Source organism: Henckelia pumila, chromosome 3 (genome assembly GCF_033568475.1).
Source record: "Henckelia pumila isolate YLH828 chromosome 3, ASM3356847v2, whole genome shotgun sequence".
NCBI lineage: Eukaryota > Viridiplantae > Streptophyta > Magnoliopsida > Lamiales > Gesneriaceae > Henckelia > Henckelia pumila.
The window spans coordinates 49,123,092-49,195,029 of NC_133122.1; the positions used below are offsets into that span (position 1 = coordinate 49,123,092).

The following is a 71,938-nucleotide window of genomic DNA, read 5'->3' on the forward strand; positions in this document are numbered from 1 at the left end:
AGACAATGACTGATGGAAATCAGAAATATATGTGTCTTACCACATATAAGTCAGGAAAGAAATTTGTAGTTGAGAAACTACCAATGCTCCCTACTGGATTGCATTATACACATATAAGTCCAATTGAATCAAATATGGTGATGGATAATTCATCAATATTAACAAATTAGCATGATCGATTGGGACATCCTGGTTCAACAATGATGCGAAGAATTATTGAAAATACACATGGTCATCAACTGAAAGACCAGAAGATCTTTCAGAATAATAAGTTTCAATGTAAAGCATGTTCACTTAGAAAACTTATTATAAGACCATCACCAGCTAAAATCCAAACTGAATCACCCATATTTCTTGAACGTATTCAGGGTGATATTTGTGGGCCAATTCATCCACCATGTGGACCATTTCGATACTTTATGGTATTGATCGATACCTCTAGCAGATGGTCACATGTATGCTTATTGTCAACTCGGAATGTGGCATTTGCAAGATTGATGACTCAAATAATAAAATTGTGAAATCAATTTCCCGATTATACAATCAAGAAAATAAGACTTGATAATGCTGGAGAATTTACATCTCAGACTTTCAATGATTATTGTATGTCAATGGGAATCACTGTTGAACATCCTGTAGCTCATGTTCATACGCAAAATGGATTAGCTGAATCATTGATTAAACGTCTACAACTGATTGCTAGACCAATGATTATGAAAACAAAACTCCCTATTTCTATATGGGAACATGCAATTTTACATGCTGCGGCATTAATTCGCATCAGACCAAGTGCATATCATAAATTCTCCCCATTGCAACTTGCATTTGGTAAAGAACCAAATATCTCTCATCTAAGAATTTTTGGATGTATGGTGTATGTGCCTATTGCACCACCTCAACGATCAAAAATGGGTCCTCAAAGAAAAATCGGTATTTATATCGGTTATGATAGTCCATCAATCATTCGATATCTTGAGCCTCAAACAGGCGATGTGTTTATAGCACGCTTTGTTAATTGTCATTTTAAAGAAGAAATATTCCCAATGTTAGGGGGAGAAAAGAAACACATCGAAAAAGAAATCACATGGTATGTACCATCATTGTTACATTTGGATCCAAGGACCAAACAATGTGAAAAAATGTACAGCAAATTGTACATTTGCAAAGAATAGCAAATCAAATGCCAGATGCATTTGCAGACACAAAAGGGGTGACAAAATCATATATACATGCTATAAATGCCCCAGCTCGAATTGAAATTCCAAAGAAATAGATTGAAGACACTCATGATGTCATTAAACGCCTGAAGCGTGGAAGACCAGTCGGTTCCAAGGATAAAAATCCTCGGAAAAGAAAAGACATAGAGAAGCACGATGATCATAAAATAGAAAATAGTGTTCCAGAAGAAACACCTGATGATGAAAATGTTCTGTCAGAACCACAAACTGACGAGAATCGTGAAATCTCTATCAATTATATTAATACTGGAAAAATATGGAACCGAAAAGACATAGAAGATATTGATGAGATATTTTCTTATAATGTGGCTTGTGACATCATAAATGAAAATGAGGATCATGAACCAAAATATTTTGGTGAATGTAAAACTCGTCATGATTGGGCCAAATGGAAAGATGTCATCCAGGTTGAATTGGATTCGCTGAATAAACGTAATGGTTTTGGACCTATAGTCCTCACACCTGAAGGTGTAAAACCTATTGGATACAAATGGATTTTTATTCGAAAGCGAAATGAGAAAAATGAAATAGTCAGATATAAAGCTAGACTTGTTGCACAAGGTTTTTCTCAAAGGCCTGGAATTGATTATGAAGAAACGTATTCTCCTGTTATGGATGCAATTACGTTTCGATATTTGATTAGTTTGGCAGTGTCTGAAAATTTGGAAATGTGTCTTATGGATGTTGTTACAGCTTACTTATACGGATCACTTGATAGTGATATATACATGAAAATCCCTGAAGGATTTAAGATTCCTGAAGCACAAAGTTCAAAACCCAGAGAAAAATACTGAAACGACCCTAACTACTCGCTACTAGACTATAATTAAAATAAAGGAAAATTACGGATTTTTAAAAAATTTTGCCATGACCTATTTGTAAAACAAATAAGCCATCAAGACTCAAACAGCAATTTAAATAAGGAAAGAAAATTGACTTCAAAACTTAAGTGCGTTAAACATAAACATGCAATCCTAGTAACCACCTTCCGGTTACAGCATAAAGTAAACTAAAGCATTTAAAATTAATTCCAACGATAATCATAAACTTGCAAAAGCGGAAAACGTACTTCAAAACATAAGCTGTAGCACAGGGAATGCACATCCTGGCTATAAATACTACAAGATCTCAAATAATACTTCATTATTACAAATTCGATAACTGTGCCGAAAAACATAAACTAAAAGGAAGCAACGGTCACTGGGCCTTGCACTACCGATGGCCTCATCCCAGTAGATCACGCCCCTCCGTCTCCTCCACAAAATCCTCACCTGCAAACATTCAAGCATAGTGAGTCTAAAGACTCAACAAGCATAACTAGGATAATAACAAGGGTTTAAAATACGTGATGCAAAAAGTCAACTTAAACTGTAATATGCATGAAACTATAAAGATATAGAAATCATGCATTAATGAACTCACACTATGATAAACTTTAACTTTCATAACATTCAACTTAGACTCATGCATAACTGAAAGATTGACATCAATGCAAAACGAGTCAACTAAAATTGTGAAACTTTAACTTTTAAACTTTTCTTTACTTTTTCCTCTTAGAAATCCGATCCCTGATTTGTGACCCTCTGTTTCGATCATGATCATGGCTGCAGTGCACTATGCCGGCAAGACGACGAGATTTCTCCCGACGAACTTAACCCCTCTATGGCAAGGAGACCGAGATGCCTCCCGATCCCACATTGCCCCTCTGTGGCAAGGGTAAACAAGATGTCTCTTGCTCCTTGCCTAACCTCTATAACCTCTTGGTGAGTAGACCGAGGCATCCCCCGGCCTAGCAACACCCCTCTTGTCACAAACAGATCACTTCATTCAAAAATATTTGCTTTCTTTTCCCTTTTCATTTATAAAGACTCAACTCGTACATTAAATGGCATGCAAACAAGTAAACTTCCTTTTTCTTTAATAAACTCAAGAACACGTCAAATGCACACGAATAAGCAATCTTTAAGACATGAGACTCGACTCGAAAATGTGAGTTTAAGGTGGATGAGTGGCTGCCCCTAAGTCCAAAGAAGACAACTTACCCAACAAAATCCTCAAACTTGACTTAACTCGAGCAAGTAAACCGAAAAGCCCTTAACTTTGTCATGCCTTATCCAAACCCGTCCCGCTTGAACCGACACTCAACAAACACTCCAAATCATCCCAAGGAATAGGTGGTATCATCAAAAGATCAAAAGAGCAAATTTACAAAACACAAAAATCGGACAGCCCCTATTCAAAGGAAAAATCTGCACTTGCACCCAATTTTGAAAAATCCATAACTCACTCAATTCTTATCCGAATCGAGCCCATTTTATATCGACGCAACCAACACGTCATGAACTTTACCATGGAATAGCCTAACCCTGCCCAGACCTCAGCCACGACCCTGCCCTGCCCCGTGAACAGTGCTGCCCTGCACACTCACACACCTCCAATTCCAACAATTCAAACACTTAGCCCACTTTCCTCAACTTATCTCCACACCAAACACCCAAACACCTCAAATAACCTCTCTTAGGACTTTTCCCAAACACTTGGGCTACACTCAATCCACACTTTCACAACACATATCAAGAACATCAATAATTAACCATCAAAACTCCAAAATGTTGAACAATCAATCAAGACCAATGCAAGACCATTAAATACTTCAACATCAATTAAATTTCAGCCCCTACACATGCAAAATTTCGAAATTTAGGTCCTTATACATTCTGAAAATTCGAATTTTGGCAAGAACATCCATATAAATCCATGTCATTACACATATACTCAACATTAAATCACATAAACTCAACCCCATAACACATTTAGCAAAAATCAGCCCCTTAAATGCCCAAATTCGAAACCCTAACTTCACAACATCATGCATTTTCGAAATTATTGCAAGAAGTCTTAAGGGTGGGGGTAGATATTGCTTGAATGTTAGCCCAAAGAAATAGTTACACTTGCCTTTCAACCTTTTACCCAAAAATTTCGAAAATAAGGGGAGATGGAGGGAAGAACTCTAGGTCAAACTCCAAGCTAAGCTCCTTGTGGAGCTCCTCCGGCAGTGGGGACGGCGGCAGCGGCGGCTTGGGGCGGCGAAAGGCACTTGGCCGAGAGGGAGCTTCAAGGGAGAAGGGGGGTGGGCGGCTACTAGGGTTTAGAAGGGGCTAGGGTTTTTAATTGTGTTGAATGATTTATATCTAGAGGGAAAAAAAATAATGGGAGTGAAAATTTTAAGTGGGAAAAATAATGAGAATGTAGGGTTTTGGTGTGTGTGTGTGTGAGAATCTTGTACTATAAAAGTGCTAAAAGACAAATAAAAGTGCTACTTGCACTAAAGTAGCTCTTCACCTCAAAACTTGCACCTCTAAAACTTCTAAGTTTAAAATTTCAACTCTAATCATTTTAATTGAAATTAAACTAGCCCGGATTTAATAAAATCCTATCTTATGAAAAGTTTAGGATATAACCCAAGAAAATGATAAAATTGCTTTTTTTGACCACTAAGAGTTCAAAATTTGCATTTTTGGCCAAAACCCCCCTTTTACCTCTAACTTAAAATCTTAAAATTAAAAATCTTGAAAATAAACCACCGAAGCCCACCGTCGTCGCCTGCCGGGACAGAAACTTACTAGACCAAACAATTCAAGGCATTTAATCCAAATAAATCGAACAATTCTATCTTTAACTAAAACTTAAACAATTAACTTCAAGAAATTAAAATATAAATACTAAAAATAATTTTAGGCATGATTTTCAAATTTTATAAGTTCTTGGTGCTACAATTCCTCCCTCCCTAATAAGAAATTTCGTCCTCGAAATTAAAACTTACCAAAAAGCTTCGGATATCGAACTCTGATATCTGCTTCTGCTTCCCAAGTGGCCTCTTCATCCGAATGGTTCTGCCATCTCACCTTGATCATTGGAATCGACTTTTTACGGAGTCTTCTCTCCTGTCTATCCAAAATCCGGATGGGCTTCTCCTCATAGGTCAAGTGAGGAGATAGCTGAAGCGGTTCCGAACTAAGCACATGGGATGGGTTCGAGATGTACTTCCTCAACATCGACACATGGAAGACATTATGGATCTTATCAAGGTTAGGCGGCAAGGCCACTCTATAAGCCAGTACCCCTACCCTATCCAAAATCTCGAAGGGCCCTATGAACCTCGGTGCCAACTTCCCTTTCTTTCCAAACCTCATCACACCCTTCATGGGTGCAATACGGATAAAAACATGATCACCCACCTAGAACTCCAAGTCTCTCCTCCGGTGATCAGCATAGCTCTTCTGCCTACTCTGGGCAGTCCTCATCCTATCACGGATCTTAGCCACTACCTCGGTGGTCAACTGAACAATCTCCGGACCAAAGTCTGATCTCTCACCTATCTCATCCCACAACACTGGAGATCTACACTTCCTCCCATATAGTGCCTCGTAGGGAGCCATGCCAATAGTGGACTGAAAACTGTTATTATACGCGAATTCCACTAGTGGTAGTCTCGACTCCCAACTACCTTGAAAATCAATAGCACATGCCCTCAAAAGATCCTCCAAAATCTGAATCACCCTCTCTGACTGGCCATCAGTCTGCGGGTGAAAGGCGGTGCTAAAAAGTAGCTTCGTACCCATAGCAGAATGAAGACTCTTCCAAAAAGACGAAGTAAACCGTGGATCTCTATCAGACACTATGGAGACTGGAATACCATGTAGTCTGACTATCTCCCGGATATACAACTCCGCGAACTGAGTCATCGTGAAATTCATCTTCACCGGTAAAAAGTGAGCCGACTTAGTGAGACGGTCTACAATCACCCAAATGGCATTCGAACCTCTCAATGTCTTCGACAATCCCACGACAAAATCCATGGAGATATTCTCCCACTTCCATTCCGGAATAGGGAGAGGCTTAAGAAAACCGGCGGGTCTCTGATGCTCCGCCTTAACCTGCTGGCATGTCAGGCATTCTGACACGAATCGGGCAATGTCACTTTTCATGCCTGGCCACCAATAAAGCTGCTGAAGATCCCGATACATCTTCGTACTACCAGGGTGGATTGAGTACGGCGATGTATGTGCCTCTGCCATGATAGTAACTCGCAGAGAATCACCTGCGGGAACCCAAAATCTACCTCTGTACCTCACAATCCCATCTACCACAGCATACAAACCGCTGCCTTTCTCCTCATCTCTCTGTCTCCACTTCCTGATCTGCTCATCAACTGACTGCGCTGCACGGATACGATCAAAAAGTGTAGTCTGCACACTAAGGGAAGACAAACGGGGAGCTCTACCACTCGCATAAAACTCAAGACCATACCTCTGAATCTCAACCTGCAACGGTCTAGACACTGACAAGGAGGTAATCACTGCAGTCTTCCTGCTCAAAGCATCTGCAACCACATTAGCTTTACCAGGGTGGTAGCTAATATTGCAGTCATAGTCCTTCACCAAATCTAACCACCTACGCTGCCTCATATTCAACTCCTTCTGGGTGAAAAAGTACTTGAGGCTTTTGTGGTCTGTGAAGATCTGACTCTTCTCTCCGTAAAGATAGTGTCTCCAAATCTTAAGAGCAAACACTACCGCTGCCAACTCTAAGTCATGAGTAGGGTAGTTCTTCTCGTGCTCCTTCAATTGCCTAGAAGCATAGGCAATAACTCTGTCTCGCTGCATCAGAACTGCTCCCAATCCCAACTTGGAAGCATCAGTATACACCACAAAATCACCTTGCCCGGATGGCATGGTCAACACTGGCGCTGTCGTAAGAGCTTCCTTCAAAGTATCAAAGCTCCTTTGACACTCGGCACTCCAAACAAACTTGGCGTTCTTCTTAGTCAATGCTGTCATAGGCACAGCAATGGAGAAAAAACCCTTGATAAATTTTCGGTAATAACCGGCTAATCCAAGAAAACTGCGAATCTCAGACGCGCTCCTCGGTATAGACCACTCCTTCACTGCTTGAACCTTTGAAGGGTCTACTTCCACACCGCTCTTAGAAATAATATGACCCAAGAAAGCAACTTTCTCCAACCAGAATTCACACTTATCAAACTTGGCCAACAACTTGTGCTCTCGAAGCACCTCAAGAACGGTCCTCAAATGCTGTTCATGCTCCACTCTATCCTTCGAATAAATGAGGATGTCATCGATGAAAACAATGACAAAGCGGTCCAAGTAAGGCTGAAACATGCGGTTCATAAGATCCATGAAAACCGCGGGCGCATTCGTCATCCCAAACGGCATCACAAGGAACTCATAATGACCGTAACGAGTCCTAAAAGCTGTCTTCGCCACATCTGACTCCTTCACCTTCAACTGGTGATAACCTGAACGAAGATCAATCTTCGAAAAGACGGATGCACCTTGCAATTGATCGAAGAGGTCCTCGATCCTAGGTAATGGGTACTTGTTCTTCACAGTCACTCCGTTCAAACCTCGGTAGTCTATGCACAATCTTAGACTACCGTCCTTCTTCTTAACGAAGAGAACTGGTGCGCCCCATGGGGAGAAACTAGGGCGAATGAATCCCTTGTCAAGCAACTCTTGAATCTGCTCTTTTAACTCCTTCATTTCGGTAGGAGCCAATCTGTACGGTGCCTTGGAGATAGGCACAGTACCGGGAATCAAATCTATAGAGAACTCCACTTCTCTATCGGGCGGAATTCCCACAACATCGCTAGGGAACACATCCTCAAACTCCCTGACGATAGCCACATCAGAAATAACTGGTCGCTCTGGCAGCTCTGTCAAAGATAAACTGGCTAGAAATGACTCGCACCCACTAAGTACAAGCCTCTGAGCTTGCAAAGTAGAAATGACTCGAGTCTTCCTCAAGCTCTTAGCAGCCTCAAACCAAAACGGTTCCTCGCCCTCAGGCCTGACTAGTACTGACCTCTGCTGAAAATCTATCATCACCGCATTCTTCGTCATCCAATCCATCCCAAGAATCAGGTCAAACTCTGGCAAAGGTAGCACTATGAGGTCTGCTACCACTGACTGACCCTGCAAAAGCAATACAAGGTCTCTCACCAAGCTCCTGGTGGATATCTCTTCCCCTGAGGGGATAGTAACTGAGAATCCAACCTCCAATTCCTCGCTCTGAATGCCCCTCTCAAGGGCAAAAGACTCCGATATAAAGGAATGGGTAGCCCCTGAGTCTAATAAGGCCCTCGTGGCTACGCCTGCCACAACAATCCTACCTGCATAGCAGTAGTTACAACGACGAAAGGTTGAAGTTAAAACCACGAGTTCTACTTAGGCTCATTCTAATTCAACAATTCCCAAACAAGATACTATTCATGCTAAACAGTCAAAGGTCCTAAGGCATGCAACAAGTTACTAGAGTAAAACCTCAAACAAGCAAAGATTTAGAGTCGCATGCATCAACAAATATTTAACTGCTCTAACCCAAAAGTTAAGATATTACCTGTGAGAAGAGTAGTGTCTGGGTCGGCCTGCTCGGCCTCCATCACGAACACTCTGCCCTGCACGGGCCTCCTCAGCTCTGGACAATGGGTAGACATATGTCCTGGCTTCTTGCACTTGAAGCAAACTCCAGCATCCTTCAAACACTTCCCAAAATGCGGACGATGGCAAAACTGACAAATAGGCTTCTCCCCAGCCTTGGGAGGAACCTGTCTCTGGGCCTGACGCCCCTGCGGTGCCTGCTGTCCCTGCTGTCTCGGGGGCCCATGATACGGCTTCTTGCCGTGCTGCTGCTGCTGAGAGTGGCCCTGATGAGGGAAGGGCCTCTTGCCATGCGCCTCCGCGCTAATATCTCTCAGCGTCTGCTCGGACCTCAAGGCACGCCTCAGTGCTGAAGCATAATCAGATGGCTCAGCCATCAGCACATCCCTACGGATGGTAGGTCGAAGCCCTACAAGAAAGTGCTCCAGCTTCTCTTTCTCATCATCTCCAATCAACGGCACGAAATGGCAGCCTCTCTCAAACTTCACCACGAACTGGGCTACCGACAGATCACCCTGCCTCAAGCTCATAAACTCCGTCTTCAAACGGGCTCTCACATCAGCAGTAAAGTACTTCTCAAAGAACAACTTCTTGAACTCAGCCCAAGGTAGAGTAGCTGGGTTCACAATCTTCTCCATACCCTCCCACCAGAGGGCGGCATCATCCTGGAGGAGAAACACAGCACATCTCACTCTATCTGGATCTCCCATCTGCATATAGCGAAAGATCACCTCAAGGGAGCGGATCCAACCCTCCGCTATCAACGGATCAGTGGTGCCAGCGAAGTCCTTCGGATTCATCTTCCGAAACTGCTCATAAGTAGTCTCCGATCTAGCAACAGGAGCATCCACATGACGCTCGAGGATACGGGCCAATCCTGCTAGCACCTGCCCTCCTATATCCACCTGCGGCGCCGGTGGAGGCGGTGGAGGCGTAACTGCACGCGGATCATGACGACGAGCCATCTAAACGCATTGAGAAAATCCAATTCAAATTTCATGCCTTAGAAAATATTTTTACTTCAAATTTAAACTTCTCAATAACTCAAGAAACTAATACATCAAAACTTAAACAGATAGAGACATTAAACTTAAATCTTACAGACTTTGAGGCGAGATCCCCTGAGTTTCAGCAACCGGCAGCAGGCTCAGCCCAAACCAAGACCGTGCTCTGATACCAACTGAAACGACCCTAACTACTCGCTACTAGACTATAATTAAAATAAAGGAAAATTACGGATTTTTAAAAAATTTTGCCATGACCTATTTGTAAAACAAATAAGCCATCAAGACTCAAACATCAATTTAAATAAGGAAAGAAAATTGACTTCAAAACTTAAGTGCGTTAAACATAAACATGCAATCCTAGTAACCACCTCCCGGTTACAGCATAAAGTAAACTAGAGCATTTAAAATTAATTCCAACGATAATCATAAACTTGCAAAAGCGGAAAACGTACTTCAAAACATAAGCTGTAGCACAGGGAATGCACATCCTGGCTATAAATACTACAAGATCTCAAATAATACTTCATTATTACAAATTCGATAACTGTGCCGAAAAACATAAACTAAAAGGAAGCAACGGTCACTGGGCCTTGCACTACCGATGGCCTCATCCCAGTAGATCACGCCCCTCCGTCTCCTCCACAAAATCCTCACCTGCAAACATTCAAGCATAGTGAGTCTAAAGACTCAACAAGCATAACTAGGATAATAACAAGGGTTTAAAATACGTGATGCAAAAACTCAACTTAAACTGTAATATGCATGAAACTAGAAAGATATAGAAATCATGCATTAATGAACTCGCACTATGATAAACTTTAACTTTCATAACATTCAACTTAGACTCATGCATAACTGAAAGACTGACATCAATGCAAAACGAGTCAACTAAAATTGTGAAACTTTAACTTTTAAACTTTTCTTTACTTTTTCCTCTTAGAAATCCGATCCCTGATTTGTGACCCTCTGTTTCGATCATGATCATGGCTGCAGTGCACTATGCCGGCAAGACGACGAGATTTCTCCCGACGAACTTAACCCCTCTATGGCAAGGAGACCGAGATGCCTCCCGATCCCACATTGCCCCTCTGTGGCAAGGGTAAACAAGATGTCTCTTGCTCCTTGCCTAACCTCTATAACCTCTTGGTGAGTAGACCGAGGCATCCCCCGGCCTAGCAACACCCCTCTTGTCACAAACAGATCACTTCATTCAAAAATATTTGCTTTCTTTTCCCTTTTCATTTATAAAGACTCAACTCGTACATTAAATGGCATGCAAACAAGTAAACTTCCTTTTTCTTTAATAAACTCAAGAACACGTCAAATGCACACGAATAAGCAATCTTTAAGACATGAGACTCGACTCGAAAATGTGAGTTTAAGGTGGATGAGTGGCTGCCCCTAAGTCCAAAGAAGACAACTTACCCAACAAAATCCTCAAACTTGACTTAACTCGAGCAAGTAAACCGAAAAGCCCTTAACTTTGTCATGCCTTATCCAAAACCCGTCCCGCTTGAACCGACACTCAACAAACACTCCAAATCATCCCAAGGAATAGGTGGTATCATCAAAAGATCAAAAGAGCAAATTTACAAAACACAAAAATCGGACAGCCCCTATTCAAAGGAAAAATCTGCACTTGCACCCAATTTTGAAAAATCCATAACTCACTCAATTCTTATCCGAATCGAGCCCATTTTATATCGACGCAACCAAAACGTCATGAACTTTACCATGGAATAGCCTAACCCTGCCCAGACCTCAGCCACGACCCTGCCCTGCCCCGTGAACAGTGCTGCCCTGCACACTCACACACCTCCAATTCCAACAATTCAAACACTTAGCCCACTTTCCTCAACTTATCTCCACACCAAACACCCAAACACCTCAAATAACCTCTCTTAGGACTTTTCCCAAACACTTGGGCTACACTCAATCCACACTTTCACAACACATATCAAGAACATCAATAATTAACCATCAAAACTCCAAAATGTTGAACAATCAATCAAGACCAATGCAAGACCATTAAATACTTCAACATCAATTAAATTTCAGCCCCTACACATGCAAAATTTCGAAATTTAGGTCCTTATACATTCTGAAAATTCGAATTTTGGCAAGAACATCCATATAAATCCATGTCATTACACATATACTCAACATTAAATCACATAAACTCAACCCCATAACACATTTAGCAAAAATCAGCCCCTTAAATGCCCAAATTCGAAACCCTAACATCACAACATCATGCATTTTCGAAATTATTGCAAGAAGTCTTAAGGGTGGGGGTAGATATTGCTTGAATGTTAGCCCAAAGAAATAGTTACACTTGTCTTTCAACCTTTTACCCAAAAATTTCAAAAATAAGGGGAGATGGAGGGAAGAACTCTAGGTCAAACTCCAAGCTAAGCTCCTTGTGGAGCTCCTCCGGCAGTGGGGACGGCGGCAGCGGCGGCTTGGGGCGGCGGAAGGCACTTGGCCGAGAGGGAGCTTCAAGGGATAAGGGGGGTGGGCGGCTACTAGGGTTTAGAAGGGGCTAGGGTTTTTAATTGTGTTGAATGATTTATATCTAGAGGGAAAAAAAATAATGGGAGTGAAAATTTTAAGTGGGAAAAATAATGAGAGTGTAGGGTTTTGGTGTGTGTGTGTGTGAGAATCTTGTACTATAAAAGTGCTAAAAGACAAATAAAAGTGCTACTTGCACTAAAGTAGCTCTTCACCTCAAAACTTGCACCTCTAAAACTTCTAAGTTTAAAATTTCAACTCTAATCATTTTAATTGAAATTAAACTAGCCCGGATTTAATAAAATCCTATCTTATGAAAAGTTTAGGATATAACCCAAGAAAATGATAAAATTGCTTTTTTTGACCCCTAAGAGTTCAAAATTTGCATTTTTGGCCAAAACCCCCCTTTTACCTCTAACTTAAAATCTTAAAATTAAAAATCTTGAAAATAAACCACCGAAGCCCACCGTCGTCGCCTGCCGGGACAGAAACTTACTAGACCAAACAATTCAAGGCATTTTATCCAAATAAATCGAACAATTCTATCTTTAACTAAAACTTAAACAATTAACTTCAAGAAATTAAAATATAAATACTAAAAATAATTTTAGGCATGATTTTCAAATTTTAGAAGTTCTTGGTGCTACAATTTTATTCTGTAAAATTACAAAGATCATTATATGGGTTGAAGCAATCAGACCGAATGTGGTATAATCGGCTAAGTGATTACTTGATGAAAAAGGGATATGTAAATGATCCAATATGCCCTTGTGTGTTTCATCAAGAAAACAACATCCGGATGTGTAATCATTGCTGTATATGTTGATGATTTAAACATCATTGGAACGAATAAATAAATTCAAGAAGTTATGATGTACTTGAAAGAAGAATTTGAAATGAAGGATCTTGGAAAAACCAAGTACTGTCTGGGTTTGCAAATCGAACAAAAAGAATGTGAAATTTTTGTTCACCAGGCAAATTATATAGAAAAGATCCTTAAACGTTTTAATATGGATAAATCAAATCCATTAAGTACTCCAATGGTTGTAAGATCATTAAACATAGAAAAGGATCCATTCCGTCCATGTGAGGATGATGAAGTTATTCTTGGTCCAGAAGTACCATATCTAAGTGTCATTGGTGCCCTTATGTATCTTGCAAATTGCACTAGACCTGATATATCTTTTGCTGTAAATTTATTGGCAAGATTCAGTTCATATCCAACAAAGAGGCACTGGAACGGAATTAAACATATATTCCGTTATCTACGAGAAACGACAGATTTGGGACTTTTGTACTCAAAAGACACCAATCAAAGTATCATTGGTTATGCTGATGCTGGATATTTATCTGATCCACATAAGGCACGTTTCCAAATCGGATATGTATTTACTCGTGGAGGCACCGCAATTTCTTGGCGTTCACAGAAACAAACACTCGTAACAACTTCATCAAATCACGCCGAGATTATTGCATTACATGAAGCAAGTCGTGAATGTGTGTGGTTAAAATCAATGACACAACATATCCAAACTTCTTGTGGATTATCAGTAGACAAGAAGCCTGTGACGTTGTATGAAGACAATGCTGCATGTATTTCTCAAATGAAAGAAGGATACATCAAAAGTGACAGAACCAAACATATCCCCCCAAAGTTCTTTGCCTACACTCAAGAGCTTGAGAAGAATAAAGATATTGATATCTGTTACATTCAATCAAGTGAGAACTCATCAGATCTCTTCACAAAGGCACTTACCACGACGATATTCAAAAAGCATATATACAACATTGGGATGCGCAATCTACGGAATATGTGAAGAATCACTCATATTAACATGAGGGGGAGTTTGCGTGGCTGCACTCTTTTTTCCTTGCTATGGTTTTTATCCCACTGGGTTTTTTCTAGTAAGGTTTTTAACGAGGCAGCATAAAATACGTAATAAAGAGAATCATCATATGACGATCATCATCACAAGGGGGAGTGTTGAAAATATATTATATTATATTAGAATTGTTGAAAATTGAGTTGTATTATTTTGAAAATTAGTGTGTGATGATGTAGATGATGATGATTTAATTTTTGGACTAATCTTTCATTGAGATCTATAAATAGGTCTCTCCATTTGTGTAAAAAAACATAATTTGAGAGAATAAATTTAAAGTGTGGAGTTTGAGAATATTTTGAGTTTTTGAGTTTTATAAATTTTACTTTTCACAACAAAATATATATATATATATATATATATATGCAGAGTCACTAATTCATAACATTGTTTTCAAAAAATAAAATAAAATTTGATAACATTGACGGGACCGTTTGAAATTGCGACCATTACTGATTTTAGCGCCGACACTTATTGATTATAACTAATATTTTTTACATATAATACAATGTTGTTTTCTTTATCACCATGACACAAAATTCAATTTTTTATGTATGTTTAAGTTACTCAACTCCGTATATCAAAAGTCTATTCATAAATATGGTTTAAAATTTTTTAATGATGATGAATCTCACAACATATATAGTTTAATTGTCTTCAATCAAAAAATGTTCTAAACTATACTTAATGTAATTAAGTATATGTACAGAAATTTCTGGTCTCGATATAACATGTTCTAAACGATGCTCGTGTTCGATTACATCCTTAACTTAAGATGTAATTAATTAATTTTCCGTGGAGCAAAATTATTCTCGATGCCATGGAATTTTTAAAAAAATGACCTAGCTAGTTGATTTATTATTGAACACTAGTTGATTTGTGATATTTATCGATGAATTATGTGTCACATGTTTGCATGTGGTTTTCATATTTTTTACAACCCCACATGTGTGCCACGTGTGAGACGTGATATTGCACGTGCTTACATTAAGGCTATTAAATTAATGAAATTATAAACAAATGCATCAAAATTGCACGAAAGATGTCTGTCCAACTCTTTCTCAAGATCCAAGAATTGGAATTTGCAGTTACCTTTAAATAATAATAATAATAATAATACTAATAATAATAATAATAATAATAATAATAATAATAATAATAATTTTAAATCTAATCCATTTAATTTCCTATCAGTTTAATGCACAATATTCTGGGTTTAATTTGTACTGTTTTTGTTAGTTTGGTTGTACTTTTTTGGACGCAAGTAAACTCCTTGTCACGCAATATTATACATATAATCAATCATAGGAAGATTTTTTTTTAATCGAAGTTGAAATTATTTATGTGATCCACTCGTATTTGAAGCTATAAAACATTTGATGGTGCCACGAAGGGGACAAATTTTGATTTTGTTTTAAACATTTGTTACCAAAAATTTGAATTGTTTCTTTTTACTATACTCCTTACGTTATAGCTTTGATACATTTGAGATTGAGGGCGGACCCTAAAATTTTGTTCAGGAGAACGAAATTAAGGATAGAGCTATGTGTTGATCCGTCAGGGTGGCCGTTTGGAAGACTGAACTTTTTTTCCCTATTTTTTATATATTAAATTTTGTTCACTTTGTCGATATTCTCGTAAGCAATTTTAAAAAAAAAGATAAAAGCTTAATACATAAAAAATAGAGAGCTTAAAAAATTTTAGTTTGGATAAAAATAAAAATATGACTCTGTTATTGGATACAATTCATAAAACAGTCATGAATATGCATTTTATACCAACTAAAGAATGACCGAAAAATTCAAAATATTATAATCAATTCATAATAATTCATTATAAAATTATTTGATGAGTTGTTAAACATATTTTCTTTAGAATATAATACATCAATATTACTTAAAATTGACATCTATCATATTTTATTTTATTAAAAAAATAATATGAGTATATACTGATAATTTACATAAAAATTTGAAGGGGGGCCATGCCTCCCTCGACCCTACATGGGTCCGCCTCTGATTGTAAAGTTTATATATCTTTTATATCAGTTATGAATTCTCTCTTGTTTTGTCTAATATGTTAAAGCCTTGCTTTTACATTGATCGATCCAATTCAATTTGTTTATTATGTTTTTTTGATAGCATATGTTTGCTGATTACGCACAGTACAAATAAGCTGCAATCACTGTATATGATATATTGAGAGAAATATATAACAAAATTCCTTTAATTATAAAGATATACTAGAAATATTTCGACTGAATAAGTTTCTCTCCTACCTGTTTGGACTTTGGAGAGTATACATACTCCACCGAGATATTGGTGGGGATACTTGTTAACAAATAAATATCGATGAGGCGACTACAAGTGAGATTGATGAAATCAAATAAATGTATGTTTTGTGTAACATTAAACTATATTGTTTTTTTAGAGTACATTAAACTATATTGTTATGAACTATATTCTGAATACATAGTAAATATCAAGTTAATATATCAATGATGTAGTTGAGTTAGTTGATTGTGTGGAGCTTTAGGTTAAGGTTTTGAGCTTGTATACAATCTTTTGTAAATTTATCTGATATCTATTATTTGTATGCTATATATTGCATATAAAAATGTTTACATGTACATACTCGAAAAGACAATGACTAGTACTTCAAAACTCTTGGCATAAAAAATACATTAATCTAACATAAATATAAATGTAATTGTAATTTGTAAATACAACATCCGAACTAATTATTCACACAATGTGGCAAATACATTGCTAACCCTCATTGTTTGTCAATTGGAAAAAAAATGGGTTCTTTTTATTGAAAGATGACTTTATGCTAAACAAATTATATATATATATATATATATATATATATATATATATTAAAGCGTACATGTACGTCGTCTAATTCAAGAAATTGCAATATCAATAATTTGAAGTCATCTTATCAGGGGCGGATCCAGAAATTTTATCAAAGGTGGACAACCAAATAGAACCAAAGATCACGCTATATATATATATACATATATATATATATGAGGACTTTTCAGCTGCCCAACAATATTTTTTTACCTCGTCTCCGACCACTAAAACTCGGTATCGGGTTTTAGTTGTTTTTTTATTTTTCGCATAACTAAAACATGGTACCGTGGGTTTTAGTGGTCGAAAACGAGTTGGGCTTCATTGGTTGAGCAGCTGAAAATTTTTATATATATATATATAATTTATCCTTACAATTTGACATTTTATGAAAACAATTAATAATAACTTCATCCGACAAACTAAAAAATATATACTTTTCAGTATAAGTAATGAATATTCGTAATAATTTTCACCGCAAGAATTTTCCAAACTCACAACCATGTTAATTGATGGGCACGGGATAAGGTTCTGGACTAGTAGATTATATGTCACGGTAAATCATATTGAACAAGTCTTGTACAACGTACTCGTTAGAGAAAATATTGATAGAAAAAATCGAATTTTTGGCCGTTGTTCAAGCTATCACCATATCCTATTCATAATTAGTAGCATCATTATTATCTGAATAAATTGAATCTCGTCAATTAAAGTACATATACGAAAAAATAATGAAATACTTAGGGGCAATCTCTCAATCCTCAAATGGTCGGTTGACCCGATTTTTACTTTAATACGAAAAAATAATGAAATACTTAGGGGCAATCTCTCAATCCTCAAATGGTCGGTTGACCCGATTTGGGTTGGACCCATTTACCCAACTAAGCAAAGCCCTCATCCGTAAAAAAATGCCTTTTTTTTTTTTTTAGCTTAATATCCCCTTGAATTTTATTTATTTTTAGCTTAATATCCCCTTTAATCAATTCGTTGCTTTCCCCTGGAAAACTAGTAAACATTTCATTTCACAGCTGTTTTCTTGCACAATTTCATCTTTCGATCGCGATTCTTTTCGAAGGTAATCGATATTCTGTAATAATCTATAATATTTCAGCGCCGCGCCCGCAGAGAACACCTACGCTTGGTAAATTTTCGATTTTTTTTAATGTTCTTTTTGTGTTGTCGTTTAATGTCTGATTTCCGTTTCTCGTTTTACTCCTTTTTCTGTTTTGTTTTTAATATTGTTATGAACTGAACGGTGCGATTTATGGATCCCCTTATTTAAGGTTTTGTTATATGGTCATTGGAAATCGATGGAGATTTCGATTATTATCTGGAATTTTATTTACTGAGTTATTATTATCAACTCGATTAGGGTTAGTTTTATGCGCTGTTCTCTTTGAATTTGCATGATAATCGATAGTGAAAAACTGAGCACTGGCTTTTTTGAAGAAGGAAAGTATTATCGACTTGGTGAAATTTTGTATTTATGAAGCTAATACCTTTTTACGGGCTACGCCTGACCACCCCCTGGCTTGCCCGGATTGCCTGCTTTCTTTGCCCTTTTCTATATTGTACAGATTAATGGAATTTTTGTATTAAATTACTTGTTGCATATCTTGTTTGTGCATTTTTTTTATTTTTATTTTTTACCAGTGTGGTGTTCGCTCCGCAAGTTTGATTCGGAAGGTATACTCTCGCATGAGAGTGAAATAATATCGTGCATTCATTTGCAATGTGTTAGAGCATGTGTTGCTTTCGAGCAAAAAAAATGGATGTGTTTATGATTCATGATTTTCTTTTCAGTCCGAGCCTCCGAGGCTTAATATGATATCAAATTAGAAGCAAGTCTGATCATGCCTGAGATTTTTTTATTTTTTGCTATTGAAGATGAGTTTACCTGGCTTGGTTCGAATTGTGGAGATTGGAGATACATCTTGTCTTTTGGCATGTTTGTGCTTGTGATAACTTTTTCTGTCAGCTTGTTATCGTTCATTTTTTTTTTTAAAATCGTTTTGGCTTGTGTTTGTACAATTGATGGAAGGCTTCATTTTTCTGTTTATACATGCTCACCGGAACGTACATTGGGATTTGATATGGTCTCCAGTTGAGTGTGCACATTGCGCCTGAGTTGAATTTGCCTTCCTGTTGTAGGAACCTTTTCGGACGTGCTATTTTGATGTTTTAGATCAGAAAAATTCAAAGTTGCTCCATTCTGGTGCTTGGAATATTCTTTCTTCTTTTTGGTGGAAATGTCATGTGACGAAATCCTGAAGGCAGTCTTTCCTTTGTTGGACAGCACAGACCTTGTTACATGCATGTTAGTTTGTAAACACTGGCAAGAAATTGCTTGTGACGACTACTTCTGGAAATGCCTTTGTGCCAAGAAATGGCCTTCAATCTGCAAGCGATCATCTCCTCCTACAGCGACTTATCACAAACTATTCAAAACTTTTTATAAACGTCAACGTAGCAAAACCTTACTTCCCCCTAGGCTATCCTTTAATGACTTGGAGTTTTATATTGACCTCTGGACAGAACAAAAGTTGATTTTTTCAGAAGCGGTGCCTGGGACTGACCTGCAAAATGGAACCTGGGCTCCACCTTGTGGGATTTGTGACGTTCTCAAGTTTCACTTGGAAAGTCCTGACTACAAGATGACTTTGCCCGTTCATCCAAGGTTTAGCATTCCTTCAGGCATGGCAGTTACGGTCTCTGTCCTTGTTAGTCGAAAAGATTCCAACAAAGTTGCTTGCATAATGAATAACTCCATTTTTGAATACATTGATCGATCTGCATATCGTGCCCTGGCATTTGACTACCTCGACTTTTCCCCTGCACACCCTTTCGTATCTGGTGTAAGGGCATGGATCTCTTTGCTTTTCACCAATCATAGCGATGATGAACTCTTTGATGTGTTTGGAATTGAACTGGATTTCTGTGATGTCGCCAACTCCAAGGACCAAGTTCTACGGCTGCTGGACATGCTCGACTGGAAATGAGGTATTGGCCTACTTGTTATATATATATTTCACCTGCTTCGTGTTAGTCAACTGGCTATCTTGGTTTTTCTCGACTTTCAGAAATTTCACCCAAGCTTCTGTCTTAAAGTAGCTTCTTCAAATTCGTAGAGCTCTTGTTGGTTGTATACTTGTATTCAACTGATGTACTATCAAATAAATTATTTGTTGGATTTCTAACTTTCGACATATTAATGTAAATTTTGTGTTGCATAAGATGTATTTTAAATTTTATTATCGAATTTAGTCATTTAGTGTAGTGCTATCGAAAAGTTAATTTTGAAACATAACAAATATTGACGTATCATTACATTATATCATCATTCGGATCATTACATTATCATTCAAGCTTAATTATGATTTAATTTAATATAACATAATAAAGTAAACGGTAGAATTTGATCCAATCCAAAAGCAGTGTGTATTTAAAATTTTATCTCCGACAAGATGTAAACCTTACTTTTAGAAATTATAATCTAATTTATATAAATTAATAATATTGAGATCATGAAATTTTATTAATTTAAAAAAATATTAATTAATCGATAAATTGATAATTTATAATTTTAAAAAATATATTTTTTATCCATCGAATTTAATTACATAAAACGTAGTTGTATACAATATCGGATTGTTAAAACAAAATGCATAGCTCCAATCTCTCTTGGACTACAAAATTTCTCTCTTAGATCAACCTCGATCAACCGTTGTTTCACTTCAATTGACTTCCGATGTCGAATTCCAGAAGTGGGGATGTCCCCTGTGGAATGAGCCTCTCCAATACAGTCCAACCCGAGGTCGTGCCGTGCTTGTCGTTACCGTTGTCATTGTCGTCGTCGTTGCAGCTGTGTGTTTAATGTATAATAATATTATATATATTTTTATTGGGCCTGACTTTCACTGTGAATTAAGATATTTTTGGTGTTGGGCTTTAAATATGTCCTAACAAGCAAACCAATTTGTGGCCTTAGCCCAACTTCATATTCATCTGTACTCTGCGGCCCATGAAATTTGGAACCACAAATTTGTACAAATTTGTGGGCTTGGTGATTTCTTCTGCAATAAAAAAAATAAATTTGAAACACAAACCTAGAACTCTAGAAGAATTTTTGTTTCTTCAATTTTTTCTGTTATCCTTTTCCGACGTGCGCCACTTCTTTTATTTGAAAAATTGTTGCTTTTTTGCTTCTTTTTTGGGGGGTTTCAGTCAATGGTCTGAACTTTTCAGTTCACATGCTCATTTATTTTCTATGCATTTAATATGTTGGTGGGCCAAATGTTATATTTGTTATTTTGCCTTGGGTTTAAATCACTTGGGCTTTCTACGTATATTATTTTCCTTTAAGCCTCTAAATGAATTGGGCCTTATATAGTAAATAAAACATTTAATATTGGGCTTATGCCCACCTTTGCCCACATTGTTCTCGGACCCTGTCAGCCCAAGCTCGATCTACACAGTAGCACAAAGCCACAAACCCATGAAACCAAAAACCCCTCTTGCGGAAAACTTGTTTAAGAAGCTCCTTCATGGAAAGTTCCGTTCTTGCTGCCTAAGCGATGAAGTTCCTGAAACTTTCGGCTTCCCTTCTGTGGTTCGCCACTCTGGAATGGTTTGAAGGTACGTTTGGGATAGGAGGGAGCTGAAATTGGTTTCTGTTGATGGGATATATGGATTTTGTTCTGGGATTTTTTTGAGGAAATTTGGTATATTTTTTTGGTCTGCTGTGATGATTTTTTTTCCCTTCCGAATGAAATGAGTGAAACTATTTGGAGTATGTGAAATGGAAATTCTTGCGCAGAGTATTCAGCTCTGCTCTTCAGGTTCTTGCTACACGGATATTTAATTTGTCATATTGGAGTTTTTTCCAGCATAAATTTCTGGTGTAAACTCCTCGCGATAGAGTTCAAATTTTGGGATGAATATGGAAATTTTTAGGAGCTCGGAGCTCTGCAAGTTATTTGTTAACAATGATAATTATTGTTATCGATACTTTCAGTTTGGTCCTCTTTCTGCCATTGATGCTCTAAGGCTCTTTTGGTATCAAAAGCCAAACCAGAAAACATTTTTATTTTTTTAAAGTGTTTTTTTAGTTTACAAGGCGTTTGGAAAGTCATTTAAGTGGTTAAAGAAGCATTTTTTTAAATCAAATTTTAAGCTTTTTCAAAAGCCCAAAATTAGAGCTTAAAAAAACATTTTTTTTAAAAAAAAAAATTTATGAAATCCAAACGGGCTCTAAATCGGCACATTATGATAAGTGAAGGACAAAGCCCAAGCCATTTGTTTTTTCGCTTCTCCCTCCCATTTTGAGGGTGAGGAAGAGATCTGAAGCAATGGCAACTGCGAGAACTGTGATTTCTTGTGTGTTTGCTTTTGTTAGTGTGTTTGTGTACTCAATTGCTAGTGGTTTGGTGAGTTGCTTGTAAATTGTTGAATGATGCTTAGATGTTTCTCGGAATTGTGTTTTCTGCATTGCAGATGCTGAGAGTTGTGATAGTGAGTTTTTTTTATTTGTGCTAGAATGCACTGTTCCCCAAATAGTTGTATGTTTGAATGGAGAAGCAAACCGAATCTGACCATGTAGAAGCATTCCCCACGATGTTTTTAAAATATCGGACTTTGGAGTTCAAGAATGATCCTAAAAATCATTCATTTCTTCTCAGCATAAAATTTTAATTCGGTTATGCCTTTTATAACTGTTATTCCATGCCATATCTTGTGGGCATTTAAAGACTTTCTTCGCGCTCTAAGAAAAGGAGATGTAAGTTGATGTTGTTAGCTAGTGGAAGCAATGTATATATTATTAATAGCTCGTATCCCCTACCAACTCATGTCTCAACTGATTTCAGTTCGAGTTGCTAGTTTCACAACAATGTACCTTAATGTACCTTCATGTTGAATCATTATTGAAACTTGTGGTTCTGTTTTCTGGTTACATAATAAAGTAAAATGGCAGATGGTTTCCTCCAAGATGTCTCATGTCTATTACATGATGTATGACTAGTCCGTCCGTTTACAATATGACGCAGAAACTAATGTTTATTTCTTATGTGAAAAAGAAAAATCTTATCACTCTCTTCTCTAATCTCTCGATAGTTTTCTCTCGCTCAACTGGGTGTGCGGCTGCCTGACTCAGAAGAAGAAAACAAATGGAACGCCCACTTAAGACTAGGGCTGGAGAGGGGTTATATCAAGGGCCTAAGACATGGGCTGGGAAATAAATGAAATTGGGCCAAAGCCAAACAAATCTCCACCTTTTGGCCCAACGTCGGTTCACTGGTTTTGGAGAGTCACCTACAGCATCATCATCGCCCCATAACAGAACACAAAGTTATTACTAGCACCAAAATATGTAGCAAACATAAAGTAAGCTACAACATACAACACAAAGTTCACAAATTTTCAGACAAAATCTAAACTCATCATAAGAACACACAATCACAATTCTCACATAAGAAAGGAATTTCCAATATAAGCCATACCTTCTGCAATTACATCAAGAAGGTAATGGAATCTAACTTCAACATATGTCAACTCCCAATCAAACTGAAGAAAAAACGCAAGCATAATTCTCATAATGGTCAGTATAGTCTAACCCTTTTCTTTTGAGTAAGTTCAGATTCATTCTTTACCTTAACGAGCTCGTTACAGTTCACATCAGAACAATTTTCAAGGTTAGGTACAAGAATGCAAGTGTTGTTAACATGCAAAGAATTATTTTCTTTATACATTGCATTTAACCATTTCACAGAATTTTCAGATTGTAACATTTCTTCTAGATCTATCCCTGGCTAATTGACAATCATTCAAATCACAAAAATTACTTTTATGCACATTTTCAGCAATGTCCTCATGCAAATTTTGCACATTTTCAGAATCAAAACATAGATTATGTAAGTGTTCCACCTTGTTTGGAGCAGTGGCAGGTTCGAGAATAGGGGAATCTTGAAACTTAACTTTAGATTGTCTACCAGGAACACAAGAGTCAACTTTAACATGACAAACATATAAGTTTCTCCATTTGGAGGCTTTGAAAATTACTAAACATCTTTTCAAAATTTTCATAACTCCACTACCCCATCTACCCTGCAAACCATCGTCTTCTAATGCAGCACATGAAATCAGATTATGGCGTAAATCAGGCACATGTCTCATATTTTTCAATATTAACATATAACCAAAATCAAATTTCAAAGAGATTTGACCAAGACCAGCAACTTGACACGACTTATCATTCGCCATACAAACTGACACATGGTTCCCTTCTTGATAATTAGAAAACATAGTTTTTAAAAGGAGACATATGGAACGCGTACGCAGAATCAACAAGCCATTCATTTTCACACAAAGAAATAGAATGCACAGAATTCTCAGTAGACACATCACATATCGCCGTCACAGTAAAAACATCACCCAAATTTTCACTACAAGAATCCACATTTGCATAATGTTCATGTTGATTTGTCGAATCTTGGTTAGGGTTTTGCTTAGGCCTAAAACACTCTCTAATCAAATGACCAATTTCATCACAATTGTAGCATTTTCTATGATTGGGTCCCGACTGGTATCTAGTCTTACTCTTACCTCGATTTTCAACAGAAAATTGGTTATGGTTGTTTGAAGATTTTTGAAAACGATTTCTGGACCTTCCTCTCACAAGCATAACCTCACCCGAATTATTATCACCCTTATTGGTTTTTAAATCTATCTCTTTGTTTTTTAAACCATTCACAACAGTTTTTAATGTTATCTTATCTCTACCATACTTAATGGCAGACTTAACATCACTGTAATTATCAGGGATAGCATTTAACAGAACAATAGGTGTATATTCATCAATATGTTTATCTCCTGTCAGCTTAATATCTTGAATAAGTTTAGTAAACACATCAACATTTTCATCAATGTCTTTGTTCAAATCAAGTTTGAACCGAAAAATTTTTTACTAGGCAAATAAGTCTCAATATAAAGTTCTTTCAAATTTTCCCAAAGTTCTTTAGCCGATTTTAGTTTACCAACTTTCTTTAACACAGAGTCAAATAAATTCAAGATTCTAGAAGAATAAGCAAACTCATCCATTTCAGTTCTTTTCTCAGGAGTTTCAGCAGAAGAGTATTACAATCTATAGCTTTGAAAACTCTTTGTTGAATCAAAATTCCTTTCATTTTCTGCTGCCAAATAGAAAAATTTGTTTTCCCATTAAACGGTTCAAGACTAAAACCAGTAAAAGACATTTTGCTCACAGAAAAAACCAAAGAGAACAAAACCAGCAAGTTCTCACACATAAACCACACAAATCACAGAGAACACAGCGGACGTAAGTAAATCCCAAATATGAAAATTGAAAACACAACAATAACCAACAGGCAAAAAGCCACGGAGATGGAAACACAACAACAACCAATCACACAAATAAATCCTAGGATTTTACCAGCACGTAATCCCATCACATAACATCCGCGGCCTGCGGTTACGCTACTAAAGTGATAATAATGAGGGGTTCCAGCCAATTTACCAGAGCGAAACCCTAAGTAAGAGTTTCAGTTCCCGGCTAACCGAAGATGACCTCAACGGATAGCAATTGACACAACACAACGGGCATCCCAAGCGACCAGTGGACAGCCCAAACGTCCAACAGGCAAAGGCGACGGCGGCGGCACCCAGCGGCGGTGACGGCAGACCGGCGACAATCAGTGGCTCTGATACCACTGTTAGAAATCTGCCGTCTTCATGGTTTGCTTGGCCATCCTTGTTCTTCGTTCTAATCTGCACAGTAAGAACACAACCAGATGAGCAAGCAAGAAACCAAAACAACAACAACAACAATTAACTTGAATTGTTAGAAAGGACTCGGGGTTCAGACGCTACGACTTCTCCGATTCTCCAGCAATCCACAACGAAGACCACAAACGTTCTCACGCCCAAATACACGCTCACAGCCATATATATCCCAGAAAGAAGATCCCGAACAGTGGTATCAGAGCCACCGTCGTCGGTCCGCCGTCATCGCCGCTAGGTGCCGTCGCTGCCGCTGGGTGTTGCTGCCGTCGCCTCTGCCTGTTGGACGTTTGGGCTGTTTGCGGGTCGCTTGGGCTACCCGTTGTGTCGTGTCAATTGCTATCCGTTGAGGTCATCTTTGGTTAGCCGGGAACTGAAACTCTTAGGATTTCGCTCTGGTAAATTGGCTGGAACCCCTCATTATCACTTTAGTAGCATAATCGCTGGCCGCGGATGTTATATGCTGGGATTACGTGCTGGTAGAATCCTAGGATTTATTTGTGTGATTGATTGCTGTCGTGTTTCCATCTCCATGGTTTTTTTCCTGTTGGTTATTGTTGTGTTTCCATATCTGGGATTTAATTAATTCCGCTGGGTTCTCTGTGATTTGTGTGGTTTACTGTTATTCTATGTGAGAACTTGCTGGTTTTCTTTGGTTTTTTATTGTGTGCAAAATGTCTTTTACTGATTTTAGTCATGAACCGTTTAATGGGAAAACAGATTTTTCTATTTGACAGCAGAAAATGAAAGGAATTTTGATTCAACAAAGAGTTTTCAAAGCTATAGACTTGTCATACTCTGCTGCTGAAACTCCTGAGAAAAAAACTAAAATGGATGAGTTTGCTTATTATTCCATAATCTTGAATTTATCTGACTCTGTGTTAAGGAAAGTTGGTAAACTAAAATCGGCTAAAGAACTTTGGAAAAAATTAGAAGAATTTTATACTGAGACTTTTTTGCCTAGTAAATTGTTTTTGCTTGAAAAAATTTTTCGATTCAAACTTGATTTGAATAAAGAGATTGATGAAAATGTTGATGTGGTTACTAAACTTATTCAAGATATTAAGCTGACAGAAGATAAACATATTGATGAATATACACCTATTGTTTTGTTAAATGATATCCCTGATTCTTACAGTGATGTTAAGTCTGTCATTAAGTATGGTAGAGATAAAATAACATTAGAAACTGTTGTGAATGGTTTAAAAAGCAAAGAGTTTAAAAACCAATAAGGGTGATAATAATTCGGATGAGGTTATTCTTGTGATAGGAAGGTCCAGAAATCGTTTTCAAAGATTTTCAAACAACCATAACCAATTTTCTGTTGAAAATCGAGGTAGGAGTAAAACTAGATATTGGTCGGGACCCAATAATAGAAAATGCTACAATTGTTGTGAAATTGGTCATTTCATTAAAGATTGTTCTAGGTCTAAGCAAAACCCTAACCAAGATTCGACAAATCAACATGAAAGATTATGCAAATATGGCTTCTTGTAGTGAAAATTTGGGTGATGTTTTTACTGTGACTGAGATATGTTATGTGGCTGCTGAGAATTCTGTGCATTCTATTTTTTTTTGTGAAAATGAATGGCTTGTTGATTCTGCATGCACGTTCCATATGTCTTCTTTTAAAAACATGTTTTCTAATTATCAAGAAGTGAACCATGGGTCAGTTTGTATGGCGAATGATAAGTCGGTTCAAGTTGCTGGTCTCGGTGATGTCTCTTTGAAATTTGATTATGGTTATATGTTAATCTTGAAAAATGTGAGAGATGTGCCTGATTTACGCCATAATATGATTTCATGTGCTGCATTAGAAGAATATGGTTTGTCATGTTAAAGTTGATTCTTGTGTTCCTGGTAGACAATCTAAAATTAAGTTTCAAAATTCCCCTATTTTCGAACTTGTCACACCTCCAAACAAGGTGGAGCACTTATTTGATCTATGTTTTGATTATGAAAATGTGTCTAGTTTGGATGAATTTCCTGCTAATCTGTTTGAAAACGCTATTGATGATCAAGTTAATGATGATGTGCATGGGACATTGTTGAAAATGTGTCTAAACGTAATCTTTGTGATGAATGATTGTCAATAAGCCAGTGATAGATCTAGAAGGAATGTTAGACAATCACAACGGTTTGATATGCTACATATTACTTCCTATGCATTTAGTTTGTTTGAGTCCTTTGATAACCCTGAAATTAAGTCATATGATGAAATTTTAAAATTTTAAAATTCTGTGAAATGGTTAAATGAAATGTATGAAGAAAATAATTATTTGCATGTTAACAACACTTGCATTCTTGTACCGAAGCTTGAAAATTGTTTTGATGTGCTCGTTAAGGTAAAGAATGAATCTGAACTTACTCAAAAGAAAGAGTTAGACTATACTGACATATTTGTTGCTGTCATAATGTTTATCATTATGAGATTTATGCTTGCGTTTTTATTTCAGTTTGATTGGGAGTTGAAATATGTTGATTTTAAATTCCATTACCTTCTTGATGTAATTGCAAAATGTGTGGTTTATATTGAAAAATTCTTTTCTTACGTGAGAATTGTGTGTTATGAGTTCAAATTTTGTTTGAAAATTTGTGAACTTTGTGTTGTATGTTCTAGCTTACTTTGTGTTTGCTACATGTTTTGGTGCTAATACTAACTTTGTGTTTTGTTGTGGGGCGACGATGATGCTGTAGGGGACTCTCCAAAACCAGTGAACCGACGTTGGGCCAAAAGGTGGAGATTTGTTGGGCTTTGGCCCAATTTCCTTTATTTCCCACCCGATGTCTTAGGCCCTTTATATAACCCCTCTCCAGCCCTAGTCTTATGTGGGCGTTGCATTTGCTTTCTGCTTCTGAGTGAGGCAGCCGCACACCCAGTTGAGCGAGAGAGAAACGATCGAGAGATTAGAGAAGAGAGTGAGATTGAAAGGCTGCTTGGGTTGTTTTCCCCTTTCTTATCGCTCTTCTCCTGTGCTTTGTGTTGTCTTCTTGATCAGTCCCTTCTTGTTCGGGATCTTCTTTCTGTGGTATAGAGGGCTGTGAGCGTGTATTTGGGCGTGGGAACCTTTGTGGTCTTTGTTGTGGATTGCTGGAGAATCGGAGAGGTCGTAGAGTCTGAGCCCCGAGTCCTTATTAGCATTTCACGTTATTTGCTGTTGTTGTTTTGGTTTCTTGCTTGCTCCTCTGGTTGTGTTCTTACTGTGCAGATTAGAACAAAGAACAAGGATGACCAAGCGAACCATGAAGACGGCGGATTCCTAACAAGAGGACCTGAATTCCAGCTTAACGAACATTGCTGTTATAATCAGTGATAGCATCGGCAGTGAGAATCATTCCAGGAAGTTGAATTTGTTTGGAGTCGTTGAGATTCTTAAAGGTATGCGAAGGGAACCCATTTCTGCCTTATCTTTTCTTGTTGATTGCTATCTTCAGATATCGAGCTTTTTTCAAAAGCCGTATGGGAGATGGGCTTCACTTGTCATTTATGTTCCTACATAGCATGCTGGCACTGTTGTTCCAACGACCAACAGTGTGAAGGGAAGGTCTGATGCTGGCACTTCAGCTTATGGCCTGCCTAGGGGTTTCCTGGGTTTACAAGCTCATTCGCACAAATGGTGTTTCAAGAAAAAGGTTGATGTTTTCAGTAGTTCTTAAGTTTGCAATGCCTAAGTGGAATAATTAGGTTATACCTTTCCTCGTGTGAGTTATGTTGCTAGCTTGTACTCGTAGTCATTTTTATACTTACGAAATCCTTCTGAAAAGCTCTTTTGAGTTGTTCCTTCACAAATTTGAAGTCAGAAGTGCTGGTTAGAAGTATTTCTAAACACTACCTTAATCCCATATTACTTGCTTCAGACTCAGACGCGGTTAGTTGAGAATCTTGAGATATTAGCGTGATGCAAGAAATGACATGTTTTTTACGTCACCTTTACTTAATTATAGTGTGCGTGTATAAACTTGTTATTAAATTTATGTATGGGCGATTTATATATTTATACAACCATGCAGTTAATATTTGGAAGTAGTGCATTTAATTTGGAAACCCACAACCATAACTTTTCACCACTTTAAAGTTTTAAGACCTATTTCTGTTGAGAAGGCAAGAAGACTGTAAGATACGCATTTATTAAGCTATTAATATAGCAACATTTGTCAGCCTGTCGATCTCATCTTAATATTAGGATCTCACGACCGATAATCGATTTGATTTATTTCTATCGTTAAAAGTAGTATTTTTTTACCTTATTCGAGTCAAAAATCAGTCTTACAAAATTAATTTGTGTGACTATTTCATATAAGTTTTTGTATCCTATGAATTTTCATTTACAAACATTCTTAAAAACTTATCCTAATAGCTTTCACAAACATTCTTAATATAATGATACTTTTAACGCGATTTGAATTATATGTCACTAATAGATATTTCAATTAACTAAGTAAGGAACACGTGCTTCGCGCGTGGAAGCACTTTGCCTGTGTCACATTAACTATTTAATTGAATACAAAATGATGTTTATGTGAAATATTTTGAAACGGAATAATGGTAAGAAAAATATGGCTAACAATATCCATAAATTCATTATTTTTTTTAAAAAAAAATATTCATGACTTACAATTCTTGATCTTTATTATTGTTTATTTGTCCGTTTTTTCTTGGTCATGTTGCTGACATATCTATATTTTTATTACCTTCAAGCTCGATGCCTATGATGTGTTAGTCACCATAATGATCTCCAAGTTTTTATTATTTTTTTTGGGTATTAATGTGTTGAATCTTCTTTTCAGTAACTGAATTAATAATTAATGTGTTTATATCACATTATTCTTTCTACTCTCTACTTTACTTATAATTGCTTTTAAATAATGATGTATTCTCTTTATATGTTAAAAAAATGTGTTGTGAATTTCGAACATTCATTGACATAACTATCTAATTCATATTATTAAAAAGCATGATATTTAGTTCGATATCACATAAGAAATAAAACATACCCTATTTCTTTCTTTATTATATCTCGTGTTTGACAAACTATAGTTTCCTATAAACCAAATTAATGGTGAAATTTTTTGTAAATATGAATATAATCACGGGATAGATTTTTATAGATTTATGAAATTTTATATTTATAAAGATTTGTTCACATCGGAGGAAGAATTTTTGATTTCTCAATATCGATTCATGTCATATTACCTCCTGCTTATTGAAAAATAATCCTTCAAGTAATATATTTAATTTTTTGTTCTCTATTAACTGATTGTTAACAACTCTTAACTTTTCTTATCCCTCTTCTTCTTGTATAATCCAGTAAAGAGAGTTTTGCACCATAACTTTTATCTCATGTGAAAATTTTCAAATATAAAACAAAAAATTAAACAAAGGAATATATACTCGGTAAAATACATCTAATTATGCATAAACAATTTTGATATGCTACTCATCCACCATATCCACCTCAACGATGCTCACAAAGGTAGACACGATAGTTGACAACATATCAAAAAAGCTTTTGATTGTCCCTTGACAACATAGCTATCACTATTATTCCTACCAGAGTCATCGTTGCCGCCACTTCATTATCACCACCACTACTTAGTTATATTTTTCCAACATACTGAGTACTTCGCCCAGTTTTTTTCTTATTTATTTTCGATAAATCGTAAAATTATATCATTTTTAAATTTTTTGTTGAATATTTAGGTGTTAAATAAGAAATTTGATTGATCTACTGAATGATAATTCTAACTCACAAAAATGGAATAATTTATTGACATAAAAAGTAATTTGCAGCAAGATATATGTGATAAGAATTGAGCTTCAAAAATCCAAAACAACGCCTATATATGTGTGTATTGATAATGCTAAAGGTACAACAAATATATATCGTATATCGATATTTAATTAAAATAATTATATCGTGAGATTTTGCTATTGTATCGTGAGATTTTTATTGAATTTATCATAAGATTTTATAAATGGAATTTTTGTATTGAATATTTATATATATAATTGTGAAATAATTTCCAGCAAATAATATTATCGCAAAAAGGCTTACATGTTGCAATATTTTGAGAAATTTCCCATGGCATATATAACTGTGACATTTCAAGCTCAATTTTCATTGGTTGAAAAACAGAGGAAAAATCATTATATAATACATAATTAAGATTAATTTTGATCCAGACTTTTGTGCCATGTTTTGTTGACATCTTGTACCCCTGATGAATAAAATACTAAGGCTCCATTTGTAGTATGTATTATTAATCTATATATTATTCATCTTATTCAATTACACGTCTTTCTCATCGTATTATTTATTCATCTAGTAATTACTTATTTTATATCAATCAAATAATTAATTATTTATCTTACATAAATCAAATCATTGAATTTAAATTACTATATTAAAATATTAATTTGTCATTTTAATATAAAATTTAATCAATCAAATCAAATAAACTATAATACATCAATAAAATCAAATATTATATTCATTATCATTTCTTATTTATTTTTTATTGTATTATGTTACTTATCATGTATTATTTATCTCATCATATCTATCAAACGATACCTTACATTTATATTATAAACAATACACACGTACATAAATACCAACACAGATGCCACAATGAGATCGGAAATGAAAATCAAAATGTGAAAATTGTTGGACAACGGGGATGTCGGGGAATTGGACAAAGAGCAAAAAACATTATGGAATACCAAAAAAATTAAAAGAATAGTAACAAAAAAATTAAGATAATCTCCAATCATAGGTGCCTCGTTTTGGAAAAAACGTAATTACTAATTACAATAGTCAATCATTTATTAACAGAAGTTAGTGTAAAAAATAATTGTTTGGAAAAAAATATTTCAAATTAAATTCATACAATAAATGTAACGCTAGCATGAAAAGTTCAACATAAAATAAAATAACAATTATTCTTATATCCAATTGTAATGTTTATAGAAGTAATGAACCGACAAAGAATTGGAAGGCATACAATTTTAATAGCAGAAAGATCAAAATTAAATCCGCATGTAGATATATCGGCAATGAAAATAGCCCAGTTTGAAACAAGATCACTTCAGAAACCGAAAAGCTCGCTAAATAGTTTTTTTTTTTTTTTGTTAGAACTTAAATTCAGATTATTTATTACTGTGTGGGCATTTTGTGAGGCATTTGTTACAAAATCTCACGATGCAATAGCAAAATCTCACGACAAGTGTAGAAATACCATTTTCGAATAATAACCTTTTATAGATAAAATAAACGAAGGAAAATGAGTTATATGTTTTGCATATATTTGAGCATATGAGAAGAACAAGAAGTTTAAAATGAAGTGGTGATCCACGGATCAAAATGGATATGAGCCTTAAGTATCAAGAGAATTGGGCATCATAAATATAAAAATTTATTAAAATGTGCAACACAATAATGATTGAAATTTAGAAAACCTGCTTGATTTGAAATCTCGTTCTTTTCTTTTCTTCCTTGACTCAGACGCATCATTCAGTCGTGTTTTTCCTTCTGAGGCACTTTTTGCAAATGCTTTTAATAGTAATTCAATTGAGTTAATGTAAACCAAGATAAACAGGGTAATTAATTATATTGCGATACGTGAGATTCATAATAACTTGTAAAAATATATCTTGGGATGTATAATTTGAGCACGTGATATCCAAATTCTTAGAACTACTACCTTCAAATAATAACCTATTAATAAAGAAATTGTAGAGCATTACTGCATATCAAAAGCACGACAATAATAAAAATTGACATATTTGAGTGCAAATATTAAATACGTTGAAGCAACAATACATGTAAATATAAATTATAATATGAACCCGGAAGAATAAAAAGTGTAAATGCGTGCTTTCTGTATAATATTGGATGCTGATCTTTTCGATGAGGAAATGGAAGGTGTTCAACTTATGACGAATTTGTGATGAGCAAATTGTAGGATCGTACACGTAATTTACTGTGTTTCATTTGATTGTTGAGTGCAATAATTTATTAATGATCAACCTCCTTGCAGAGCAGACTTAAGATCTTCAATTAATTTTAGTGGTGACCATCTCCACAAAGCCCCAATACGGCCTACTATTCTTACTAGTATCTGGAAGAGTTTTACGATCCATCATAATGAGTCGCAATAAAAGTTGTGTCTCGATATGTACTTCGCAAGCCAAGAACCAACCACACCATTGTTAGCAAATGCATGCCAAGTATACAAATAGATTGCACATACGACTTTGTATCATTAGTTGTCTGGTGGGTCACCTGGCTTACATACATGAATCTCGATATTCGGGTCCGACTGGCTTGGTCTTAATAATTTGTTTCCTCTCCTTGTCCCATTTGTAGTTCCGAATCAAGGTACGTAGTTCACTGCAAATGAAATCAAGTGTTGCATAAATAAATCTTTGTAGATGGAAGTTTGGCACGTTGCACATTAATGGATGTAATGGAATCTGTGCATTATGACGGAGACATTGAGTTTAATGAGGGCTAACCGCTTGACTCTTGGGGGTGTGGCTGTTGATCAATTCATTTGAATCATTTTCCAGCGTCTCGTTTCAATTTGTTAGGAATAGTGATCAATTTGAAATACTGCTACTAATTGTTGTTTTATAATATGAGGGTGTAGTCGTAATTTCACAATTACAAAGTTCAAGATTTATTCACAAAATAGATAAATACGATCGGGGGTAATTATTTATTATAAATTTGTATCCATCATGAAATGTGGATACACTAATTAGCTAACAAGTTTTTAAGTGAATGAGAAGAAGCATTTAATTTTCAAGGATATCTGAATTTAATGGAAAGCTACTTTTATATGCCATAATAATTAATAATAATTTCTCAAGTCATATGACGCTTAATATTTCTCTCTCTCTCTCTCTCTCTCTATATATATATATATATATATATTTATTTATTTATATTATATATATGTATGGAAAGAGAGCACCCACAATATTAATACATTTGGGAGTCCAAATATATACTTTACGTAAACAATCTCAACTTTAAATTACATGTGGCAGGTAATTTAGATATCATCTCATTAACTTTTATCTTTATTAAGAATACTTCCAAAAAATACTAACATATAAATACCTATTTTCACTGCAAATAGGTTTTATTTCGATGTAAAATATTATTTTTTTTTCTATATATCATCCGTGTATATCAGTATATCCTAATCGAAATATTCATTTAATATATAATTTTATGTTTGCGTGCACGAGTCATGCATGTGAGTTTTATATTAGATTAGCTAATTAGCAATGAATAAGGAGAACATACATCTGTCACAACCCACCTTGTTTATTATGGCATACTCCACCTCAAAACTTCCTGAAGTGTAACATTGATGCAGCCCTTAATTTAGAGGGAAAGAGTATTTATGTGGGCATGATTCTTAGGGACGATACAGGAGACTTTATTGCGGCCCGAACTATTGTTATTCCAGGTATACATATTGTCAAGGAAGCAGAAGCCATAGGTTTGTTGGAAGCTTTGTCATGGATACACCAATTGGGTTTGAATATGGTGCACTTTGAGATGGATGCTAAAACAGTAGTTGATGCAGTGCACAAAGGAAATCAGGACATATCAGAGTTTGGATCAATAGTAGAACACTGTAGACTTTTGTTGAATGCACAATTTGGTCACTGTTTAAAGTGGGCGAGTCGACATTCTAATATTATCGCTCATAGTTTGGCTAAAGTCGCTTGTTTATTTTCTAGTCCTATGGTTTGGACTAGGGCTGGCATACGTATCGAAAAACCGGAATTTTGGCATATCGTACCGAAATTTTTTCAATATACAGACATTTTTTGGTATACCGAATTTTTTTTTTGGTATTTATACGGTATCAATATAAATTTTTTTTCGTACCAAAGTTTCGAAATTTTACTATCGGTATCGGTATGAATTTTTTTCATACCAATATTTGTAGTAAGGTATACCGAAAAACCATCCCTAGTTTGGACTGACCCTCCTAGTCTTATTTCTTGTCTTTTGAACAGCTTTTGTAATAATCTTTCTCATTAATGTTATGTGGGTTTGATTTAAAAAAAAAAAAAAGGAGAACATACATGTAACATGCAATAACGTCAATTGAATGATGGGCAGGCAACCAACAACGCCATCTAATTTAATTTAATCTAATTTATTATTGTTCCACACAAGTTTCAAGCCCGAATGCCAAAGACATGCGTCTTTAAATAATTAAATGTTACAATTATATATAGTTCATAGTTTATTAATTAAAAACCTATTAAAAATGGAAATGGGAGGCATTATATATTCCCAAACGCTATTTATGCTCAACCCTGTTCAAGATTCTTACCGACACAACACGATTCATGCCAACTCCACGCAGACCCCCGGACAAAATTTTAATCGAGTCGAACTCGATTAAGTACAAGATTTGTGTATATCTCTCATATACATTTAAACCGCTTGGTTGATCGATGAGACGATGATTAATAAATAATATAATAATAAATTAACTCGAATAAGATCATAATGATGTATTACACAATACTTCAAATAAATTGAACCAAACAACATGTATATATGACGAAACAAAACAAGGAATCGATCAATCTATTATCATACATCTCAAACATGTATGTCATTTTAGTAATAATAACAAAAGGGAAGGCTAACTCGTTAATCCCTTAAAACTTTTGCTTCTTTAATTTATTTGATTATTAATATTATCGTCTTCTCTTCCCCATTGAGTAAAGGGCCAACTTCTCTGCGACTGCGTGCTTTGCAAATTCATATCTCACGCTTTAATAACTGTAACTACTCGTATTTATGTAACTGTAGGCGTTTACCTTCGTTATGCTCTGCTTGCATGCCACGATCCGATAACTGCAGCCATCGATCGAGCGATGGGGTCGTGCTTCTCGCGTGACGATGAATCAACGGCGAGGAGAAGACCGTCGAAACGGATCGCGAATCACTCGGCGGCGCCGGCGGGAAGCAGTCGGTGGGCGAGGATTCGATCCTCGAGGAAAGAGGATGGCTTGATTCGCGAGCAAGCGCTGGCGGCGGCGATCCTGTTTCAGCAACAGATGCAGAACGGCGGTGCTACGCAGTTTGACAGGTCGTCTTCGTTGAGGTATCCGAGTGTTAAAGAGAAGAAAAATCAGGCGTTGCCGAGGAGTTCGAGCTCCAGAGCTAGGTCGCTAACTGATCCCTTGCTACAACCTCATCAACTTGTTAATCAGGTAAAAAACGGAGTATCAATTATTTGTTTATTTATATTTGTAGTTTTTCTACTTTAGATGTTTTTTTTTTCTGATTAATGTTCTTGTTTTACAAGTTGAAATTGTTTGATTCATAGTCATGAACATCCAAAATTCAGCTTTGTTTTGTGATTTATCTACAGTTTACCGAGGTGATTAGAGAAACTTTGAGTTGGTAATATTATGTTGAGAATGGTCTAACCAATAATGGAGTTTGGCTGTAAAGTGGAAGCTTTTATAGCTTTATCGAAGTTTGCGTTGTTTGGCTTTTGTTAAAAAATTAGTTGGTGCAAAATGACACCATAAAATATCTTTTATTAATCATAGTTTTATTAGACGACGATTTTTTTTAAAAAAAAAATAAATCATTGTTGACTACATATTAATACTTCATTCGTGCTCCGCAATTTTACGAAACTCGTTCTTCGGATAATTTTTTTTTTCCGCGTAGATTGTTTAATTGCTGTAAGAATTTTGTCTTTTATTTTCAGCCCATGAAAGCAAGGTTTTTAATTTTTATAGCAGTTTTCATTTGCTCATGCTGGAGGGTCCAACATTAATGTCAGTTGATGAACTTGTTTTAGTTTTATTATCACACAACATATACATTTTCTAAATCTTATAATGTTAAATGATGATGGAGAGCAATTTGAGCTGAGAGTCTTGTTATTTCTGGGATCAAGGCAGATAAAATTCTGTGGTCCGAACTCTGAATCGTTAAGGGTGGCTTGCCTTGGACTATTTCTGGTGTTGTATTTGGAACGGAAGATGCAGGCAAGCATCGCCAGGGCCACTTAATGTAAACTTACAATGAAATTTTTCATTTGATGGGATACTGCTTGTGTCCAAAGTTGATTGTAGGGGCGGCGGTGAGTGGTAATATTACATGGCCAGGGTCTAATATTTGTGTTGAGATTTCCACTGTGATCTGTGTGGTTCTTTAATGTTCTAGTCCATTCGAGTTTTTGCCTCCAAATATTTCAGTTTCTTTTTTCACGTAAAAACATGTTTTTTTGCTAGATTGGATAAGGTTGCCTCAACTGGCGGTCTTCTAATTCTTCTATCATCTTGAATTTTGCATCCAACGTCTAGATAACTAAATCAGTTCAAATGAAATTTTGTTCTTTTTCTATTGTCCCAGCATTTGGTAGCAAATCACATATTGATCTACTGTTCTCTTTTAAGGATTATCATATGATCAGTTATGTATTTGCAGGATATCAACCTTGAGAATCTTGAAACCAGCCATTTCGTACTTGTTCATGGTGGTGGCTTTGGTGCCTGGTGCTGGTACAAAACGATTGCGCTGCTAGAAGAAGATGGATATAAAGTAACAGCAGTGGATTTGACTGGTTCTGGTATTCATTCATTTGACACGAACCACATCACCAGTCTTTCACAATATGTAAAACCTCTTACTGATTTTTTGGAGAAGCTGGCTGAAGGAGAGAAGGTAAGAGATTATCAGATCATTGTAAAACTTAATAATAATAATCTGTGTATGCTACCTTTCAGGACTTTGTTTGCTATGATTTTTAAATACTACTCCACTAGAAAGGTGTAGTACTATTATGAAATATTAGTGAGTTCTTTCCCTCGAAAGTTTCAAAACACCATGTTTTTTTCTGTAAATAATGTACTAGATTCATGCAGGTGGTTTTAGTTGGACATGATTTTGGGGGCGCATGTATATCGTATGCAATGGAGTTGTTTCCCTCGAAAGTTTCAAAAGCGATTTTTATTGCTGCAACAATGTTGATCGATGGCCAAAGTGCCCTTGATATGTTTTCAGAGGTCTGTCTTCTATCTGGCCTACTCCGTATTTTCAAATTATATGCAATGGTTTTTAGTACTAATGTATGTCCTTATCATGATACCTAAACGTAAAATGACTCTCCTGGTGTTTTGGTCCTTGATGAAGCTCCTAAACATTTTCTTGATACTTGCACTCGGTTCTTTGCCACTCTTATTAAGGGTAAGGGTAAGGGTAAATATACACCATTTAAGATCTTAAGACCATGTCTGGATACTTCTTCTTGACTACATGGTCGTATCTCGGTCATGCCGTCCCACGTGAGCATTCAGAGTTGATGTAGTATTATTAGTAGTGCAGAATGTTGTTCACTGCATGGAAAATTAAAAGAAACTGAAATGGGATTACTATTGCAGGCAGAATCAAACGAATTGATGCAACGAGCACAGGTATTCCAATATGCCAATGGAAATAATCAACCTCCAACTGCGATTGATTTCGATAAATCCCTCTTGAAAGACTTGCTATTCAACCAGACTCCCACAAAGGTACGGCGTACCAATTTTAATCTAAGAAATTGATCTCACGTCTGCGCATGTATTTTAAATTTTCGATCGACTATTACTATATCCTTGTTCTTTCTCCTTTGCCCAGGACGTTGCATTGGCTTCTGTTTCAATGAGACCAATTCCCTTTGCACCAGTTCTGGAGAAACTCTCTTTTTCTGAAACAAAGCACGGGGTTGTGAGAAGGTTTTTCATCAAAGCGCTGGAAGACAATGCCATACCCATTGCTGTACAAGAGCGCATGATAAATAGAAGCCCTCCGGAGCAGGTATTCAATCTTAAAGGTGCAGATCATTCACCTTTTTTCTCAAAGCCTCAGGCGTTGCATAAACTTTTGGTAGAGGTTTCAAAGATTCCATGAAAACTTTCTAGTATAACAACCATTTCTGAAGTCAATCCATCCATGAGTTTCTGCATCCTGAGCGTTTTAACATTGCACAGAGATGCGGTCTCTATTGATTTATTTTTGTTTAAGCTAATGGGTAGATATGTAACTTCGCTTTTTTACTTCGTAAAAACTTTCAACATTTTGTGTTATAAGATGCTACATTCATATCAGCAGCTGGTGATATACCATTTCCTGGAAAATGTTGAATAAAAGAGATAAGATAGTTCCTTGATTGATTGTGCATTGCCATCATTTTCCTACCCATCTGTATTAACAATTGGTGATTTGATTCCATAATCCACTCCTTTTTATCTTGTTACATAATATTTTCATCTCCTGTATTGCGCATGTAAATAGATAGTTCTCGTAAAATTAAATCCCAATACATAAAACACCGAACACGTATTGAAACAGTACTGTAGAATATGCAAAAGAGTAATAAACTCGTGAAATCCAATGGGAGTAGTATGCGAATCGGCGACAATTTAAAACTAGTTGGATACTGAAATTCTATTGGGTCTACGCAACAAGTGAACTCTAATGCATGACTCGGAAGATACAATTGTATCGCACTCGTGATTTGGAACTTATTCCCTACTGAAGTTCATCTGAACAAATAACAATGCAAGTACCCTGCTACCACCATTAAGCATTAGAACCCAACACTGCCACCACCGGCAATCTTAGCGCTGAATTCCTTTTGAAATATGAACCAATAATTGTACAACAAATGCAATCCCAGGGGAGCCGGCAGTGCAACACTTACCCTAACAAGAAATGCCGCAAACATTACATCTCTGAGAAGAAATGTTTACCCGAAACTCAAGTTGATTCTATCAACCTTCAATTAATACTGCATTAAATAAGAAAATATCGACAACCCTTCGATCTACTGGTTGAATGGACTCTAATCGAGTCATTGTGGATCAAATGGCCTAAATCCTTAGGCAATGTGGGATCTATATGCAATGGTATGGATCTCAAGCGGCCAAAAAAAAAATAAATTTAGGCCATCACTGACAGAAGCATATCATAACCAGAAACCTCACTTGTTCAACCAAAAGCCACAAACCCTTCCTTCACTCTAACAATATCAGGAAAATCGAACACACAGGCATCTCTCTAAGCATAGCAGCCAATGAATGGAAAACACATTTTCTTTAAACACCCTTTGTCAGTCATCAAAAGTCTACAAACGTAACTCTTCTAAGTTTTTCCTAAGCAAAATTTCACAAAATTTTGTTGACGAAAAGCCGACGAGTGCTTCTCGAAGTCTCTCTCAAACACTACTTAAGACAGTAGATAATAAAGCACATAAAGATTCAAGGGATTACAATTTAAATGATACCTCATGTTTCCAATGAAAACCACAGTTACAACACAATGACATCACAGACACATATCAGTTCCATACAAAACTATTGGCAAGGTTCGAGCATACTATGAAATATGCTAACCATGTTGTCGCAAATCTGACATTCAAACCCAGTTTCATGTCAATTACATAAAAGGGTCGATTGATTTTCTGGAAAGGCACAAGCAAAGAAACGAAATATATCAATGTTAATCGTGGATCCAACATTGAAAATCAATCAAAATCTAAAATACACGACTTCAATCAAAACAAAAAGAAATCTTTCATCGGTATTATGATCTCATTCAAAAACTAAAACACGGAATCCCGACAGGAATTAAAAAAACAACATTGAGAAAAGGGAAAACTCAGAATCCAAGCTTGGTGCGACGCCAATGGCGGCGCTTGGCGTTGTATCGGATGGTGTTGTCAGTCCGCATGCGGATCCAGTACGGAATCGGCCTGTTTTGCCTCTGCTTCTTCGCCAATTTCTTCTTTATCATGAACGACTTGTGCGACGGCTGTATATACATATCATACACACAAAGTTACCAATTTTCAGCTATAAAATTCAAGGTAAAAAACAATTTGAAGCACATTGATTAGCCGAGTGAGAAAGACAAAGGTACCATCTTTAGCTCCGGTAGCAAACGAGTCTGTCCCTGGGATGGGATTCTGCTGCGTGGACAGGAATGGCGACAAGAAGAGGCCATATAAATGAAACCCTAAATCGTATGGAAGAATATCACTTTGCCCCATGTAGTTTAGTATTAATTACAATGATCTCCTCAAAGTGTTGACATAGTTAGAAATAGCCTCTCTTCTTTGTATCTTTTTTTTTTTTTTTTTTTAAGTCTATGTTATTTATATTTTTTTTTGGTTAATAAGATTCTAAACTAAAGATAATACTCAAATCATTCATATAATGATTCGTATTTTACACATAGACGTAATTAATAATATATTGTTAACGTAACAAATAAGACATTAGATATATCATTAGAGTAATATCTATATACTAGATTGAACTCTATTTTTTTTTTTTTGAAGGACTCTTCTTTATATCATAAATGATGAGTAAAACGTATTTTGGGGGGAATGATCAAAGTGAAATTATTATTTTTTTTTATACTAATCATTTATCGTGTATTTGAAATATTTTAAATATACAAGGAGAATGTTAGTTTTCAAAAAATAGTTTAACCATGATTATTTATTAAAATATTTCAGTATTTTGGTATATGATATATTAATAAATGACTTAATACGTGTATGATACAACTAAAAAAATCAATTTTATATCATAATTGTTATTTTATCTAACATTGTTATTAAATTTGACTATTTTATCGATTAAAATTATCAAAATTAAATTATATTCTAATGAATAAGTATCATAATTTTTTATAAAACTATTATATTTATTAACTAATTAATATATATTTAAGGTTAACCGTAATATTTATTATTAAAATTATTTAAAAATATAATAATAAATGATATTTTTCACCTGCATATATTTTTTTTTAGCAAAACCTATATATATTATATATAATCAATAAACTTCCAATTTTATAAATAAATTATATACAATGCTGAAACATATTTTGATATTAATAAAAATATAATAAAACAAAAAACTTAAGGAAAATGCTATGTGTACATGAAGGGTTACACGTTGGGTTACACACTATACATGAAATTATAAAAGTATCCCTCCACTTTATTTAAAATTTTTTTTTCCAAAATACATTTATATAATTTCAAGTGCTACGTATAACCCAACGTCTACGTTTACATGTTGCATCACCCAAATATTAATATTAATTTATTAAAAATGAAAGCATGCATTATGATTGGCGGGCAGCAGATAAGAAAAGTAAGCAAGCTTGGGTCCCCTTACTCCATAGACTGACTTGCAAAGACTCCACAAGTCCGGTCTTCCTTTTCCTCTCACAAATTCAATTCCCAAAAATATCTCCACTCTGCAAGAAATCATGATCTCCTTCCTCCTCCTCCTCCTCCTCCTCCACTTCGCCGTCGACGCCGCCGCCGCCGCTCCATATAATGCCACCGACTACATCCTCCTCAGCTGCGGAGCACCATCCAAACAAACCGACGACAACCAGAGGAGCTGGGACAGCGACGAGCGCTCAAAGTACGCGCCACTCGACGCCGCCGCCATATCCAACTCCTCCGAAGCTTCACAGCAGCACTCATCTGTGACACGGGTACCTTACCTGACGGCGCGTGTCTTCACATCCAACTTCACCTACACTTTCCCGCTTCTGGCAGGGCCCAAATTCCTCCGCTTGTATTTCTACCCCAGCATCTTCTCCGGTTTCAATACTTCGGAGTCTTTTTTCGCGGTCGCGGCGAATGGGTTCATTCTAATGAAAAATTTCAGCGCGTCTCTCAATTCTGATTCCAATAACCCTGCTTTTATCAAAGAATTTATCTTTAATGTTGATGCAAATCAGAGGCTTGATTTAACTTTCATCCCGAATCCGGAGTCCTTTGCTTTCATTAATGGGATTGAAATTGTATCGGTCCCTGAGAAGCTGTATTTCCGAGGAAATGACCAGCCGCTCAAAACTTCTAGTCAATTGTTTTATCTGACGAGCGATAGAGCTCTGGAGAAGCTTTACCGGCTAAATGTTGGGGGAAGCGATATAGAAGTTCAGAATGATACAGGTATGTTTCGCCCCTGGAATCAAGATGATGACTATATATTTGGTGCTGATTTCGGTTACACTCCTCATGACGACAATGCTTCGATCAAGTACAACACCCGAACGCCGGCATACACTGCGCCGGAAAATGTTTACACCACTTCAAGAGTGACGGCCAATACAAGCATAAGCCTGGAGTGGGCATTTCCTGTTGATTCCGGGTTTAATTACCTGGTGAGGCTCCATTTTTGCGAGATTCAGCAGGAGGTGACGAAGCAGAATCAAAGGGTTTTCAGGATTTCCATTGACGGTGAGACGGTGGAGATTCAAGCTGATGTTATTTCTTGGACCGGCGGGAATGATATTCCTATCTTCATGGACTATGTGGCTTTTGTTCCAGACGATGGCCGACGTGGAAGGAAAGATCTCCGGCTTTCTTTGACTCCGGATAAGTTAAGCCAACCGGAATATTACAGTGCTGTTTTAAATGGTCTCGAAATTTTCAAAGTCAGTGATTCGGATCGGAGTCTCGCAGCTGCCAATCCAGAAAATTCAGGGGATCCTTCAACTCCAGAAGCTGGTACGAATTCAGTGACCAAGAAGAGAAAAAGTTCTCCATTGATTTATGCTGTTGTTGCAAGTGTGATTGCAGTTGTTCTTGTGGCCGCCGCCGTGAGTTTCTTGATTTTCCGGCGGCGCAGGAGAGTGAAAGACTCTGTGCACAGTACTTTCCCCAAGTCATCGTGGGTACCATTATCAACCGAGTCAAGATCCACCACAAAGACCACTGGTTCCGGCTTCTCCCTGCCGTCGGATTTATGCAGACATTTCTTGCTCGAGGAGATCAAATCGGCAACCAACTTCTTCGATGTTACCTACGTAATTGGCAAAGGAGGATTCGGAAACGTGTACAAAGGGTACATAGACACAGCCGGTTCCAACGCCGGAGGCACGGCAACTGCGGTGGCGATCAAAAGACTGAACCCATCATCAAACCAAGGTGCTCGGGAATTCCAAACAGAAATCGAAATGCTATCCAAACTCAGACACTTGCACTTAGTATCCCTCATCGGCTACTGCGACGAAGATGGAGAAATGATCCTAGTCTACGAATACATGTCCCATGGAACTCTACGTGATCATCTCTACAATACCGAAAACCCACCATTGAAATGGACCGATCGCCTTAAAATCTGCATCGGCGCCGCAAAAGGGTTGCATTATCTCCACACGGGCACCAAACACCCCATCATACACCGCGATGTGAAATCTACCAACATATTGTTGGATGAGAAATGGGTTGCTAAGGTATCAGATTTCGGGTTATCGAAAGTGGGACCCTCTGGCGGCGGTCTGTCCCACGTTTCCACCGCCGTGAAAGGCAGCCTTGGGTACGTCGACCCAGAGTACTACCGGCGGCGGCAGCTGACAGACAAGTCCGACGTGTACTCGTTCGGAGTCGTGTTGGTTGAAGTTCTTTGCAGCCGATCAGCAATTCTTCCGAAACTGCCTAGAGAGCAAGCGAACCTGGCGGAGTGGGCTAAAACTTGTTACGAAAAAGGGACTCTTGATAAGATCATCGACACAAATCTTCGGGGTAAAATTTCTTCCGCATGTCTGAACAAGTACATGGAGACTGCGATGATTTGCTTGAGGGATAAAGGGATCGAACGACCGGTGATGAGCGACGTGGTTTGGAGCTTGGAATTTGCATTGCTGCAGCAGGAGGCGGCTGAGAACGACGGAGGCGGCGGGGGTCAGTTTTTCGAGTTTAGCTCGTCGTATTCATTGATGAAGAATGGAGAGGCGAACACCACAGATGAAGAAGATATATTTTCCGGCGGCGACCACGATGTTTCAGGATCGAAAAGCACCACGGTTAGCAGTGAACGATTGAAGTCCGGTGATATTTTCTCCGAAATCAGAAATCCATTGGGACGGTAAAATTTATATTTACGAGCTCTTGTCTTTGGTAAGATGCTGTTGTTTGCTTGAAATTTTTTATCATTGGTAAGATATGAAAGTTAATATTTGCATCTTTTGAAATGTATTAAAGTCCAAATAGTTGAAAAAGATTGGAGCTTTAGTCATATAATTCAGTGTCAATGAAGGATTCAAGTGGGAATTGTCGCAACTCGCAAGTCGCATCATCTTTCTTATGGAGCCAACCAAATTGGACCATTAAATTTCTACGTACTTATATTTCATCCTGTCTATTTCAAGAACTGGAAAAAAAATCTGCCGTGGAATGTTGAAAATTCTTCTTATTATTATTATAAGTGCAATAAAAAGAAGAAAAAAAGAAATTTAAAATTCTTTTTGCAAATCTTGACTAAGCCAAACATATTGTTTTACAATATATAGATTGATTAAAGGTAAAAGTAGTTTGAAATCTAGTGATTTTCTATAATTTTTTACTCCAAATTCACTAATCCTAACACCGTGAAATGAGAGGTCATGAATTCAATAAACATTCGTTTTGAATATTCGATCACTAGAAAACCATGGTTTATTATTTTCAAGGTCCAGTTTATTCATGCCCTCTTTCACTATAACAAGTACGATGGTTGAACCTTGGCCTTCATAAATTTCCAATTGATTACTTGGAAAGAATTTTTTTGTGTAGGATTTAATACAACACCAATGATACAGCTCAGAATTGTCTGATGTAGGGAACAAAACCACGTGTGAAAAAAAAAAATGAAAAGAATGATCATTTCTCAAACTTTAAAATCTCACCTTTTACTTTTATTATAGAAAACAATATTCAAATTATGTCTACCAACACAAAGAACGCAAAATTGGCTTCACTTACAGACGTAAAAAATAGAATTACATTTGGATTGATTAAGAATACACCATTACGTTCTCAGATTACTCTAGTCATACCAACAACTATCGTGTATGTATCCATCACAAAGAATCACATAAACAATGGTTACAATACATTGTAATGTCATAAAATTCTCCTGTAATAACAAAGGGATACTCTCTGAATACCTGGTTCGCAGGAAAAGGGATGTTTCGAATGAGTTTTGGTGATGTGTTTGTCAACCTAAACAGGTGTAACGAAAACCACTTCCATTTCTAATGAAGAATGCAATCTCAGTCAATCACTGTAGACGGGCCTATTCATCATTGGCACACAAGCGCTCTACAAGTTGAAAAGGCGTAGTACATGATCATTAGTTCGAGCTCCAGAATCAGATGATACAAATAAATGTGGTTAAGTATGAATAAATTGTAAATATATGCAATAAAAAAACTATCGAGTGATAACATCCAGTGACGAACTTAAAATTACTCTAGATTAACGGTATCTAAAAACTGGAACAGTGATACCAATGCATTTAACACCTCAATGATATCTACACAGTGACAGAAAATACGTTCAATGATTTTATACTACGGCATCACCATTTTAGAAACAGATGACCATGCAAATAAAAGATGATATCATTGGTCACATGATAAAGCTGGTTTGAGGAGAAAACTTTACTCAGATATTCATAGGCCAGTATCATTGAAGTTCCCCAAGCAGACATGCTGAAAAATCTTGGGCCTAATCCCCTATAAAATCCAGTCCATCCATCATCGGCAATCAATTTTTTAACCACTTGCCTTGCAGTGGGTCTCGTTTGATGCTCCAGAACCTGACGTACATAAAAGCATAAACTAAATGAGCTAACAAAAATAGAGACCTCCTGAATCATTTTCACTTCTCCGACTCTTGTAAAGTAATAGGGTACCAGCAAGGCACAGAAAATATGAAAAACAAGACTATGATGAAACTTCAAACAACATTTGAGACACCAAAGAAAAATGTGATATTAAAACAGAACGCCTATATAACTTGGTCATGCTGATGAGAATATCAATTCCCGCAAGGAAACAACAGTTCCTTCATGAAAGTCTCAACTTGTACAAGAACTCAATTAGACTAGGATCACTATTGAAATTGCCAGTTTTCTGTTTTTGCAAAAGGATATTAAATATTTGGTATAACAGCAAAATGAACCTGTCATAACCAAGTAACAAGATATAGATAAACAAAGTGCCCATTAATCATATCAATGGCAAGGAAGTATGAAGGTGAACAGTGAACTTATAGAGCTGATGCTAGATGAGAAGGGTCGAAATACCTGTAAGCGAGTTTTGATAGTGTCCAAGGGGGTTGTGATGCATGACGAAGAGGCACCAGCAACAATCCCTCCAGCAGCTTGAACTAACAAAATTTTTCCCTCACTTGGTTTGGAACCATCATATTCGGTGCCATCATCTAAGAGTCTGCCAGGGAAACAAGAAAGACACGCAACCTTCAAAAACAATAATACTTGGCACCATCTCACAATTGTGCAGTATAGGATAAAAGCACCCCATATAAATCCACGAAAAGTGAAACTGCCTAAGATTTTGACTCTGACCAGACAGGTTGGAGTCTAGTATTCATTGCAGCCAGGAAAGTCACAGTTAGTACCGTGTTGCACTAATTCATTCTCTATCAAATGGACAGTTATCTAAGCATTAAGTGCTTTCTAACACCTATAGAAACAAATGCATTTGTTTCCAACTACTTTTTACGGAATGATATTGCCTATAAAATATTACATGTCTGATCGATATCAAAACCCAGCCGAAGTTTTCATTGTATATAATTAACAAATTGAAAGAATAATATCAAAATGAACATAGAGCATGCATTGTGCTCAGTGCCAACCTATAAAGGTCCGTGAGATTGTAACCTTAAAAAAAACATTACTCTTTAGGTCCATCTCACAATTCTGAAGTATTGAATAAACTCCTACATCTAACTCCAAGAAAAATGAATCTGCCAGATTTGCAACTCTGTAAACTGCATGGAGTCTTACATTCATTGCAGAGAATGAAATCATCACAGTTAGTAGTGTGTTCCACATGTATCGCATGAATTCATTCTATATCAAACAATCATCTAAGCATAAAGTCTTTCTGATACCTATAGAAACAAATGAACTTCTTTCCAAAATCCTTCCACTTTTTATAGAATGATATTTCTCATAAGTTACATAATTCATGACATCCAACAATATGAATGTAAATGTCTAAAATAAAGGTATTGAAAGAATAGAAATGAAACGAGCATAAAAACACAAAAAACATTCATCTGAGGACAAATGTATAGCTGATGCAAACAAAAAAATCATAATAGATGCAGTGTCAACAAGCAGGAATTCAACAAAAATGAATGTAGGAGGCTAGTTTAAGATATTATCCAGCAGAAACACGAAGCAGACTGTGATTGAATGGCATACCTCCAGATCACACGTTGACTTGCACCATAACTTGCCCACCAGACTGCACTTGATGGTGAATAAGTCAAAACAGATAAACCAAATCCCCTGTATAGTCCCCGAATCCCATCAGCTTTGATGATCTTACGAACGACATCCAGGCCCCCGCTATAAGTTGCATTGCCAGAATATCCTTGCACCATCAATTTTTGACTAACCTTTTTCAAGAGATTTGCTATAGTTAACTTTAAGCTTTCTAATAAAAATTCCAGCAATAAAAGAGGAAAGAAAGGTAGCAGGAGATGCACAAAACCTCGGGATACAATAAATTAGAGGATTATTGGTTTTCATAGATCACTTAACTATTTCATTTATAAAATATTTTCCAAGAAGAATTGACATTTAGGTAGCCAAAAAGGTGTAAGCATTTGGTTCATTTACGAGCTTTGATTGTTTTAAAAGCACCAATGACCCATAAAGAGAAATTTGATTCAAAAATCTCCAGGAAAAGGTTGTGTGTAACATACCACATCAATTGGGACAAATGCAGCTTGAGAACAAAGAGATGCCGTCATGCCTGCCATCCCATTTGCTATAGCTGCTTGTGAAGGCTCTGGCAATTTGAATGGCTCAACCATCTTGAAGGCAGCCACTTTTGTCGTCTCTAATGCAGTAAGAAATATGATTCTGGTAGGTATAGCTCCAGTGACAACAGTGCCAAAACCTTTATACAGACCAGGAATCCCATCTGCTTTTAGCAGGCCTTTAATAACAGAAAATGCATTTCTTTCCACTGTGTCATGGGAAACAACTTGTAGTCTGGTCTTCACAACTGAAATTGGATAAAGTGCCACCGACACTCCAGTAAAAATCCCAGCTCCATATACGTAAAACTTGGTTTTGTCAAGTCTGTGAAGGGAGAATAAGAACATGAAAAAACTATAAATAATCTATGAATCATGTAATAACAGAAGGGAAATCCTCAAAGTACCAGTTCTTAATATCCTGCAGAAGAAACAAGGCAGCTTGATGTTATAAGATTACAAATATGGCACTATAGATTCCTCATGCACCATAAAACATATGATAGTCAATAAAGAAAGTAAACAAATTAGAGAATCTTTGCAACACATTATGATCTTAAAATTCGGGGAAAATGCGGACATTTTTCAAGTTAAGAAAAAAAATCATAGCACATATTCTCTTGTTAGAAAACTTTGGTCACTAATACCCTAAAAATATGAACAAAAAAGATGAAGATTCTCTATCAATAGTTGCAATCCAGAAGGCCTTATTCTAAGATATGCAAAGGAAACATTTGAACAAAAGCTTGAATTTCATTGGTCCATTTTGAGGAAAACCCTTGTCCTCATGCTAATCACTAATGTTTGTGTTTGGATTAATGGATTTGAAATAATGAAATTCAAATATATAATTTCAAATTCCTTGACTTGTTGGATGGACAAAATGCAAATGAACTTCAAACTCACTCTATATCAAGTTAAATGATTTTAATGATTATCGTGTTAGAAATTCAAATATAATCCCTATCCAAATTCAAATACATCACCCAAGCGGAACCTAAGCGAAGAAAACAACTAGATATCCCAATAAGTCACCATAAACTGCTTGAATTTGAACCCCTTCTGAGGTGGTGTGTCCAAACCACAGTAACTTTGATATTTGTTAAGCAATATATTGTTTGATTCTTCGTCCACGTGATATTTGATAGGTTGTATTTATACATTATTTCTCCTCATTATAATGTTATCATACACCAATTTTCGCAAACAAAAAAGTATGCAAACATTTGTAGCCCTATAGTTTGCTCAAACCTTGCCCTGACCTCAGGTTACCTGGATACAACATTAACAGAGTACAATCGGCCAACCAAACTTCCCCACCATCCCAGCCTCGCCATAAAAAAAAAAAAAAATAATCTGGAACAATCAAAACTAAAAGATCATGTACTTCCGACATGATTCACAGAAACAACAATTAAAACTGCGGGAAACTCAAGAATCCAGATTGCGGAGATAAATATGTTTTGGGGTATGTAATGCTTTCCGTGGCATGCTCCTGAATGATACGAAAGTTACAGATATCATATTGATTTTAATTCTCACGATGACAATTACTGCAGACTGCAGATACAACCAACAAACTTCAGCCATAAAATTCTTGTCCTACTTAAATATGCATTCAAAGCAATCACGAAGTACATAGACACGCATTTCCATTGCCTATTCCTTCATAAGTCAAACCCAAAAATTAAAAAAAAAAATCTTCCCACAACCATCTATTAAACGATAACAGAGTATAGCAGATCAATGAAGCTTACTTGTCCCAATTAATCTCCTTTTGAACGAACGGTTGTCTATGAGTTCCAGCGGTATCCATGTTGCCCTAATTCAAAACTCAAAAAAAATATAAAATCCAAAAGCCCCTAACGATGATAGAAATTCACCATATCCAAAAGTCGCCTGAAAAGAACGATCTTTTGGAGAGGCAAATTGATTGCCTTTTTTGAAAAACAGGTAGAATTCAGTTGAATCGAGAGGTTTTTTGTGGAGAAATTGCAACGAAAAATGCATTTTTAGTTTAATTTATATTTATGTGTGTGCGCAATTTTGAAAAGTAGAAGCCAATTGACGGAAGGCAGGCCTTATTTGGAGGCGGAGTGCAATTTCTAAATTCTAATTGTTATTATAAATAAATAAATAAATTCTAAGCAGGCAATTGATAGTCTCTTAAATAAATTAAAATATTTCAAAAAATTAATTTAAATTAAATTTACACAATTCATAAAAAATATAAATTAATTTATATAAACTTTTTTCTTTGAGTAATGGGTAGCTATACTCTCAAATTTAAGAATAACATGTCATTAAGCCAAAGCCAAATTGCTGGGTGAAAAATTTACAAAACCTAAGAACCCATTTTGATGCGATAAAAAACTAATATAAAATTGTACTCTGAATTAAATTTCGAGAAATTGTTCATATTGTTATCTCGTTCATTTTTGGCATCATATATATAAATATAATATAAACTTAGAAAAATTGGAGAATTGTAAATATTAACCTTTTGCCTTTATTGTAATAATAAACACTAAATATAACATATTAATTTATTATTAATTTAAAATGTGTAGAAGGAAATGCAAGAGAAAGTGTAGGAAAATTCAAAATATTGCATTTGACTTGGGAGTTGGGAGTCTTGGGACACAGATTCGCCCTTTTTCGAATACTTTTTGTTCAGTAAATATAATTTTGTAATATTTGCAGATGTTTAAAAAATAGTATGAGTTTTTAGTTTTGTATTTGTATTGGGCGGAGCTAATGGCAAGCATGTCTAGGGCTATATTGTGTATGTCTTGATCCAGTTGTATTTGGCCTAAAAACGGGTCGTTCCATTCCTTTCGGCCCATTTTAATGATATCATTGTGTATAAATTAGTAAATAGAACGTTATTCGTTTTGCTTAGAAGTCCAGATTAGCCACCAAAATTAAAAGTTTATATGGAATATATAAATAAAATAACACGTTTCCTGAGGGCATCTCCAGCCCTTCTCCATTTTGGAGAATATCTCCAAAATGGAGAACATAATTGCCTCCAACCCATCTCCATTTTGGTTCTCCAAAATGGAGATGGCTACAGTGATTCTCCAATTTTGGAGAATCACAGTAGAAATAGAGGGTGAGTTTGGAGTGTGAACTTTATTACGAAAATGCCATTACCGAACTTTCTCTTTGATTTTTTTGCATTTTATGAATTATTTTTTGGTTCAGTTACATATATATATTCATTTCAATCCTTTTATTTAATTTTTTTTAAATATATTTAATATTTTATTCTTATTTATTTATTCTAATTAAATTATATTTATAGTTTATATTTATCTCGATTTATGCATGTAATTTTCTGTTTTGTGAATGCTTGGAATTTGAAGTAAAATAATTAATGTATTGTTTTTTTACAAAAAAAAAAAAAAATTTATCGAGTCATCTTTAATTTAGTTTATTTATATAATTATTATTATTATTATTTTAATTAATTTGGAGTTAAAAATAATAAAATAGAGAATTTTATTAAAAATAGAGAATATGAGTTGGAGAAGATTTTTGAAATAGAGAATTGAATAGTAGTAATTTGGAAAATAGAGTACTCCAAAATGAAGAACAGGGCTGGAGATGCCCTGAGATGTTCTTCTCCATAATATAAATATATAAATAATAAAATATGTTATATATTCGTTTTAGGTAAATAGAATGTGGTGTAGACCATATATGTTGCTATCAACGACTGAGCTGTATTATTACTGTCTCCGATCCATGCTTTAATTAATAAAATAATAATTATTAATTGTGAATAACCGACAAATTATATGGCCACCAAAACAGATTAATTGTTAATTTCACTTCGTTAAAAAATAAAATAAAAAAACTCTATTTATCTTTGTAAATGAATTTCATTTGTCACTAAGGACGGATCTAGCTTAGGTCAGTCATATGATGTAGCTCACCCCAAATTTTTTTTATTACATATGTAAGTTTTTGTACTTAATCCAATAAAACTGATTTTTCTCATCGGAAGCCTAGCCCACTTTCTTAATTCTAATGCACAACTTCATTTTTTGGAGGAAAATTGCATTTTGATCTTGCAACTTTGTCATTTTATTTATATTTTAATTATCTATGTTATCAAATTTCAGTTTTAGTTGTGTAATGTTTTTTGGTAATTATAGTTTTTTTTATTGGAGATTCTAATGTGTCACTATACACTCCAGTGTCATACCAGTACTGCATTATTTTCATGTCAGAGCCAAGTCGTAAAAAAAATGAAAGTTGTAAAAAAAACAAGAATAGCGGATTAAAATTAAAATTTGACACCATAGAAGATCAAAATCCTAAAGACAAATATATAGTACCAAAAATGTTAGAAATGAAACTTGGACCTAACTCACCTCAAAAGCTAGCTCAGGAGGTGAGGATTGCCCTTGTCTATATTAAGGGCTCCCAGTACTATATCCTACCAATGTGGGACAATATTTCAACACACCCCCACACGCCCAGGAATGAACATCTGGAGCGTGGAGATATTAACGGGTGATTTAAACGCCCAGGAATGAACATCTGGAGCTTGAAGATTGGCCTAATTATAGGCAGCCCAATTATGGGCGGTCCAACACACACGGAGGGTCTGGGCTCTGATACCATGTTAGAAATGAGACTAGGACCTAACTCACCTCAAAAGCTAGCTCAAGAGGGGAGGTTTGTCCAAGCCTATATATTAAACTCCCAGGCAATTCATCCAACCGATGTGGGACAAACTAAACACATAGTAACCTCAAAAGCTAGCTCAAGAGGGGAGGTTTGTCCAAGCCTATATATTAAACTCCCAGGCAATTCATCCAACCGATGTGGGACAAACTAAACACATACTCACCTCAAAAGCTAGCTCAAGAGGGGAGGTTTGTCCAAGCCTATATATTAAACTCCCAGGCAATTCATCCAACCGATGTGGGACAAACTAAACACACCAACACACCCCTCGCACGTCCAAAAATGAATTGACTGGAACGTGGAGATCAAATTACATGGGTGGCCCAATTATGGGACGGGTGAGGCCAACTATGGGCCGTCCAACACATAACGATGGAACCCGGTCTCTGATACTATGTTAGAAATGACACTTGGACCTAACTCACCTCAAAAGCTAGCTCAAGAGGTGAGGATTGTCCTTGTCTATATTAAAGGCTCCCAGTATTATATCCTACCAATGTGGGACAATATTTCAACAAAAAACACGATTTTTCTATTTTTTGTTAGTAGTACAATACAATGATGTCTTTTTATAATATATAATTTATTAATTAAATTCAAATTTACCACAACTCTAATTCTTGAATCCGTATATGTTTGTCACGTTGCTTGATAATTTTTGAATATCTGTTATAATTCATTAATATAATTTATTTGATACAAAGATCTTAAATTAAAATGAAGTATTAGATTTAATATATGAAATTATAACAAATTCTCCCTCCCAAGACAGAAGATAAATAAACAAGGAGAGCGTATCTGATGTTGATGTACACAGATTGATATATTTTTAATTCATTTATATTTTATCTAATAAATTTATACTGAAAATTAGTTGGTAATCTTTGACTTTTTCCTTTTTTTTTTTTTGGGTTAAGCTGGGGGCAATAAAATCAAATGAATACAACGAGCAAAAACAAATGAATGGAACCAAATTGATAAAAGTCACATGAAATAATATTTAAACTGATCATCAATTTATTAAATTATTCTCCTAATTAAACCAATTTTATCGACTATTCAAATTTGTACGATTTTTCGATACGCCTCCTCCGAGTAAACCATTTAGTATATATACTTAGAAAGAATATTTTTTTAAAATAAAAAAACAGTATTTTTGAAACAATCAATATAACATTTTTATTTTTAATATATAAATATTTACATAATTCAGTTTAACTAAGAGGCCCCACAGCAAGTAACAATTGGTGGTTGTTCATCATTTCGCAGCACCGACAGTAGTTAAGCCTTTGATTAATATTAAATTAATCTCTTGATTTTTTCCAAATATATATATTCGATTCAAATATAGCCAAAAGGCCCACGCCATGAAGCACACAGCCTTTTTTTGTGTTCTTGTGAACTTATATTAGTTGTTTTTATGGGGTCCTTATTGTCGGCAACTAATTGTTTCATCATATATTTAATTATATATAAATATAAATATAAATATAATATATAAAGTAAAATCTGAATACTCTCTTAGAAGGGCTAAAAAATTGATTACAACTTGGGAAATGATTCAGTACATAAAATTTACTTATTAATGACGATGCTAAATAAAGAAATATCTACTTAATATTTTTTGTTTAAAATATGGAAACATTAATAAGGGGGAAAAAACAAGGTTCTATATTGTATATATAACTTGAGTTGTTGATATCAATAATGACTCTATAATATACTTTTTTAATGCGTAAGTTTAAGCGTCACCATCTTGCATTACGAGATTATATAATAATCCAAGTCAATAGATTTCGTTGAATTTTTTATTATTATTATTTTTTTTACAAAGAATTTTGGTTTTTTACTCTATGGTTTTACATTCCTTTGGATTGGTTATTTTCTCAATAATATATATACATATGTATTTTTTTCCAACACAATAAAAATTCTTTTTTTAAATCAAAAGATAATAATAACATCAAATTCTCAAATTTTGGATGAAATTTCAGGTTCAAAATTTCATTGTAATAATCTCTTCCACCAACTCCAAAAAATAATGACTATTATTTGAAAATTTTAAGAAATATCATAGGATTTTATTTATTTATTTTTTAGAAAATGTGAACTAATTACTGTACAACTAATAAAATTTACAATGATCCTACCTGTTCGTTTCCATTTTTTCAAGCAATGAAAATCTTATATATTTTCAGCTAAAAGAAAAAAATGAAAAAATCTTATATATGATACCGTCCAATTTAAATTTTAACCAAAGCGCATAAAATTTTTATATATGTTAATGGCAAGGGAAAACAAGAGAAGAAGTAACGTTGTTTTGTACTTTTGTTTTCGTTTTCTTTTTTCTTTTTCATTCATTCAAGAATCTCACTGTGATGGGTAATTTTGGTGGACTTTATTAAAGTGAGTAGTTAGTTAAGCACTTCTTCAACAAGCTCTGCCACCGCGTGGCTTTCTTCTCTCTCCCAAAGTTCCATTGCAGATCTTGAGGGCTGCGACGAATCAAGAAACTCTGCAGTTTGAAGAAAATGGAACTACACTCCAGATCTCTCAAACATCCCGCAGTTTTGCTGTTCTTCTTGCTATCTTGCTTCTGCTTCACTTCCACAGGTAATATCAGTTTTCAAGATACGGTTTTGTTTGTTTGTGATTGGTTTTGTGGGTTCTGGGCTAGTGTGAAGACTTTGTTTAATTGTTTGTTTTGTTGAAAAGATTAAGTTTTTAGCTTGGGATTGGAGTTGTTTTCAAGAAATTCTAATGTTTGGGGTGTTGAATGCATCATTTGACTTGTTTGTGGTAAAATTGAGGGTGTTTTTAATTGTACCTGGCATGGGTATTGAATGGTGAGATGGTTGATTGGAATGGTAGTCTTGGTTGGCTCAAATCGCATCAAGATGGAGTGATCCTGCTTTGGAGTGAAAATTTGAGGTGGAAAATGCGAATCTTGAGTTCGTGATTTAATTGATTTCTTGTTCTAGATTCATGATTATTTATGTTTCTATGACAAGGGTTTGAATGTTATGAGCTTGTAAAGTTTTCATCTTGCGTGATTTTTATACTTCGGTGACCAGTCAGTAGTTGAATAGTGTGGGATATATTAAGTTACTGCGTTCAAATTATGATTCTTTAATGAATTTATGAAGCGATCTTGCTGCATTCGAAATTTAAATTGTTTGTTTATATCCTTGCTTCCCCACAGAGGCCTACGATTCACTGGATCCCAATGGAAACATTACCATAAAGTGGGATGTTATCAGTTGGACGCCTGATGGCTATGTTGTAAGTTTGAATTCCCTTTATTTTTCGTGTTCTGCATTCTATATTCTCAATTAATCAATTTTTGAGTAGCTTTTTGTTGGGATTTGATGTCAATAACATTTCTTGTCGTGGTTGTCTGATTTGCTAAGTGCTAAAATTCAACAGGCGGTTGTGACAATGTTCAATTTCCAACAATATCGTCACATTCAAGCACCGGGATGGACGTTGGGATGGACTTGGGCGAAAAAAGAGGTGATATGGAGCATGATGGGAGGTCAAGCCACTGAGCAAGGGGATTGTTCAAAGTATAAAGGAAATGTTCCACATTGCTGTAAGAAAGATCCGACAGTTGTCGATTTATTACCCGGAACGCCTTACAATCAACAGATTGCAAATTGTTGTAAAGGGGGTGTGATTAATTCGTGGGTGCAAGATCCGAATAATGCTGCAAGCTCATTTCAAGTTAGTGTTGGTGCTGCAGGAACCACCAATAAAACTGTCAGGGTGCCCAAAAACTTCACTTTGAAAGCACCAGGTCCTGGCTACACGTGTGGACCTGCGAAAATTGTGAAGCCTACTAAGTATGTCACACCAGATGGGAGAAGAGTGACTCAAGCAATGAGTGAGTTGTTTGCTGTGGAATGAAACTCATTATGAATCAAAAGAATTCGAAAAGTTTAGAAGGATTGAACTATAATTATAAAATATTGATATTTGATACACTTTTTATGTTTGCTTTGTTTCTTGGATTATTTATCATGGTTATCTTTTTGTGCAGTGACCTGGAATGTAACATGCACGTATTCACAGTTTCTTGCTCAAAAAACTCCCACTTGCTGTGTCTCGCTCTCGTCTTTTTACAACGACACGATTGTTCCTTGCCCAACTTGTACTTGTGGATGCCAAAATAACATCACTCAACCTGGAAGCTGTGTTGAGTGAGTTTGCCTCCTTTTTGCTTCTTCTCTTATTTGTCTTTTTCGTGACTGATTTTTATTTCTGACTTTGTTGGTTTTGCCTTTGATTGTTACAGTCCAGAATCACCATACCTTGCTTCAGTTGTTTCAGATCGTGCAAAGTCCAACGCATATGCACCTCTAGTCCAATGCACGAGTCACATGTGCCCCATTCGCATCCACTGGCACGTAAAACTGAACTACAAGGACTATTGGCGTGTCAAAGTTACAATAACAAATTTCAATTACCGAATGAACTATACTCTATGGAACTTAGTTGTCCAGCATCCCAACTTCGATAACCTGACACAGATATTCAGCTTCAACTACAAGCCACTTACACCCTACCAAAGTATAAGTAAGTTTTGTCAACTTTTGAAGCCCATCTTTCACTCGTGCCTTATCCTGTGAATTTGTTTGGATACCAACAATCATTATTTACTATACTGTGTGACTGCCCTTGCGGTAGAGTTACCGAAACGTGCTATTTGAGCTATATGATTTAAAATGAATTGCATCTCCTATCAATAGAGGTGGCTTTTGGTTTGACGGTAAGTGTTCAATCTTGTGATTGATCGGAGTTACATTCACATGTTCAAGTACTCTTAGTTGTTTGTTGGAGCAACAAATCCCTTGTGGTTTTATACGACATAATGATTGAAATGTGCCATGTGAGCATCAGTGTGGTTTGATAAGAAGATAAATTTTCAGTTTTGCGGATCCGAAAGCTTATCTCGCCCTCGAAATATAATGTTTCCATTTTTTGACAGACGATACTGCTATGTTATGGGGCATCAAGTTTTACAATGATTTGCTCATGCAAGCCGGGCCTCTAGGAAATGCACAGTCGGAGCTTCTATTTCGCAAGGATAAGTCCACTTTCTCTTTCGACAAGGGCTGGGCATTTCCCAGAAGAGTTTACTTCAACGGTGATAACTGTGTGATGCCACCTCCCGACGAGTACCCATATCTTCCGAGCTCCAGTTTACGTCACAACGCACCCTTTCTCATGTTGATAATAGCTCTCATCGCATCTGTCACGTTCATTATTTGAACGCAACTAAGAAGTCATCGGGTAACGATCAAATCGAAAAAACTCATGTAGTAGTCGATCAACATCTTTTTTTAAGTATACGTGTGACCTTGAAATGTTCGCCAAGCTGTGATTCTTGGTGAGTTCTTTGCCCATACTTTTTTGTTGTAGCCTGAATGACTTGCTGTGATACTGTACTCTATATAATTTATTGTTCATAGTTTTTTTTAGGAGTTAAACTGAAAATAAAAACAACTCGATTGATGATGCCTATTGGATTCAGATTTCAGAATATGCCTTGTGCTTTAGGGCTAAGAGACCCAAACATTCAAAATTTCACAAAATTTCAATTTTTTGTTAATTGAAAAGTTGAGAAGTGTTTCGTGTTTGTGAGAGCTTCTTGGAAGCACTTCTTAGCTTTTTCGTTAACAAAAAATTGAAATTTTGTGAAATTTTGTTAACGAAACGCTGAGAAGTAAGTGCTTTTTAGAAGTTTTCTCAAACATTACCTAAATCTTTGGGAGATGTTTCTCTAATATTTCATTTATATATCTAGGGAGTGTTTGTAATCACTAAAAAAAGTTATTATTAGATTTTGGTTTAAAAAAATTACTTTTGTATGTTTCTTAAATCCAGATTAAGCTAGTCCAGATTATGTGTTAGTTTATGCTTAATTGAACTTATTTAAAAGTGATTCTTGTAGAGATTATTTTTAAGTTGATAAGAAGCTAAAGTAGGAAGTGTTTGGAAATAGAAGTTGAAAGCTAATACAAGCTAAAGTTTAGTGTTTGGAGAATAATTACTTTCAAGCTTTATTTATTAATTAAATGACAATCATATCCTCATTTAATTATTTATATTTTGATACTCACACTATAAAAAATGTGTTTATATATTATTATTACATTATGAATTTTGTATAAAAACTATTTTATTTTTTATAACATGAATACTTGAAAAAATATATAAATGTAATAAAATAAAAATATAAAAATGATAAAATTTGTATAAATATACAAGATATGTACAAAAAAATTATGAAAATAGTTTTTTTAAAAAAATAAATGCTTGTAATAACAATGTAAAATTTAAAAAAAAAATTTAAAAAAAAATACGTAATATGATATGTTTATTAAGGTTATAAATATCAACTTGTAATTTTATACCTTAAACAAAAAAGTAGAAGCAAAAAAAAGTAGCAAATTATTGCTACTTGCTTTTGGATAAAAGTTGTAGAAGCTAAAACAGAATTTAACGTTCACAAACACTCAAAAGCACTTCCATGCAGCTAGAAGCTAAAAAACATTTTGTAAAGCTCTACCAAACACTCCCTATGATTCTTTAAAAGTGATTCTAATAAAAATGTCAATATTAAAATCACTCTAATAACTTATTTATGAAACATTACCCAACTTTGAGTTTAGATTTTCACACTTATTTACAAACGATACCATAATCAATTTCTTGTTACACCAAAGGGATACAATGATAATTATTTATGATAAATCACATTGGTCATATTTCCATGTGCTAGTTAATTATATATATTTTTGAAACTGGGGCTTGCCCCAATGGTTTCACTTTGTATTTCCCATGAATTGGCTCGGGTTCGAGCCCTTCCACCCCCTTAAAAAAAAAAAAAAAAAAAACTAAGCATGACTCACATATTTTATGAACAACAAAATCCATGAATTGTTGTTGAATAGAATGTGTGTGAATTTATTTTTCATTGATTAGTAAATCATTTTTGCATTTTCAGGCCCCTCAGTTGGAAGGAAAAAAAAACATATATATAATAAGACAAATGAATGTGAGTGTAAGGCCGCTTTCATGCCCTAATTTTGGGAAAAATTCCGGTTCAATCCTAAATATTTGGACACATTTCCGATTCAGTCCTAAATGTTTCAATGTTCCCAGTTTTGTCCCAAATGTTTTTCAAAAATTTCCGATTCAGTCCTAAATGTTTTTATGTTCCCGGTTTGGTTCCAAATATTTTAAAAAATTTCCAGTTCAGTCCTAAATGTTTTACGTTCAAGATTTCGTCCTAAATATTTTCCAAAAGTTCTCGATTTGGTCCTTCCATCTACAAACAAAGCATAATAAAAAAAAACTTACAAACAAAAGACAAAATTAAATAAAATAAAAGCTAATAATAATAATAATAATAATAATAATAATAATAAATTTTAAATGAAAATATAATATAAATTATACAAAATAAAATTATAGAATAAAAAAATAATTGAACCGTGCAATCTTATAGTTAAAAACATTATCAATCACAAACAAATAAACAAATGTTTTAGCAAATAACTAGTATTACTTATTTCACAAAATATTTGAAAATTTCAAAAAACAATTCAAGAGAAGTATATTTATGCTTAACAATTGAGAAAATATAATGAATTATTTGACCACCGTTGAAGTAGTGATATGAAATTAAGTTTTATTTAATAGTAATTTTTTCTCAAATACTAGTTTTTTAAATTATAAAAAGAGTTTTAAAAAGATATATATCTTTTTTCAACCTCCAATTTTTTTTTTAAATGTGCAACCATCATGAAGAAAATATAACAAAATTAATAAAAATGTGAAATAACATCATTAAATTTTAATTTCTCAAATTTTGTTTATTTTATTTAAGTTTTTATTTTTTAGCATCATGAATTTAATATTTTTATTTTGAACATTGTGTAAAATTGATTTAAATTTGGATAAAAACTCTAATAAATTTGTATTTTATTTACAACTTGTTTAATGTTAAATATATAATAAATAATATAAAACTCAATCATAAATTATATAACACTACGCGGTGTTAGTTTTAACACACAAGTAGATGAAATGATCAAACCGAGAACTTTTGAGAAATATTTGGCATGAAATAGGCAATGTAAAAATATTTAGGACTGAATCGGAAACTTTTGGGAAACATTTAGGACCAAAACCGGGAACGTATAAACATTTAGGACTGAACCGGGAACTTTTGAGAAACATTTAGGACCAAACCGAGAACGTCCAAACATTTAGGACTAAACTGGGAATGTGTTCAAATATTTAGGACTGAACCGAAATTTTGCCCCCTAATTTTCTACAAAAAAACACACATTATTCAACCTTGGAATGCTATCCAGTGCTGTTCGTGGTGAGTTCTTTGTTTGTTAGATCAATTTCAACGGACTGAACGCGTTTAATGAAAAGGCCCTCCGATTCAACAACCAACATTTATATATTCCGAGTAATTTACGTTTAAAAATCTGTCTAAAATTTTCTTTTAAAATGTAATGAGCCATCCCGTTTTATCTTGTATATTTGATATTTGATTACGAAATTCGATGAATTTTATTTTTAATTATAAAAATTTAATTTGATATTTCAAATCAAATTTAGCTCAGCAGATTACAAGAATATTAGAGATAATATCTAATCTCAATATGAAGTAATTTTGTTTTGATATTATGATACAAAAACTATGATTAATTAATGATGTGATCTTACATAACATTTCAAGTGTTTTGCTCCTAATTTTACTTCCATTCCATGATGACGTATTCAATGGTGGGAAGTGCTGACGTCTTTCGTCCACGTATAATCCACGACATATTACATCGTACATATGGCCTAGACGTCTGGTCGTTTGGCAGTGGGCGACGGCCCCGAGAAAACGTCTATGCGTTTCGCAAGTGGGCGACTATCTTTAATATTTTTTAGAACATTGTTTTTTTACTTTAAATTATTTTATCTTTATACTTGAGCTGTTGATATTCGTTTTGAATATTCCGTCACTAGAAAAACCAAGGTTTATGTTGAAAATATATTATTTTTATTATTGTTGAATGTTGAATGTTAAAAATTGAGTTGTAAAATTTTGAAAATTAGTGTGTGATGATGTAGATGATTATGTAATTATTTTTGAACTAATCTCAAATGTGGATATATAAATAGGTCTTTATTTGTGATGAAAAATACAATTGAATTGAAACAGAAAAATTTGTGAAGTATATAGTTTGATATATTTTGAGTTTTGGAGTTTTTACTGTTTTTCGTAAATTTTACTTTTTCACAAAACGTTATAAGCACGATCGCTCGAAAGTTTTCTATAATTTTCAAAGCTCCAAATCAAAGGAAAAGACAAAAATATTCAACAAGTAAGAATATTTATTTTTACTGTTTATATATTTTTATTGTGTATATAATAATATATAATTTCATGTTATTATATAAAAGGATGTCTATGACACCGACCTTATAATAACGTGATATGATATATATTTTTACTGTGTATATATTAATATATAATTTCATGTTATTATATAAGAGAATGTCTATGACACCGACCTTATAATAACATGATATGATATATATTTTGTATTTATATACTAACCATATTCGTATAATTTTATGTTATTATATAAAAGGATGTATATGACATCGATCTTATAATAATGTGATATGACATACATAATTTCTTAATTATGATTATCATTATGTGCATCGCATGATTATCATATATTTTTAATCAACGCATAATCAATTTTTTTTCACTCCCAACGGTGACAAACGGTAATAAACGGCTAGTTTTTGCCCTATAAGTATGATCACTCAAACACATTTTCAATCACACCAAACTCACTCTTTATCTTAATTATTTCTCCTCGAGTTTTCAAAGAAAATGAAGATGGCATATTTGAGGCTATTTTTTATAACTATTATGGTTATCATAGTCACGAGTATTGTATTTATCGGTAATTATCCACCACGTACTTTTTCTCTATTTTTAAACATACTTGTACTCGTCGTTTATCCATTGTTTTGTGTTGTCATATTAATGAAAATTAACTAATAAAATGCATTGTTATTTTTCTAGTACCACAATGTCAAATTTGGAAAAACTCGAATTCGTTGCGCTCGATATCACTCGAAAGAATTATATGTCATGGACTCTCGATGTAGAAATGCATCTTGAGTCATTGGGCCGGGTCTAAGTGATACCATAAAAAAAATAATATATCAACCTCACAAGATAAAACAAAGTCTATGATTTTTTTACGCCGACATCTTGATGAAATATTGAAATGTGAGTATCTCACAGAAAAATACACAATGATTTTATGGAACTGGTCACATGAAAAAGGACTACAGATCACCCAAGAATAATGCAAATGCTGTTACTGAGGATGTACATGATGCCTTAGTACTATCCATGGAAAGCCCGGTTGATTCATGGGTTATGGATTCGGGAGCTTCATTTCATACCACCGGTGATCGTGAGGTATTCAGTAATTACACTGCTGGTAATTACGGAAAAGTTTTCCTGGCTTATGGATCAGTTTGAAAATGTCAAACGGATCTATCTGGAAACTCAACAAAGTGAGGCATGTACCAAAGTTGACCCAAAATCTGATCTCAGTGGGACAGCTCGATGACGAAGGCCATAAAGTGATCTTTGGTGATGGCTCTTGGAAAGTGAGCAAAAGAGCCATGATTGTTGCTCGAGGAACGAAAACTGGAACCCTCTACATGACTTCCAGTTGCAGAGACATGTTAGCAGCTGTGGATGCTGGAGCTAACTCAAGTCTATGGCACTGTAGACTTGGACATATGAGTGAGAAAGGAATGAAGATGCTGATATCAAAAGGGAAGCTACCGGAGTTAAAAATTATCGAACACAAACTGTGTGAAAGTTGTGTTCTTGGAAAACAGAAAAGGGTGAGCTTTTCGAAAGGCGGTAGAGAACTGAAAGCAGCAAAGTTGGAGCTGGTTCATACTGACGTGTGGGGGCCATCTCCTGTGACATCCCTTGGAGGCTCACGATATTATGTCACATTCATCGACGATTTAAGCAGAAAGGTTTGGGTTTATTTTCTGAAAAATAAATCTGATGTTTATGAAACCTTTAAAAGATGGAAAGTCATGGTTGAAAATGAGACCAACTTGAAAGTAAAGTGCTTACAGTCTGATAACGGAGGAGAATATGAAGATTTTGAGTTCAAGAAGTATTGTGCACAGAACGGGATCAAGATGGAGAAAACCATTCCTGGTACACCTCAAATGAATGGCGTGGCTGAAAGAATGAACAGGACCCTGAATGAGAGAGCCAGGAGCATGAGATTGCACGCTGGACTGCCGAAATCATTCTGGGCTGATGCAGTTAACACTGCAGCATATCTGATCAACAGAGGACCTTCGGTACCACTTGATTGCAGAATACCAGAGGAGGTCTGGAGTGGCAAAGGAGTAAACCTTTCGTTCTTGAAAGTGTTTGGTTGTCTCTCATATGTTCACATCGATTCAGCCCAGCAGAACGAAGCTTGATCCGAAATCAAAGAAGTGTTTTTTTATTGGTTATGGAGAAAATGAGTTTCGTTATCGGTTCTGGGATGACCAAAATCTAAAGATCATTCGGAGCAGAGATGTCATTTTCAATGAGCAAGTTTTGTACAAGGACAAATCAGACATTCCAGCTGGAGATAAATGTCCTGAAGTCAAGAAGACAGATGAAGTACCATTGATGGATATTCCTATGAATGAGTCAAAGGATAGTAACCAGGAAGAAGAAACTGCACAAGAAGTTGACCCACAAACTCCGATAATTGAACTCAGGAGATCGTCAAGAACAATCAGACCACCTCAGAAATATTCCCCTGCTGTAACGCCCCGTTTTTATCTTAAATGAGTTTATTTGAGTTAATCGGAGATTTCAGAGTTCTCGAGCCAACTTGATTTTGATCAGGGTCTTTTTTGCAAATTTTGGAAATTTCAGGGACTAAAACACAAATATTGATTTTTATATATTATCTACACTTGGATTTGATTGGAAAAATCTTCTCCTTTTTCCTCATTGCACGCCTCCTCCATTAGAGCCGCCCCCTTCTCATTCCAAGCTTTGGGATTTCAGTCCGAGCTCGATCCGTCCGTTGGAAATTATTCTGAAGGCAGATTAGCGATCACTGCTGCGAGAGCTTCGTTCTATCGTAAGTTTTTCTACGATCAGATACATTCTAGTTTTTGGATGTTGTTAGAATCATTCTAGATTCGAGTATGTTGTTCTCTTCAGAGTTCTGATCGTTTATTATCTGTCGGTTTTGAATTAGAGCGACGTTCGGATTTGTTATGATTTTTGGAAGCCATTTTCGAAAATTGTGATTTGAGATTTGTTGGGATTGCCTTGTTTTGGTTGTCTTAGAATTTTTATGAGGTCATATCGCTATTGAACTGCTGTCTGCATTGTCGATTTGTTCAGTTTATAGCCGTTATGCCGTCGGTTTGTGTTTTAGAGATTTGAACCGTTTTTGGGTTGTTGGACTTTTGCTTGAGTTGAACGTTGTTGTTGATCACTTTTTGTCTCCGTACAGATTCGTTTGGAGTTTGTGAAGCCAGTGTTAATCAGCCTTTTGATCGTCAAGAGATTGGATGAAGAACGGTAAAGAGATTCGCCTTGAACCGTTGTTGTTGTTTAGATTGTATAGCTTTTGATACAATATTTTGTTGTAGCTTAACCAGAGTTGGAGCTACTGCATTGAAAGGTAAAAGCATTCATCGTAGCGGGATAGCATACTCGGACTGTTGGTTCTCGAGTTTCCCTTTTCAAATCACATATTGCATCGATACTTGTTCTAGCATGTGAAACTTGTATTTTGTTGATTGATTGAGTTTTGTTATGTGGCTTATGTTTATGTTTCTGTTATGCATTCATCTTGAGCCTACTTTGATTTCAGCGGGCAGAACCGCCCTTTTTGTTTAGATGTTTGGGAACTATGACTAAGTGGCCTAGGTTGTAGTATTTCGCCTAGTGCTAGCATACTCATTATGGTTGCTCAAAGTCTAGAGGAGTGGGATACGTGGCACCACCTCGATTGGGAGAGTTGGTGAGTCGTTACGTGGTCTCATCCTCGGGATCCCAAAAGCAGAGCAGCACTCCCTTGTTTATCAGAATTGATATCCTGGTTTTAAAGACATGCATATCATTAGCTTCGACTTGAATATGTTGTTTTGATAGCATGTTGTATATTCATTACTTGTTATGTTGTTTTTACTGGGAATGTCATTCTCACCGGTTTATCCGGCTGTTGCTTTGTTTTGTATGTGTACTTGGCAACAGGTGGGGCAGGACCAAGTCAGCGAAGGCCTGGTTAGCAAAAAGATGGAGAGCTAGTAGTGAGACTCGGTTTAGAAGTCGTGTCAGCATATCTACCTAGTTGTATTTGAACATGTTTAGATATCGAACTTCGTTATGTTATTGTATTGTTTATGCGAGCTGTGTTGAAAGTTTGTCGTTACAAATCCAATATTTTTGAGCGGTGGTGTAATCCTAGAATTTCATGTATTAGATGGAGAACTTGTGATTGTAATGCATGATAAAATGTTGTTGGTTTTGGACTTAAGTTTCTACATGAATTCTGCTGTTTTTACTCTGTTTCTGTCACCGGCGAGCTGTTCTGTCCTCTGTTTCTTTTTTTTGTGGCTCGCTCGATCTGCAAGATCTTGCGGATCGAGCGAGGGCTGAGTTTTTCGGGCAGTAACTTTGGCAAAAGTTGCTCGCTCGATCCACAAGATCATGCGGATCGAGCGAGGCACTATTTTCAAAAAAAAAAAATTTATTCTAATTGCTTTAACCTTTGGTTATTGTTTGTTTTAGTGCTGTTTAATCCCAAGATTAGATGTTTAGAATCGAGGTCTCACATTAAGTGGTATCAAAGTGTTAAGATTCTTGGTCGAACTAGAGTGAGCGGGGTAGATCGAGTCTGCGTGTAAAGACTCCTCGCATGTGTTTGAATTATTTAACTGTGTACTTAATTTCATGCGAGCATGCTTTATTATTGAGAGTTATTTAATTACATGGTTATGTGATTTAATTTATAAAGCATGATCTACTTGAGATATAATTGTTTCTGTTATCGACTGGTATCCGGTATCCCAAGCGGTTGTAAGGTCACTGATTGTTGCGATTGAGATATCTCGTGTCCTAACCTTTGATTATCAGATGGGTCCTCGTCGAGTGATAAACAGAAACACACCGCCAGTTATCCCTGCAACTGAGCAAGCTAGCACTGAATTTGATCAGTTGGATGCTTCAGCGACTCCTATGGAAACCTTGCTGAAGAGGTTTCAGTCGTTCAATCCGCCGTTGTTGATGGGTTCAGAAAATCCAGTTGACTGTGAGAGTTGGTTGGATGATATAGATCAGTTGTTTGATTCCATTGACTATACAGATGACCGCCGAATCAGGTTAGTAATTCATCAGCTGCGTGGTGTTGCTAAGAGCTGGTGGATCATGACAAAGAAAGCATTTGAGAGTAGAGGTACGGAAGTTACTTGGACTCTTTTTAAATCTGAGTTTTATAAGCGGTTTTTCCCTATCTCGTATCGTAAGGATAAGGGAGCAGAGTTTGCAAATCTGAAGCAAGGGAATCTGAACATCAAAGAGTACGTTGCCAAGTTTGATAGTCTGTTGCGTTTTGCACCACTAATTGTCGGAGATGAAGAAGCTAAGGCAGATCAGTTCATAAATGGGTTGAACCCCTACGTCTTCACATTGGTTAACACCAACAGGCCTAACAACTTTGCGGATGCCATGAATCACGCAAAGGGAGCAGAAGCAGGCTTGTGGAGGCAAAGAGGTAATCAGGTGGCACCTCAGCAGCAGAGGCAGTATCAGAACCAACCGTCTCAGTATCAAAATCAACCATCTCAGCATCAGTACCAGCAGCAGAGGTATGAAGGTGGTAGCAGTGGGGGAAACAGAAAGGATCAGTACAAGGCAAGAGGTAAACAGTTCAAAAGGCAGGGGAACAGTTCGTCTAGTTCCAGTGGTTCCCGACAGTTTGGTTCAGGACAGAGCTCTGGATCATCATCCTTGTACTGTAGTAAGTATGGAGGAAGACACTCACCGGATCAGTGTGTGGGAGTCTTTGGCAATTGTATCACCTGTCAGCAACCGGGACACTTCTCTAAGGTGTGCCCTCAGCGTAACAGAGATAGAGCTCAGAGTGGGAGTTCGTCTAGACCTGCAGCTCAGCCTGAGAGGCAGTCTTCTGCAGTGCACTCTTTCCAGCCTCAGCAGCAGAACAGACAGGGAGGTAACTCTAGTGCAAATCAGCCTCCGAGACAGCAAGCACGAGTCTTTGCTCTGACAGAGGATCAGGCTCAAGCAGCACCTGACGATGTTATAGCAGGTAACTGTTCGATTTTTGGTTATTCTGCTCATGTCTTGATAGATACAGGTGCTTCCCATTCCTTTATCTCTGAGAAATTTGTGTTATTGCATGCTTTTCCTACTGAGTTATTGCCTACAGTAGTAGCTGTTACTTCACCTTTGGGTGGAGAAATTGTTTCTGTCAGATTAGTCAGGAACTGTGAACTGTGTTTTGAAGGAAATTTGTTAGAATTCGACTTTATTGTACTTGGACTGTCAGATTTTGATTGTATTGTCGGTATAGATGCTTTAACCAAGTACAGGGCAACAGTCGATTGTTTTCTGAAAGTTGTCAGGTTCAGACCTGAAATGGCAGACGAGTGGAAATTCTTTGGTAAGGGTTCTCGATCTAGAATTCCTTTGATTTCAGTGTTATCTATGACTCGTTTGCTACAGAAAGGTGCAGAAGGATTTTTTGTTTATGCGGTTGATGTACTGAAATCTAGCCCAGCTTTGGTTGACTTACCAGTGGTTAGAGATTTTGCTGATGTGTTCCCGAAAGATGTTCCTGGTTTGCCACCTATTCGAGAAATCGAATTCAGCATTGACTTAGTGCCAGGTACTCAACCTATCTCCAAAGCTCCGTATCGTATGGCACTTATTGAATTGAGAGAGTTGAAGGAGCAACTTGAGGATTTGATTGCCAAGGGATACATCAGACCTAGTGTATCGCCTTGGGGTGCTCCTGTGCTTTTTGTTCGGAAGAAGGATGGTTCTATGCGGCTCTGTATCGACTACCGCCAATTGAATCAGGCTACAGTTAAGAACAGGTATCCTTTACCCCGAATAGATGACCTTTTTGATCAGCTGCAGGGTTCTTCTGTCTACTCTAAAATTGATCTGAGGTCAGGTTATCACCAGTTGAGAGTGCGAGAGGAAGACGTGCCTAATACCGCATTCAGAACGAGGTATGGTCATTTCGAGTTTATAGTCATGCCGTTCGGTTTGACTAACGCTCCAGTAGTTTTTATGGGTTTGATGAACCGCATCTTTCAGCGTTATTTAGATGAGTTCGTCATTATCTTTATCGATGATATTCTTATCTACTCGAAGAATCGTACTGACCATGCAGAGCACTTGAGGACCGTATTACAGATCTTACGAGTGGAACAGTTGTTTGCCAAGCTGTCGAAATGCGAATTCTGGTTGGATCGAGTTGTTTTCCTCGGTCACATTATTTCAGAAGATGAGATTTCTGTCGATCCCAGCAAGATTGAAGTGGTTATGAATTGGCCTAGATCTACATCAGTACCTGAGATCCAAAGCTTCATGGATTTAGCTGGTTATTACCGTCGTTTCATCGAGGGTTTCTCGTCCATTGCTAAGCCAATTACACAGCTGACTCAGAAGAATGCGCCTTTTGTCTGGACTTCAGATTGTGAGGCTAGCTTTGTTGATCTAAAGAGGAGACTGACCAGTGCTCCGATTCTTTCTATTCCGAAGGGTACTGGAGGTTTCACAGTCTATTGTGATGCTTCTAACCGAGGCTTGGGTTTTGTTCTTATGCAGCATAAGCATGTGATAGCGTATGCATCGAGACAGCTGAAACCGCACGAGACTCGTTATCCGGTTCACGATCTTGAACTAGCTGCGATTGTTTTTGCTCTGAAGATCTGGCGTCATTATCTTTATGGTGAGTCTTTCGAGATCTTTTCTGATCATAAGAGTCTTAAGTACTTGTTTTCACAGGCAGAGCTGAATATGAGACAGAGAAGATGGTTAGATCTGTTGAAAGATTTTGACTGCGAAATCAAGTATTATCCGGGAAAGTCAAATGCAGTTGCAGATGCTTTGAGCCGAAAGCTATGTTCTTTATCTCTTTCTACTATTGGTGTTTCTCAGTTGATCGATGATTGTTGCACTTCTGGTTTAGAGTTTGAAACAGATAGGGAGACTATCAGTGTGTTTGCTATTCAAGCCGAGCCGGAGTTGTTTTTTGCAATCAGAGAAGCACAGAAGTCTGAGCCGAGCATTCAGGTTTTAGTAGAGAAAGTCAGATCGGGACATCAGTCTGAATTCCAGGTTAGAAATGATATTTTGTTTGTGAATAACCGTGTTGTTGTGCCTAATATTTTGGAATTGAGACAGCGTATTCTCCGAGAGGCTCATTGCAGTCGGTTTAGTATTCATCCTGGAGGTCGTAAGATGTACAACGATCTGAAGATTCAGTTTTGGTGGAAGAG

The 71,938-nt window shown here is 35.9% G+C and overlaps 7 protein-coding genes across 9 annotated transcripts; 4 read left to right on the forward strand and 3 right to left on the reverse strand.

Moving 5' to 3' along the window:
- Positions 1–2,462: 2,462 nt before the first annotated feature.
- Positions 2,463–10,239, reverse strand: LOC140888685 (uncharacterized). The gene is made up of 3 exons (XM_073296384.1): positions 10,158–10,239; positions 8,658–9,663; positions 2,463–2,509 (listed from the first exon to the last, which is right to left on the reverse strand). Exons 1-3 carry the CDS (start codon positions 10,230–10,232, stop codon positions 2,463–2,465), a joined length of 1,128 nt encoding a protein of 375 aa, XP_073152485.1. The 5' UTR covers positions 10,233–10,239.
- A 7,677-nt stretch (positions 10,240–17,916) lies between these two features.
- LOC140891588 (F-box protein At5g39250) lies at positions 17,917–20,180 on the forward strand. 3 transcript variants are annotated; one of them, XM_073300165.1, is made up of 2 exons: positions 17,917–18,095; positions 19,059–20,180. In XM_073300165.1, exon 2 carries the CDS (start codon positions 19,204–19,206, stop codon positions 19,951–19,953), a length of 750 nt encoding a protein of 249 aa, XP_073156266.1. In that variant the 5' UTR covers positions 17,917–18,095; positions 19,059–19,203; the 3' UTR covers positions 19,954–20,180. The 3 variants fall into 3 exon arrangements, with proteins under 3 accessions (XP_073156266.1, XP_073156265.1, XP_073156268.1); XM_073300164.1 differs by having other exon boundaries at positions 19,106–20,180; XM_073300167.1 differs by having other exon boundaries at positions 17,935–18,029; positions 19,106–20,180.
- Positions 20,181–36,371: 16,191 nt separating this feature from the next.
- On the forward strand, positions 36,372–39,963 carry LOC140889783 (putative methylesterase 11, chloroplastic). The gene is made up of 5 exons (XM_073297509.1): positions 36,372–37,004; positions 38,239–38,475; positions 38,676–38,816; positions 39,192–39,323; positions 39,430–39,963. The coding sequence occupies exons 1-5, from the start codon at positions 36,666–36,668 to the stop codon at positions 39,700–39,702; spliced, it is 1,122 nt and encodes a 373-aa protein (XP_073153610.1). The 5' UTR covers positions 36,372–36,665; the 3' UTR covers positions 39,703–39,963.
- Positions 39,964–41,267: 1,304 nt separating this feature from the next.
- On the reverse strand, positions 41,268–41,838 carry LOC140892027 (large ribosomal subunit protein eL39x-like). The gene is made up of 2 exons (XM_073300753.1): positions 41,713–41,838; positions 41,268–41,604 (listed from the first exon to the last, which is right to left on the reverse strand). The coding sequence occupies exons 1-2, from the start codon at positions 41,794–41,796 to the stop codon at positions 41,452–41,454; spliced, it is 237 nt and encodes a 78-aa protein (XP_073156854.1). The 5' UTR covers positions 41,797–41,838; the 3' UTR covers positions 41,268–41,451.
- A 959-nt stretch (positions 41,839–42,797) lies between these two features.
- LOC140886953 (receptor-like protein kinase FERONIA) lies at positions 42,798–45,873 on the forward strand. Its single transcript, XM_073293910.1, has one exon. The coding sequence runs from the start codon at positions 43,081–43,083 to the stop codon at positions 45,697–45,699; it is 2,619 nt and encodes an 872-aa protein (XP_073150011.1). The 5' UTR covers positions 42,798–43,080; the 3' UTR covers positions 45,700–45,873.
- A 625-nt stretch (positions 45,874–46,498) lies between these two features.
- LOC140888805 (uncharacterized) lies at positions 46,499–51,645 on the reverse strand. The gene is made up of 6 exons (XM_073296508.1): positions 51,367–51,645; positions 49,553–49,934; positions 49,047–49,243; positions 47,898–48,042; positions 47,255–47,408; positions 46,499–46,909 (listed from the first exon to the last, which is right to left on the reverse strand). Exons 1-6 carry the CDS (start codon positions 51,423–51,425, stop codon positions 46,884–46,886), a joined length of 963 nt encoding a protein of 320 aa, XP_073152609.1. The 5' UTR covers positions 51,426–51,645; the 3' UTR covers positions 46,499–46,883.
- A 5,027-nt stretch (positions 51,646–56,672) lies between these two features.
- LOC140887090 (protein COBRA-like) lies at positions 56,673–59,783 on the forward strand. The gene is made up of 6 exons (XM_073294122.1): positions 56,673–56,923; positions 57,513–57,592; positions 57,737–58,193; positions 58,350–58,509; positions 58,605–58,885; positions 59,298–59,783. Exons 1-6 carry the CDS (start codon positions 56,842–56,844, stop codon positions 59,579–59,581), a joined length of 1,344 nt encoding a protein of 447 aa, XP_073150223.1. The 5' UTR covers positions 56,673–56,841; the 3' UTR covers positions 59,582–59,783.
- The last annotated feature ends 12,155 nt before the right edge of the window (positions 59,784–71,938 follow it).

Bases quoted from the DNA above. Each gene is read 5' to 3' on its own strand.
- LOC140888685 (XM_073296384.1), bottom strand. From the start codon at position 10,232: ATGAAGTATTATTTGAGATCTTGTAGTATTTATAGCCAGGATGTGCAT. The intron at 9,664-10,157 runs GTACGTTTTCCG...CAATGCGTTTAG, and splicing joins GCTACAGCTTATGTTTTGAA to ATGGCTCGTCGTCATGATCC. The intron at 2,510-8,657 runs GTAATATCTTAA...GAATGTTTGCAG, and splicing joins AGACACTACTCTTCTCACAG to GTGAGGATTTTGTGGAGGAG.
- LOC140891588 (XM_073300165.1), top strand. From the start codon at position 19,204: ATGTCATGTGACGAAATCCTGAAGGCAGTCTTTCCTTTGTTGGACAGC.
- LOC140889783 (XM_073297509.1), top strand. From the start codon at position 36,666: ATGGGGTCGTGCTTCTCGCGTGACGATGAATCAACGGCGAGGAGAAGA. The intron at 37,005-38,238 runs GTAAAAAACGGA...ATGTATTTGCAG, and splicing joins CTCATCAACTTGTTAATCAG to GATATCAACCTTGAGAATCT. The intron at 38,817-39,191 runs GTCTGTCTTCTA...TTACTATTGCAG, and splicing joins CCCTTGATATGTTTTCAGAG to GCAGAATCAAACGAATTGAT.
- LOC140892027 (XM_073300753.1), bottom strand. From the start codon at position 41,796: ATGGCCTCTTCTTGTCGCCATTCCTGTCCACGCAGCAGAATCCCATCC. The intron at 41,605-41,712 runs GTACCTTTGTCT...ATGTATATACAG, and splicing joins TGCTACCGGAGCTAAAGATG to CCGTCGCACAAGTCGTTCAT.
- LOC140886953 (XM_073293910.1), top strand. From the start codon at position 43,081: ATGATCTCCTTCCTCCTCCTCCTCCTCCTCCTCCACTTCGCCGTCGAC.
- LOC140888805 (XM_073296508.1), bottom strand. From the start codon at position 51,425: ATGGATACCGCTGGAACTCATAGACAACCGTTCGTTCAAAAGGAGATT. The intron at 49,244-49,552 runs GTATGTTACACA...CTCTTGAAAAAG, and splicing joins CATTTGTCCCAATTGATGTG to GTTAGTCAAAAATTGATGGT. The intron at 47,409-47,897 runs GTATTTCGACCC...TATGTACGTCAG, and splicing joins CTATCAAAACTCGCTTACAG to GTTCTGGAGCATCAAACGAG.
- LOC140887090 (XM_073294122.1), top strand. From the start codon at position 56,842: ATGGAACTACACTCCAGATCTCTCAAACATCCCGCAGTTTTGCTGTTC. The intron at 57,593-57,736 runs GTAAGTTTGAAT...AAAATTCAACAG, and splicing joins GGACGCCTGATGGCTATGTT to GCGGTTGTGACAATGTTCAA. The intron at 58,194-58,349 runs GTGAGTTGTTTG...CTTTTTGTGCAG, and splicing joins AAGAGTGACTCAAGCAATGA to TGACCTGGAATGTAACATGC.